Source organism: Ipomoea nil, unplaced genomic scaffold (genome assembly GCF_001879475.1).
Source record: "Ipomoea nil cultivar Tokyo-kokei standard unplaced genomic scaffold, Asagao_1.1 scaffold2759, whole genome shotgun sequence".
Classification (NCBI taxonomy): domain Eukaryota; kingdom Viridiplantae; phylum Streptophyta; class Magnoliopsida; order Solanales; family Convolvulaceae; genus Ipomoea; species Ipomoea nil.
The window spans coordinates 1,129,281-1,201,097 of record NW_017619187.1 but is presented as its reverse complement, the minus strand read 5'-3'; the positions used below and the strand labels follow the sequence as shown (position 1 = coordinate 1,201,097).

At 35.5% G+C, this 71,817-nt stretch overlaps 7 protein-coding genes across 10 annotated transcripts in view; 2 read left to right on the top strand and 5 right to left on the bottom strand.

The window, feature by feature from the left end:
- The first annotated feature begins 20,440 nt into the window (after positions 1-20,440).
- LOC109156903 (putative late blight resistance protein homolog R1B-14) lies at positions 20,441-26,557 on the top strand. 2 transcript variants are annotated; one of them, XM_019304793.1, is made up of 3 exons: positions 20,441-20,929; positions 23,980-26,186; positions 26,285-26,557. In XM_019304793.1, the coding sequence occupies exons 1-2, from the start codon at positions 20,486-20,488 to the stop codon at positions 26,140-26,142; spliced, it is 2,607 nt and encodes an 868-aa protein (XP_019160338.1). In that variant the 5' UTR covers positions 20,441-20,485; the 3' UTR covers positions 26,143-26,186; positions 26,285-26,557. The 2 variants fall into 2 exon arrangements, with proteins under 2 accessions (XP_019160338.1, XP_019160337.1); XM_019304792.1 differs by having other exon boundaries at positions 23,980-26,189; positions 26,287-26,557.
- A 2,400-nt stretch (positions 26,558-28,957) lies between these two features.
- On the bottom strand, positions 28,958-29,968 carry LOC109156757. The gene is made up of 2 exons (XM_019304589.1): positions 29,065-29,968; positions 28,958-28,971 (listed from the first exon to the last, which is right to left on the bottom strand). Exon 1 carries the CDS (start codon positions 29,868-29,870, stop codon positions 29,115-29,117), a length of 756 nt encoding a protein of 251 aa, XP_019160134.1. The 5' UTR covers positions 29,871-29,968; the 3' UTR covers positions 28,958-28,971; positions 29,065-29,114.
- A 10,146-nt stretch (positions 29,969-40,114) lies between these two features.
- LOC109156734 lies at positions 40,115-41,050 on the bottom strand. Its single transcript, XM_019304569.1, has one exon. The coding sequence runs from the start codon at positions 41,048-41,050 to the stop codon at positions 40,115-40,117; it is 936 nt and encodes a 311-aa protein (XP_019160114.1).
- A 166-nt stretch (positions 41,051-41,216) lies between these two features.
- On the bottom strand, positions 41,217-42,153 carry LOC109156733. The gene is made up of 2 exons (XM_019304568.1): positions 41,965-42,153; positions 41,217-41,915 (listed from the first exon to the last, which is right to left on the bottom strand). Exons 1-2 carry the CDS (start codon positions 42,151-42,153, stop codon positions 41,217-41,219), a joined length of 888 nt encoding a protein of 295 aa, XP_019160113.1.
- A 5,247-nt stretch (positions 42,154-47,400) lies between these two features.
- On the bottom strand, positions 47,401-50,777 carry LOC109156707 (putative late blight resistance protein homolog R1B-17). 2 transcript variants are annotated; one of them, XM_019304538.1, is made up of 3 exons: positions 48,114-50,777; positions 47,967-48,027; positions 47,401-47,649 (listed from the first exon to the last, which is right to left on the bottom strand). In XM_019304538.1, exons 1-2 carry the CDS (start codon positions 50,719-50,721, stop codon positions 47,975-47,977), a joined length of 2,661 nt encoding a protein of 886 aa, XP_019160083.1. In that variant the 5' UTR covers positions 50,722-50,777; the 3' UTR covers positions 47,401-47,649; positions 47,967-47,974. The 2 variants fall into 2 exon arrangements, with proteins under 2 accessions (XP_019160083.1, XP_019160084.1); XM_019304539.1 differs by lacking the exon at positions 47,967-48,027.
- An 11,081-nt stretch (positions 50,778-61,858) lies between these two features.
- LOC109156857 (putative late blight resistance protein homolog R1B-14) lies at positions 61,859-67,831 on the top strand. The gene is made up of 2 exons (XM_019304722.1): positions 61,859-62,380; positions 65,586-67,831. The coding sequence occupies exons 1-2, from the start codon at positions 61,952-61,954 to the stop codon at positions 67,785-67,787; spliced, it is 2,631 nt and encodes an 876-aa protein (XP_019160267.1). The 5' UTR covers positions 61,859-61,951; the 3' UTR covers positions 67,788-67,831.
- A 917-nt stretch (positions 67,832-68,748) lies between these two features.
- The window catches only part of LOC109156856 (putative late blight resistance protein homolog R1A-10), a 4,643-nt gene continuing 1,574 nt past the window's right edge, over positions 68,749-71,817 (bottom strand). The window contains exons 2-3 of one of the 2 annotated variants that reach the window (XM_019304721.1): positions 69,096-71,349; positions 68,749-68,965 (exon numbers count right to left, since the gene is read on the bottom strand). In XM_019304721.1, the coding sequence (XP_019160266.1) occupies positions 69,133-71,349 (2,217 nt within the window). In that variant the 3' untranslated portion in view covers positions 68,749-68,965; positions 69,096-69,132. Of the gene's footprint in view, positions 68,969-69,095; positions 71,350-71,817 lie in introns of both variants that reach the window. The other variant, XM_019304720.1, reaches the window with a different exon arrangement.

The following is a 71,817-nucleotide window of genomic DNA, read 5'->3' as shown; positions in this document are numbered from 1 at the left end:
TTTAACATCCAAGTAGTTTGATTGGATTAGATACAATACGTTTTTCATGGTTGTAATTTCCAAATTTAATACTTTTTTCAACGAAAAGCTATTCATATCATATGCCTAGATTATGATTTATTCTGAATATTTCTACGGTTACTCCAAGTCCATTTCATATATTGATTTTTTGCTTTTATTGAAGTTTCATTATCATTTATGAAAGACAGCCTCATGTGAATCTCGCTTTGAGTGGTGCCTACTCCTGCCCGTTTAAAGAGATGTTGAGTGCTGACTCCTCTAATCTCTCTCTTCATTTTTTTGCGACATTGTCATTGGTCAAGAATTTAAAGTGTCACACAATAAAATGTGTGACTCACGGGTGATTGGAGAATGAGGAGTCGTTAAGTTTCTGTTGTAATATACATGACAAGATATAGCAGAAATCGTCTTTAATACACCAATTGACTATTATTATATTCTTCTTAGTTCTTTGTGTTGATTATTGAAGTAATCGGACTTCTGAAGTTTTGATTTATATTCTATATTAATTAATAAAAACAAATCCTCCTTTACAAGTTCCCGCATAAACAATTAATAATAATATGAAAAAATGAAAAATAATGGAAGGAAGCCGTACGCCCAAACAATTAATAATAATATTGGGAAGAATTAATAATAATATGGAAATATGGAAAATAATGGAAGGAAATATTAGCCATGTGAATGTTTTCTACACTCCGAAAAATGGAAAAGAATCAATAAGCAGTATAAGGAAAATAATCATTAAGATATTTTACTATTAATATTTTACGGAAGATTTTGCGTAAAAAATAGAATAGAATTGATTATTAATAATTTAGCCTTATTTTACTATTAATCTTTAAAAAAAATTATGCCTAAAAAAATGTAATAGACTTAGTTATTAATAATTTAGCTTTATTTTACTATATTAATCTTTAAGAAAAATTTTGCGTAAGAAAATGTAATAGAATCAATTATTAATAATTTATCTTTATTTTACTATTAATCTTTAAGGAAGATTTTTTTTAAAAAAAATAAAATAGAATTAATTATTAATAATTTAAATTAAAATTAAAGTACATATATTTTCCTATCCGTAATACAATTTTACTTATTATTTTACAAAATCTTCAAATAATAATTGGTAATATTATTGTTCAATTATAATAAAAACTTTAATTTTAATTGGTAATCTAATTCTATATTAATTAATAAAAACAATATCCTCCTTTACAAGTTCCAGCCTAAACAATTAATAATAATATGAAAAAATGAAAATGAATGGAAGAAAGCCGTACGCCAAAACAATATAGAATAATATTGGGAAGGAAATTAATAATAATATGAAAAAATGGAATTGAATGGAAGGAAATGTTAGCCATGTGAATTTTTTCTACACTCTGAACAATGAAAAAGAATCAATAAGCAATATAAGAAAAAGAATCATTAAGATATTTACTATTAATCTTTTAGGAAAGACTTTGCATAGAAAATAGAATAGAATTTGTTATTAATAATTTAGCCTTATTTTACTATTAATATTTAAGAAAAATTTTGCGTAAAAAAATGTAATAGAATCGATTATTAATAAGTTAGCTTTATTTTACTATTAATCTTTAAGGAAGATTTTGCTTAAAAAATGAAATAGAATCAATCTATCTATATATAATTAAAAGTAAAATCATCCTAACCAAATTTTCTCCCCAAAACTTAGGGGCATTTCTGCAATATCATCTATCAATTAAAAATAGATATTATATACAATTAATAATATTTAATATACATATATGGGAAGAAGAATATTATTATACTAGGAAATTTAGAATTTATGCATAGTGCATATATAAATTACACGTAATTTATAAAACTAATCAAATATTAATGTTAATAATAATAAAGAAATTTAAAACCAGAATTATAAATTAGATATTAGGGTAATAATTAATCCCTATATATATATATATATATATATATATATATATATATATATATATATATATATATATATATATATATATATATAATCATTCTATTTTATTTTCCCGTTCAAACTTTTGTAATAAAGCTTATTTGGTAAGTAAATCTCAAATCGAAATTAAACAAAATCTATTAATTCGTAAATAATAATAATAATAATAATAATAATAATAATAATAATAATAATAATAATAATAATAATAATAATCCAAACAAAACTATATACAAATTAAAATTTAAATTAAAATAAAAATTAAAAAATAAGAAGAAGACAAAGGTGGCTCCCTTTGTAAATGATGTGGGATCATTTTGATCCCACATTAAAAATGTTTGGAAAGAGGAGCTCAATCCTCTATATAAGAGGATCATTGTTCCTTTTACAAACATTTAATTGCTGCCCATCAATGTGGGCAAATATTGAGAAGTCCAAAGACTTTTTTTTTTAGTACTATTGACCCGACAAATTATGCTGTGGCACCGTGTCCACCTTGCAAAGTAAACACAGTTAAAAAATTGTTCATAATTATGAATATATAGTTCTATAATTATAAATATAGTGTTGTGAACATAATTATAAACATATAGTTATGTAATTATGAATATACAGATTCAATAATTGTGAATATGAAATTCAAAAATTATGAATATATATCCAAACAAAATGATATACAAACATTTATTACAATAATAATAATAATAATAATAATAATAATAATAATAATAATAATAATAATAATAATAATAATAATAATAATAATAATAATAATAATAATAATAATAATAATCCAAACAAAACAATATACAAAAAAAATAAAAAAATAATAAGAAGAAGACGAAAAGGAGCCACGGGCTCCCCTTTATAAATGATGTTGGATCATTTTGATCTCACATTGAAAATGTTTGAAAAAGGAGCTCTTGAGCTCCTCTTACAAATATAATAATTGTTTGTCCATCAATGAGGACAAGTATTGAGAAGTCCAAAGGCAAATATTTTATTTTTTGAGTACTATTGACACGTCAAATTATGCTGTGGAATCGTGTCCACCTAGCAAGGTAGACACGATTCTAAAATTGCTCATAATTATGAATATACAGTTCAAAAATTATGAATATACAGTTCAAAAATTATGAATATATAGTTCTAAAATTATGAACATAGTGTTGTGAACATAATTATGAACATATAGTTATGTAATTATGAATATAGAGATTCAATAATTGTGAATATGAAGTTTAAAAATTATGAATATATAACTTTATAATTATGAACATATAGTTCAGTAATTATGAACATAGAGTTTTGTAGTTGTGAATATAGAGTTCAATAATTATGAATATAAAGTTCAAAGATTATGAATATTTAGCTTTATAATTATGAACATATAGTTCATTAATTATAAACATAGAACTGTGTCCACCTTGCAAAGTGGACACGGTTCCATAGCATAACTATTCGATTCACCGTGTTACATGTAGTATCTGTTCATATAAACTTTCTCAACCTATTGAAGTCCAACGTTTCAAAAGGCTCTTATTTAAGAAACCTTATTTTAATGCCTTCTTATTTTAGTTTTTTTTTTTTTAAAATTTATTAGGGGATTTGTCTAATATTAACTCAAAATGTATATGTGTTGTTTTAGTTTTTAGCACTTTGGAGCAAAATTGCTAAGTTATTAAATAATAGTTTTGATGTTTTGTTTAAATATAAAATGTTAAACAGACAAATTTTTTAAAATTTTGGAGAATTATCCAAATAATCAAATTACAATAACAACAATAATAACAAAACAATAACAATAACAATACCAATAACAACAGCAACAACAACAACAACAATAACAATAATAATAATAATAATAATAATAATAATAATAATAATAATAATAATAATAATAATAATAATAATAATAATAATAATAATCCAAACAAAACTATATACAAAATAAAATTAAAAGTAAAAAAAAAAAAAAAAATGATGTGGGATCATTTTGATCACACATTGAAAATGTTTGAAAAGAGAGAGCTCATCTATATAAGAGGAGCAAAACTCCTCTTATAAACATAATTACTTGCCCATCAATGTGGACAAGTATTGAGAAGTTAAAAGGTTCTTATTTAAGAAGCTTTAGCGTTGTCTTCATATTTTTGTTTTTATTAATTAATTTATTGTTTATTATTTGTTATTTATTTATTATTTATTATTTATTATTTATTTATTATTAGTGGGGTTTGGAAAGATTAACCCAAAATGTATGTGTTGTTTTAGTTTTTAGCAGTTTGGAGCAAATTGCTAAGTTATTAAATAATATTTTTAGTTTTGTGATTAAATATAAAATATTAAACAGACGAATTTCTTAAAATTTAGGTGAATTTGCCAAATAATCAAATTACAACAAAACAACACCAACAACAACAACAACAATAATAATAATAATAATAATAATAATAATAATAATAATAATAATAATAATAATAATAATAATAATAATAATAATAATAATAATCTAAACAAAACTATATACATAATAAAATTAAAATTAACAAAAAAAAAAAAAAAGAAAAAAAGAAGACAAAGGGGAGTCACATGCTCCCTTTATAAATGATGTCGGTTCATTTTCATCCCACATTGAAAATGCTTGAAAAGATGAGCTCTTGAGCTCCTTTATATAAGAAGTACAAACATAATTGTTTGCCCATCGATGTGGCAAGTATTGAGAAATCAAAATGTTCTTATTTAAGTAACCTTAGCTTTGCCTTCTTATTTTAGTTTGATTTATTTATTATTTATTATTTATTATTTATTAGTGGGGGTTAGGAAAGATTGACCCAAAATGTATGTATTGTTTTAGTTTTTAGCAGCTTGGAGCAAATTACTTAGTTATTAAATAATATATTTTTGGTGTTTTGATTAAAGATAAATTGTTAAAATAGTGAATGTCAATAATAATAATAATAATAATAATAATAATAATAATAATAATAATAATAATAATAATAATAATAATAAACAAAACAAAACGATATACAAAATAAAATTAAAATTTAAAAAAAAAAATAAGAAAAAGACAAAAGGGAGTCACGGGCTCGCTTTGTAAATGATGTGGGATCATTTTGATCTCACATTGAAAATGTTTGGAAAGAGGAGCTCTTGAGCTCCTCTATATAAGTTGTTCCTCTTACAAATATAATTGCTTGCCCATCAATGTAGGCAAGTAACCTGGAGGGTGTGGTTGAGTGTAAGTGACTCATCCATCTTTAACCATAGGTCAAGGGTTCGATCCTTGGATTTGGGTGTGATCAAGGAAAATTAAAAATGGAAAGGAAATATTTTACATCATCAAATAGTAAAGACATATTTTAAAAAATAGTAAAGATAAATTAAAAATGGAACGAAAATATTACATTAATAATATTCTACATCATCAAATTAAAATGGAACGAAAATTAGGTAAAAATATATCACTGCATCTATATTCTAATTGACTAATTGATTGGGAATAAAAAAGAATAATTGACTAAAAATGAATCTAATATTACTAATTGACTGAAAATATAAAAGGAAATGAATATTAATAATTGACTGCAAATAAAAAATGATCTATAATTGACTAAAAAAATGGTCAGATCATTGCATTTTAATTAAAAATGGAATGAAAATTAAAAATTGGAGGAAAATATTCCAATAATAATATTCTACATTATCAATAGTAAATGCATATTTTAAACAATAGTAAAGGTAAATTAAAAATGGAAAGAAAATATTTCAATAATAATATCTACATCATCAATTAAAAATGGAACAAAAGTTAGGTAAAAATATCACTACATTTGATATTCTAATTGACTAATTGACTGAAAATAAAAAAAAAAAAGAATAATTCGCTGAAAATGAATCTGATATTACGAATTGACTGAAAATATAAAAGAATAACTAATTGAGTGATATTCTACCATTATATATTTTCATCCAAGTAACCCGTCTTGATGGAGAAGATGTTAGCTCTAGACGAAGATGAACAAGATTGTGTTGTCGCTATCAATGTCGTCTACAAAGAGGTTTCATTAATGTGTAAATATAATCGGTGATATTTATTTATTTTTAAATGAAAAAATTGCTATATATCTAGACAAAAAAATATATCTTCCATACAAATGAATAAGGATAACAATTCATTTCTATAACTAAGTTGTTAGAGAACGAACACATTTGCCTAATTTATGAAAATACTAAATAATGATAAATAAAATCTTCAAAATTATAGGACCGCATGCGTACATCTAGACATTAACTATTAATTTGAACAATTATTTGCACAAATTCAAGCAATGATAACATCAAAATATATAAACGATTCAAATCATATCTTTAATTGCATTATATAATATTTGATGTTCTAATTTAAATAATTATATATCGATTCATATATTTTTAATATATTACAACAAATCTATTTCGTGCATCGCACGGGTGCAAATACTAGTAAAAATAAAAATAAAATCATTCTTCCCAATAATAAAAATAAAATCATATTTTTACAATTTCTCGGTCAAACTATCTCAATCTATTACTATATAAAATCTAATTATTATTATTAGAATTAAGCTAGCTCAAACTAACACCCAAGTTATCTATCTATCTATATACAAATACAATTTAATAAGAGTCAATAATGTTAAACCCTTAATTGGAATAAAAAAATATTGGTGTAATTGTTTCTTAAAATAAATGGTTCATATTATTTTGATTTTAGTATTTTTTTTAATGATTTTTCTTATTTATTCTCTATTATATTATTTTCTTCCTTTAAATAACCCTAAATTTCGTTAGTATAAACTTTAGTAATGAAATATTCCATTAACTATTTATTATTCTTAATTTACTCATTAATTTCTATTAAAAAGGTCTTAAATTCGAACCTCATCCTAATGAGAGTTGGCATAAATGTTAAACATATAATATGAATATGTTAAAATATTTTAAACATATATAAAATATAAAATTTAACATAAACTTTGGTCAAATAATTAGTCCGACTAAATACATAACATTCAAAGTTGGGCATCAAGGATCATAAAATACAGACGAACCTAGCGCCGTCTCGTCCGCCATCCACACGCCACGGGATGTGGTCTGACCAAGAGCCAAGTACACGACCTCCTCAGAGATGGAGGAGATGAGCAACGAGATGATGGAGGCGCATCCTGTTGCACCCATGCACCATACGTCGGGTTCGCTGTTGCGGAGACGGCTTCGTCGGAATTGTCGCCGGCGGGAATCTCCAAAACCGGAGATGGGCACGGATAGTTGCCGTCAACATACCCAAGTAAGCCTTGGCCTCGTAGGAAGGGGATGATTTGCGTTCTCCAGTAGAGGTAGTTCCGGTTGGTAAGTTTAAGTGACACAAAGTGATGTGCACTGGTAAGGGATTTGGGGTTGGTGTTTGGGGAGGAGATGGTGGTGGTGGTGAGGGTTCGCTCAGAGGAGCTTTGCGACATCGTCGAAGGAGAGGTGAGAGAAGATCGAAAGGTGAGGGGAGATGATTCCTACTAGCTAACTGATACCAGATGAGAATGGGAACGATGATTCAATTCACTAACAGAATTCAGATTACAATAATACACTGAGGAGAGAGACGTAGCTAATAGGCTTAAGATTATATCAATAATCTAAGCTACAAAATGTACATAATAAAATACACAATAATAACATATACTCATAGTCCCAACAACGAATGGAAATTAAAAAAAAAAAAAATCAATGATTTTATTATTGTTGATGAAAAGTATTTATTACTTTTATTAAATTAAATAAAGTAGTAGCTCTTTTCAAAAAAAAAAATAAATAAATAAAGTAGTAGCTACAACAACAACAACAACAACAAAAAATACATATGCATTTAATTAATTTAGAATTAGATGTCTATAATGCCTTTATTTAAAAAAAAATAAAAAATTATTCATTATTGTTTGTTTTACGGCCTTTGGTTTCCGTTCAGCGGGCCAACACTACCGTAAAATACTTAGGATTTTTTGTGAGTGAAAGACTCAATGGAACTGAGAGAATAATGTGGTATTATTTCTCTATAGTTTTGGTCGTTCCATTTTTAACAAGGTGATCTTGTTGGGATATTTATACAAGGGTCCAAGATTCCTATAAGGAAAGTAGGGCTGATGACGTGGAGCCAAATCGGTTAAGGAATCTGGCTTCCTTAATGACATAACTGTCTAAGCTAATAAAGGAAGCTACTTGTATTAAATGAGGAAAGAGATTTCAGTGAAATCTGCTTGTAATCGCCTTTGGGCGAGCACCCAGCCGGGGACGCCCTGACTGTCTAGGATATGACTTAAGGGACCGCTACACTCGGGCGAGGACAAGTCGATCGCAGAGCTTGATCGTCTGACTGAGTTTCTAAGTGGTATCCGGTAAAGGACACACCGCCCGCGGAGTATAAGCATTTGAACTGGCTTTAGTTGGACAATTAATAAGAAGAAATTAGAAAAAAAAAGAAAAATGTTTTGGCTCAAACCGCGTGGTGAAATCATATCCATTTTAGCTTTTAACGGGGCTAACTTGAATTTATAAAAGACCCTTTTTTGTATTAGATGTCAGTTCACTTTTATTTTTATTTTTAAACATTCAATTTTGGTTCTAGTATTATTGTTGCATGATATTTTTATTCTTCATCAATAAAACAATTTAAATTTCATCAAATACAACCGTATTTCAGTCTTCAATTTTGATTTTAAAAAAAAAAATAAATATAAAAAATATAACGGGTTAACCTATTTTGTATATAAAAAAAAAAAGATCAAAATGTCCTTATATTTAACGGTATTTCAATAATTTTTTTGATTGAGAATAAAAATGGTCATGCAACAATAATATTAGGACCAAATAAAGATATTTTAATAAAAAATGTTAAAAGTGAATTGCTATTTATAAATTTAGTATAAAAATAGAATTAACTCATTTATAAAATTAATCGGAAAAATAATGTTTGGATTTAGCATCTTTAAATTATCTAGGATTCTAGTCAATATGCAAGTGGAAGTTTGAAACCAAGTAGGGACAACCATGCATGCATGTTTTGGAATCTTAAAAATTTAGGAAAAAAAAAAAGACTTCGATAAGCTCAATTCATTGGCTTTTACATTCATGTACAGCTGTACTATCCATTTATTATATATACATAGTACAGCATGACAGCATCACATGCTGTACTATCCATTCGCTCAAACCACCTTTTTTTAGTGGAGTTTTTGTTTTAAATTATACACGTTAGGGGGCGTTTGGTTCACGTAATTTTGGATTACTCCAGATAATAGGATTACCTCCCGAAAAGTAACGTGAGATGTTAGGAATATAAGATTACCTTGTGTGTTTCGTTTGTATGGTGTAATATAATATTACCTTGTTTGGTTTAAGGTTATATGGATCAATTTACAATAATGTCCTCAATAATATATATATATATATATATATATATATATATATATATATATATATATATATATATATATATATATATAATTTGTGTGTATTTATTTATATGTATGAATGTATATCAATGCTTAAATATAAAAAAAAAACTAAATATATAAATATACACATGTATATTTGATTTATATAAACATATATTAATTTCATTATTATTATTATTATTATTATTATTATTTTTATTTTTATATAAGAATTAGTTAACAAGGGCAAAGTTGGAATAATTCAAGGTAATCTAAGATTACCTAAAAAAAAATGGAGGTAATCACATTACCTTGAAACATTACCGCCACATCAGCTTTCAGGTAATATAACATTACCAGGTAATCTTATAACTTGAACCAAACAAGGTAATATAACATTACCAGATTCAGATTACCTAGGTAATCTAAGATGACCTGAACCAAACGCCCCCTTAATGTGACAGATTTTGATAAATTATTTCTTTTCGTATGGGTCTCTGTGTTTACGTCAAAGTTTGTGTGTGAGAATACAAGTTGGGAGTAAAAAATAGAAGAATTTTTTCTCAAAATGGTCCCTCGACTATTGCTTATTCTCAATTTTGCATTTCAGCTTTCAATTGCACCAAATCTGGTTCCTTGACTTTCAAAAACTTACCCAATTTGGTCCTCCATTAAGTTTTCCGTCAACTCTATGTTAAAATGGAGGGCATTTTCGTCCTTTTATCTATTGGACACCTAATATACACTGAGAAATAGTCGAGGGATCATTTTGGGAATAGTCAAGGGACCATTTTGAGAAAAACTCTTTAAAAAAAAAAATAAAATTCATTGTGTATATTTTCATTTTTTTAGACTCTATCAAATTAGAATTGTTTTAGATTTTTTTCACAAATATAAATAGTTAAAATCCCACAATCCAACCTCAAAATTTTTTAACGGAAGAAAATGAAGAACTCTTCAAACTAAAAGACTAGAATAACATTATATTTCTCTCTACTTTTTCATCTTCATATACAATAGCTTATTTATACTAATTTACTAATATATATAATAATTAACCTACCAAAAGTATACTAACTATACAAGGTAACCATACATAATTTCTCTATGCTAATTTAGGCACAATATTAACTCTCTCACTAATTAAGTTGTACCATCCTAATTATCCTACTAATTCTAGAAGCATAATTAACTCTTCCTAATTAAACTACATAATTACAATTAAAGGCTTATCACTCTCCACCCCTTCAAAAAACATCTTGTCCTCAAGGTGTAGGTATGGAAATGAGTATATCCATGCCTTGATACTTGTTGATTGATTTGCCAAACATGGACATCATAGACAACATGTTCACTGAATTGCCCTGTAACAGAATTCCTTGTTGGTGTCATGATTCCTTGTTGGATGAGACTTTCCTCCAAAGACACTATTGATGTGAAAATTTATTCTTGAAACAATTGGGGAGATTTGATATACCCGATTGTAGTTGTTGATTTAACTTGAATTGGTGCTTCAATTTGAGTTGAATCCATGCAGACCGTGATGTGATCCTCCATAGTATTTGATGCATGATCTACCTTCTCATGAGTAAAATTTTTAATTTCTTCCTCATTGAATTGATTAGTATAGTCCTCACCAACAATTGCACTAGAACTCATATCAACCACATTATCACCAAACTCTTTTTCGATCATAACTTCCGCATCAATTTTCACCTGATGAGTTGGAGTTTGATGATGATCTACTTCCACATAGGTAGCCATTATTAAATTTGCATCAGGAAATTCTATATTCATAGTGCAATACCCTTCATAAATGTTGTGGCCATGGAATGCTTGTTTGGCAACGATTGAATCCACAATGGAATCAAACCATACCAAAGCTTGGAATAACGTGTGTCCCTCATCCTTTAAAATATGAATATATTGTACGGATCCTTTTGTAGAAAAGATCTCATACAATACCAAATCATCAATTGGATACCATACTTGGTGTACAGAAACCAATAAGCACCGATGAGTAATGTTTTCCATAATAAAAAAAAAATTCTGAAATTTCCCACTTTTTTCCTTTTTTTTTTAAAAAAAAAAATAATAATAATAATAACGAAATGTAAGGCAATAAGCAAGCTAGAATACAAAGGTAGTAAAAATTGAAAGAAAAAAAAAATGCAAGACTGCAAGATAGATTATAAGTGATGTAAATCTATGACACAAAGCACAAAAATTTGATTGTTGTGGACGATTTGCTTACTGCAAAGAAGAGGCTGGAATTATGGGTGATTGATGCTGATGATAGGATGCGACTGCTTTTGCTCCTTCTCCAATGGTGACGATGACGATGGATATGGCGTCTAGGACAATCAGAGAAGCTGGCGACTAACTGCAATGGTGGATGTTATTGGTTCTCCGGTTGAAGTGGTCTGCTTGGAAGTGGATATTGATGATGCAAGTGGGTGCATGGATGAACACAGAGATGCAGACGCACGTCGCAAGGATTTTTTTTAATGCAAAAAAAATAACAAAAAAACATATAAGTTCGATTCAATGAAAGCACCACTGTTACGTACTAAAATTTAGTACGCAATGGAATAAACATTTCGAGCAGGTTTCTGACTCCAATTCGTATTCGAGTTACGGTAACTCTAAAAAAAAAAACAATATAACGGAAGAAAATGAAGAACTCTTCAAACTAAAAGACTTGAATAACATTATATTTCCCACTACTTTTTCATCTTCATATACAATAGCCTATTTATACTAATTTACTAATATCTATAATAATTAACTTACCAAAAGTATACTAACTGTACAAGGTAATGATACATAATTTCCCTATGCTAATTTAGGCACAATATTAACTCTCCCTCTATTTAAGTTGTACCATCCTAATTATCCTACTAATTCTAGAAGCATAATTAACTCTTCCTAATTAAACTACAGAATTACAATTAAGGGCGTATCACACACACAAGAGATGCACCGTTCGCTAGGGCGGAGTACCTGCCTCGCATACAGAAAAAGATTGAGAAAGAAGAGAAAAGAGAATCATCAGAAAGAAAGCAAGAAAGAAATAAAGGAAAAAAAAAAAAGCGAGTCAAGTGACTCGACAGAGATCCTCCACAATAAAAGTATACCTTTTACAAATAAGAGTGAGAGTATATATATATATATATATATATATATATATATATATATATATATATATATATGTATGTATTCAGCATCATATCCTAACTTATAGAATTGCTTCATGACATAACATATATATGTTTCATTTAGAGTATATGAGAAGTTCAGTTTTATTGTTGTTTAAGTGTTAGCATGAAAGCATGATCCTACTTGTTAAACTTCAGTTATTTCTTTATTATCATTATGATTGTGAGTAGTGCATAGTAAACTATAGTTGGTTTATATCTGTTTATAGCATGTGAATGTGTTCAAAGTATGAGTTATGAGTTAAAGCATGTTTATATGAGTTTATAGGTTGCGAGCATATAGAAGTATATATGTATATCTATTGAGATCTATGACTATGTATCTTGATTGCTTTTATTCATACTTGAGAATGTGTGTGGATGAAAAATGTTTTCCAATCTATATCTATAGTATTTTACAGGGTTGAGTGGCTTTATACTTAGCATTAATTGCTAACAAGTTTATTTTTCTACGTGTTTTATATATAACCCCTTTCAGGTGGGCCCAGTGCATGAGAGCGCGCGTTGATAGACTAGTGCGTAGCTCTAGATGTAGTAGTTGCTAGGCTAGTACCCCTCTTCCCTTAGATGTATTTTGTTGATGGTTGTAGTAAACTACTTTACAGTTGTTGGTGCGTAAACACTACCGGGGATTGCTTCCCCTTTTTGTCGTTTTATTTAGTTTGACTCTTTGACTTAGTAGTTTTGTTAGCTTGTGCAGTCACCCGCGAGTGGGTGACTCTGGCGGTGACATTCCCTTTTAGTTTATCTTTTTGGATGGTTATTTTAGTTACTTAAGTTATCCTTTGATTTATCCTAATTAAGAAAGTTTATATTGGGTTTAGAGTTTAGAAAAATGGGGTGTTACGTGAGTATTTATGAAATTTACGGAACTTATTGTAAAACTTGATAAGAATAGAGGAAAAATTTGTACGTTTAGACAGAGGGAAAAAGTCTATAGAGAAAGTTAAAAAAATTTGAGGTTGGATTGTGGAATTTTAACTATTTATATTTGTGAAAAAAATCTACAACAATTCTAATTTGATAGAGTCTAAAAATGAAAATATACACAATGAAATAAAAAATAAAAAAAAATGAGTTTTTCCCAAAATGGTCCCTTGATTATTTCCAAAATGGTCCATCGACTATTTCTCAGTGTATATTAGGTGTACAATAGATAAAATGACGAAAATACACTCCATTTTAACACTGAGTTGACCGAAAATTTAACAAAGGACCAAATTGGGTGAGTTTTTGAAAATCAAGAGATCAGATTTGGTACAATTGAAAATCGGAATGCAAAATTGAGAATGAGCAATAGTCGAGTGACCATTTTGGGAAAAAACTCAAAATAGAACTACATATAACATTTTCCCTTTTTTAAAGAATTTTGAGAGGGTTGGGGGAGAGAGTAAAGGAAGTATCTTTAATACTTTCTTATTTTTCAACCTCCAATAAAATCAAGACACATGTAAATCTAGAGACTCTTGTCACATTTCTATCCGAATTCTATTACATATACTCTCAAATCTTGCCCTCTAAATTTTACTTCATGATGTGGCAGGCTTTGATAATCTGATTTTTTTTTTTTTTTTTTTTTTTTTTTAATGTTGGTCCGATTACAAGTGCCTATATCAAAGTTTTGTGTGGAGTAAAAGTTGAGAGTAGAAATCGGGAGTACATATAACATTTTCCTTTCTATCACATGTTAGGGAGTTCTACTACATATACTTCAATTCTTACTCCTTCAAATTTACTCCCTGATGTGGTGGGTTCTGATAGGTTATTTTTTTCGTGTAGACCTTTATAAAAGTGTCTACATCAATATTTCAAGTGTGTGAGTAAAAGTTGAAAATACAAAATGAAAATACACGTAGTATTTTCCATGTTAGGGTGGTCCTTAGTCTTCTTTTTCATGCCTTTTGCTTAATTATCTGTAGTCGACTGAATGAACCTCCATTTCTTCTTTTTCTTCTTCTCAAGAAGAAGAAGAAATAGAGGTTCATTCAGTGAACCTCTATTTCTCCTTTAATGAAATACTAGGGGTGGAAATGGGCCGAACCGAGCCAAGCTTTGAAAAATTAGGCTTGGGCCTGTTACGAAAATCTAAGGCCTAGGCCCGAACCTGAGCCTGTATGTAGGCTTTTGGTTAGGCTCAAGCCTGAGCCTGCAATTAGCCTGGCATGGCCTGAAGCCTTTTTAAAAGCCTGTTTAATATTTAGGTCATTAAAAATATTTCAAAGTAAGTCCTACCTTGAGCCTATTAAAGCCTACATGTTAAGACTTTTTAAAAACTTTAGTATATCTAAATAATATAAGAAATGTACCTAATATAAAACTTGTACATAATTACATAAGTATATCACCACAATGCAAACATAATAGCAAATAAATATAAAATAAAACAAAACAAGTCACGACTTCAGCATGTTCGTTAACTTGTTTAGAAATAAATTTAATTGTATTATAGTTTGTTATCATATATAATATAGTAAATAATTAACAATCAACTCACATAATTAAGTTGTGACACCTTAATTAACAAAAATTACACAATAAAAACACTTATATAGGCTTGACCTGTTTAGTTTAAATAATATATAGAATGTAATTATATATACTTGGGGTTATATTCTAAATAATATATATATATATATATATATATATATATATATATATATATATATATATATATATATATATATATATATATATATATATATAGGCCAGGCCTGTAGGCCTGAAGGCCGAGCCTGGTATATATAGGCTTGACCTGTTTAGTTTAATAGGCTTTAAAATTGACTAAAGCCCGATCTTTTTACTAAACGAGCTAGGCCTAACTAGACTTTAATTAGGCCTGGACATAGGCCCCTACAAGGGGTCTGGCCTATTCCCACCCCTATGCAATATAGTCCATCCACCTGAGTATGAACTACTAGTCACTTAACTACTCCGATATATAAAAATATTATCGTAAGAGATAAGCTCACGTAGAATTGCAATTAAAAACATTAGCCTGGGCAAATTGGAGCAACTTGGAACTTTTTAAATTCATAGTGAGCTGTATGCCATTAATATTATCGAAGACTTGCTCAAATAATTGAGCTCAAGTCAACTTTATTTTATCAAACATTAAGTAATGTTTAATTATTATTTTATGAAGTAAAATAGAATTTGCATCATCATGTGATGGCTGATTTGCATTTTATGACTATGTTTGGCAAACTTAACTGAAAAGATAGCTAGAAGCTGAAAAATAGTTGAAAGCTGAAAATATATAAACTAAAAGCTGAAAATTGAAGAGGTGTTAAGCTAGCTGATTATGCTTAAAAGTGTTTGATAAAATTATTTTTTTTATAAGTTTGATAAATGTAAAAAGACTAAAAAAAGACACCTTCATAAAATTTAAATAGTTTTAAATTTAAATAAGTTTGTTTACATATTAAATTTAACATTTTGAAATGAAACTGTTAGCATAATCATGATCCAGCATTCCATAATGAAGTAACAATATTGTTGCAAATCTCCTTATGAACGGACGATTGGAGTTGAAACTTTAACAGGGCGTTTGGTTGGAAGGGGGGAATTACGTGGGAAAGGAATTGCAATTCCATGGGAGATGAATTATTGGGAATAAAGTGGGAATTTAAATTCTAGTGTTTGGTTTATGGGAATAAAATTACTGGGAATTTTAATTCCAATGTTTGGTATACATGGAAATTGAAAGGGAATAAATAGTATAAAGTCCAAAATGCCAATTATTATTGTGGTATTAATTTTAGGTTAAAAAAAGGAGGGATAATTTTGTCTCATCACTAGCTTTTTTCTCTTCCTAAAATCCCAGGAATTAAAATACCAGGGGGACATGGGATTTTAATTCCATGAAAATGGGGGAATTGCAATTCCTTCCAACCAAACTAAGGAATTTTATGGCCTTTGGAATTAAGTGGGAAGGGAATTTAAACTCCCTCCAACCAAACGCCCTGTAAGGAGTTGCTAGCCGGTGAAGAGTTGCGGAAGATGATGAATAAAAATATAGGAGAAGAGAATGTCGATCAAAAGGGTTTTAATTGAGATGGGTAAATGATGCTATTTATTTAAAATAATAAGAATAAAGATGGAAATAAGTTAGGAAGCTACTAGTTTATTTTTGAAACGTTTTTTCAAAATAAGATTTTATTTTTAAGTTAACGGCTCTTCAGTTTTCAGCTCCTAACTTATAGCTTTTCAGCTTTCAGCTATTTTTCAACTTTCCGCACTTTTTCAGCTAGGTTTGTCAAACATAGCCTATGTTGAAAACATTGCCAAATAGAGCTTAACTTATTAGTAACTTAAAATAAACTATAAGCGCCTAAATAAGCTCTGCGAAACAGATCCAATATATATATATATATATATATATATATATATATATATATATATATATATATATATATATATATATATTGATTTTTTTAGACAAAGTAGTATAATGTCATAATTTTTGCCTATAAATTATGTAGTGGAAATACATACTATTTATTGTGGATATATATAATAAATATAGCATGTGTTGTTGGACGCGGTTTCATAATTTTCATCGGAATTGATTATTGTATTGTTAAATTTAAATGTAACAACCATGTTTTGGCATCTTGATCAACTTCATTCATTGTTTATTATCCCCGTAATATACTTTTAATTATGTTTTAAAAATTGTATCCAATCAATTAGCCTTAAAGATTTGACCAACTTGCTATATTAAATTGGTGAGGAGCTTTCACTTGACAATATTAATAATGAAATTGATTGTGATGGGAATAAATATTCTCAAAGACTCGATCAAATAATATTATCATCATGTGAAGGTTCACAATTAGGTAGTAAAGTTGAACCATCACCATGTGAAGGTTTGCCACTCAATATTAGAAATTATTTACCATTTGAAACAATTTTACTGTGAGTTATATGGTTAAAGTTTACCAATTAAAAAAAAAATGTGTACTAAACATTTGTTAAAAAATTAAATAAAATGTGTTTTTACTGTCTCAATTATGAAGCTTATATCGTTGTTATACAATTTCCATACTCGCTATCTTTAATTTTAACCATTATAAAATATATCCTTACTTTGCAAATAAATAAATAAAAGGGAAAATGGCACTTCTTCCCCCTAAGTTATATACTTATAGCACTTTCTCCTCCTGAATTATTCAAGTGGCTGTTTTTCCCCCTGAAATGTTAAATGGACATATTTACCCTTAAAATAAATATTTAAAATAAATATTTCATTTATTTTCCTTCTCCAACAAATTATGACAATAATTTGGTTCAAACCAAACAAACACTATAGCAACCAAACCGAAATATTTCAATTACAATTTAGAATCGAAACTCGATATTTAGAGTTTATTAAAATCGCGAACCGGAACGGACGATTCATGTACCGAACTGAAAAAATAAAATATATTTATTGTTGAATTTAGACTATTTAAAATAAAAAATAAAATTTTAAAATAAAGACGGTTCAAAATTGCGAACCGGATCTAGAACCGCCGATTCACGGTTCAAGATCCAATTTTTTTTATTCATAATTTTAATAAATTGAAATCCAAATATTAGGTTCTTGATCTGAATCATAACCGAAAACTTTTAATTCAATTGCTATAGTGTCCGGTTCAGTTTGATCTGAACCGTGGTCATCCCTACGTATACGCGATAATTTGTTGGAGAAGTAAAATAAATAAAATGTTTACTTTAAGGGTAGAAATGTCAATTTAATATATCAGGGGGAAAATCACCACTTTTAGAATAATTGAGGGGGTTAATGTGCTTACCTAAATAATTGAGGGGGAAAAATGGCTATAAGTATATAACTTAGGGGGAAAAAGTGCCATTTTCCCTAAATAAAATTAAACCTTTTTTTTTTTTTTTTTTGTCTTTAGAGCATTGAAACCATAAACCTCCATTAGCAACAAAAAAAAAAAAAAAAACTTTTATATATGATTAGTAAAATGTGAATGTCCTATATATATATATATATATATATATATATTTATTTTGGCTATTAACTCTATTACATTGTAGTATCTGTTCATCTATACTTTTCTCAACCTATTGAACCACAAAGAGTCAACACCACCTCCACTGAGGCTCGATCTCATGACCTCCCATATGAGAGAGCCACTACATATATATATATATAGATACACGATGTTACAATTTTGATCTATGAACAAAGAAGAACGGCAATAAATGCACCATGCCATCTTCTTACACGACTTTCATCATAATATATATATATATATTCATCAATGTCTTATTTATATCTAACAACCCTGTTTTGTCATCTTGTATCTCGATATCCACTAACTTCATTCATAGACTATTATTTCCTTCATTTTCATTTACAATCACAACTAATATAATATACTATCCATAACGTAATTAAGATAATTAAAGCAACTTGATATATTTAATTCACGAGCGGCTATTTAGACCATTAGGTTAAACTAAATTGTTTCATTTGTTCGTGACATGGGAATAACATATTATTAAAGACCTAATTGAATTCTGGGCCTAAGTAATATACACTGCTGGAGAATAGAGTTTTTCCGACCTCATTTCCGACCACTCCAAAATTGGTCGCAAAAACTGACCACTTTTGGGTGGTCGGGATTTGTTAATTTCCAACAGTGTTAACTAAAATAGCTTTACCATGCATAAGTTTAAAAAATATTTAGTTCTTGAGCTTTATCTCAAGTATATGCTTAATATACTAGTGTTATTGTGTCTATTTCCAATTTCTCAATTGTTCTCAAAGTGACAATTATGATTATTTTTCATAATTGTGGACAATCGATTACCTCTTATATTAGACAAATGTTTCTAGTATTCTAGTGAGTTTATTTGATAAATTTTTAATTTTTTTTTTTATCATGGTTTAAAGAATCACTAGACGCTCCTTGGGCGCCTAGGCGGCGATTAATTAGTATCTAAGCGCTCGTGTATTTTTTTTAAAGATATGTTTAATTTTTTAAAAAAATTTTAAAGACTTGATAATTATAAACTATTTACTACTTTAATATTTGATACTAAAATATTAAATATTAACCTAAAAAACATCTAGAGTTTGAATAGTTTAAGGTTATTTCGCTCAAAATGATGTCATTTTGAGTGAAATAACCTATTTTTTTAAAAAATAGAACAATAGTTAATCGGCCGACTGGGCAGCCTAGTCAGCGCCTGGGAGGCCTAGTCGACGCTTAGCCGACCTAGTTAGCCAGTCGCCTAGACCACCAATTATGGTGGGATACACTAGGCAACCAGCGCCTAGGCGTCGAGTAATCGGTGCCTAGGAGGAACTTTCATAACACTATTTTTTTTTTTTTTTTAATAGAGAACTCTTATCATTGTTTATATACTGGCCACTAATTTTTAGATTTGAAATTTATCAAATAAACTCATTACAACTTTAAAAATACCTGTCTACTAAAAGTCAAAATTTCATATTTACCCTATCAAGTAAGTTTTCTTTTTTCTTTATTACTTTTTCATCTTACTCTTAACAAAATATTAATGAGACATGAAGATAATTGAATAATTTAGTCTGCCAAGTATTTTGTTCTCAAATGACATGTAGTGATTTTTTTTACGTAGGAGGTCATGAGATCAAACCTGTCATTTTTAGTCCAGGGATCAAATATGTCATTTTTTAAAAAATATTCCCTCTAAATTTTTAAATACAAATTGACACGGTTTCACACTTTTCAAGTGAACGTGTTTTCTAGGAGTGATGCTTGCAACAGTTGATTATATATATATATATAGATATATCAGAGAGCGAGAGAGAGAGAGAAGGGGGAGAGATGGACACAATTGTAGATGGGCTGATAAACAAGGTAACACAAACTGTGGAACAAAACGCGTCTCTGATTCTTGGGATTAAGGATCAGGTTGAAGATCTGGTGAGAGAACTGAGGTCGTTCCAAGCATATCTGAGTGAAGCCGGCAAGACAGAAAGCTGGAGGGACAACGCTGTGCTGGTAGAAGTGGAGCAGAATATTCGCAATGTTACAAGGGATGCTGAAGACGCCATTGATAAATATATCGTTGAGCGAAGGATCCACAAGGCCAAACCCACCCTCAAGAGATGGGCGGAAAAAGCTGTTTATTATACCAAGGTTAATCTATCTGCCAGGGAGATCGAAACCATTAAGGAAAGGGCTAAGACAATCCGTGAAGATTACGCCCATCCCCTCCAGTTACTCCAAGCCGGTTCGCTAAATAATCATCAGCCCGCAGTCCTCCAGGTATGTATTCTCATATCTCATCTATCTTACGTTAGTATAAGGGAAAATTACATTTTTGGTCCTTGAGTTACGTTATATCTAAGTTCTGACTCAGTTCATGAGTTATGACTGTATCTATTTTTAGTTTTTCAGTTATTAACGAAGTGATGCATTTAGTCTCCGGTGTTAAAACTAACGGAAAAATTAAAAAATATTTAAAATTTGAGGGGTAAAGTAGAAAATTCACATTTTATTCCCCTTCTTATATTAAAACCACTCTCGCAATATTATTTTTCACTTCTTAACCTCTTATTTAAGATTGTTCAATTCTAAAAGCATTTCAATAACTTTAGTATAACTTGTTACTTTGTTAGGAATCTCGCTCTCGTATAACAAATTTAAGACTTAGCACAAACAAAGAAACACTTGATCATTGTCATTCAAATCATAAATAAACATCTATCTGAGTTGGTAATAGAAATCTAATATGGCAGGCATCTCAATTACCTTATGCATATATGATAACTTATATGGAGTAATAGAAAAGGAAAATACTATTTTTTTCCTAACATTTTCTCAAGTATATATGGTTCGGTCTACTACGTATATACTCCGAATTATATTCTTACAACCTCATGTGGCTGGAGATAAAATGTTACTTTTTCATGTGATCTCATTACAAATGTCTATATCGGAGATTTTGACTGTGAAGGTAAAAATTGAGACTAGAGAATTAGAGTACACATATAGTATTTTTCTATTCTTTCCCATAATGTATGTGGCCTATAATCATTGGGTATTGTAAGTGGATGATGACCTTACATACTTTTAACTAAACACTAAAGATTCATTTGGAAATCCGAAAAATGAATTCCAAGAGTCATTTTCTAGATTTTCTCGTGTTTAGGTATTCAAAGTAAAAAAAAAAAATCAAAGGAAAACATTCATTCTGCTCAAAGGAAAAAGATTCAATTTGGCAAAAAAAATCTTCCCAAGTTTTTAATTGGAAGACATTTTACGAATTCTTTATTTTCACATCTGTCCTATCCTCCATATATTTTCAAGCTAGTTTCCGGATTAATATTATATTACCACCACCCCCACTCGAAAGATCATGTTTTTGGATTTTCAAATGGACCTTAAAAGTATTGCATTTTTTCATCAAAGGTATCACATTTATCCATCTCAATGTCGTTGCAAGTATAGGTATACCCATATATACAATCAGGGGTGAATCCAGAGCGAGACACGAGGGTAGTTCCTACCCCCACCCCTTCCTCGATATATGTGCGTGTGTACGCGTGCACACGTGTTAATAGAAATAAATAATAAAACATCCTATAAAAAAGGGAATAAGAGCCAAGTAGACCCTTCAACTATAGGTCAAAGTGCAATTAGTCCCTAAACTAAGAAAAATTCCAATTAGACACTTCTTCTCTTTACTTTTATGCAATCTAGCCAATAACATCTTAAATTTGTTCAATTAACTCATTTTGTAGGTAAACTCAATGTAATAGCAAGTAGAATTGAATTTTTTTTTAAAAAATAATTTAATTCCACTAGAGATCCCTTGTCTATGGTAGCAATTTCAAATTTAGTTCGAAACTATCGTTTATGGTTTTTAACATCCAGACTATTATTTTTTGGACACTTTTAGTTATTCTCATGACTTTTCCTATTTTTAGTAAGGGCATTTTTGTCTATTCATATTTTTCTCTCTTTTTTTTTTCTCGGTTTCAACCGGTTTAATTGGTTTAGGACTTTACTAAAAACCGGTTGAAAATATGGTTACTAAAAATCAGAGGTTACCTAAAGTCCTAAACCAATTAAACTGGTTGAAACTGAAAAAATAACAAAAGAAAAATATGAAAAGACAAAAATGCCCTTATTAAAAATAGTAAAAGTCATGAGAAGGACTAAACGTGTCCAAAAAATAATAGTACATCTAGGATGTTAAATGAAAAAAACAATAGCCTGTGACTAAATTTGAAATTGCCACCAAAGATAAGAGATTTCCGGTGGAATTAACACCCAAAAATAAATTTAATAATTTTTTTTTTATTTTATAAAAAACACAGATTGTCGGCGGAGAAGCCGACATTCTGACTTCTTCATCTAACAGGACGGAGAAGTCAGGTAAGCCTCCATCTATTTGGACGGAGAAGCTATGACATGCTTCTCTATCTAACTGGACGAAGAAACTAGGTTTGCTTCTCCGTCCAGTTGGACGAAGAAACCTGCCTAGCTCCTCCATCTAGCAACTAGATGGAGGAGCTAGGCAGGTTTCTCCGTTCAATTGGACGGGGAAGCCGTAGCCAAGGCATTTTTTAAATTAATTTATTTGAATTTAAAATATATATTTTTATTTTAATTAATATAATTTTTTTTTTAAAATTAGTGTTTATCTATAGGTAATTTGTTAATTAACTTAATTGTATAAAAATAAGAAGTTAAAGTGTTTAATTGGAACTCTTTTTAATTTAAGAGACTAATTAAACTTTGATCTATAGTTGAAGGTCTTTGACCTTTATCCCTGTAAATAATTAAAGGTTGCGATTGGTGAGTTGTTAATTAGAACCTTTTTATTTTGAAAGGTTTAGGGATCAAACCTTATTAACTACACTGCCGCTTCTAATATTAATTTTATCTCTCCCTAACACAATTTACAATTATTTAAAGTGATACAAAATATGTTTTGTAATTCAATTATGAAAAATATTTTAAATAAAAATGTACTTTTTCTGAATTATCTAGCCAATGTAATCTAAAAATTTCAATTATATATACATCATCGTATTTAAATTAATTTAGAAATACTTAAAATTGATCTAATTAAAATAAAAAATATTTATGTCTTTTTAATGCAACTTATTTTAACCATTTCATATTATATCATAAATATTTTTTTATTGCATTTTAAAGATATTTAATCTTTCGCCCCAATAAACAAAATTTTGACTCCGCTCTTATATAAACAATACTAAATTGCTTGTTATCTAATAATAGTTACTGCAATATAATGTTAGTCTGATCCCCTGTTCTGATCTCATTTTCTTGTGAAATTGTTTAAGGCTCCCGTGGTGGAAGAAGATGACGTGGTAGGTTTTGATGATGAAGCTAAAACTATAAAGGGTCGTCTCACTGAAGGATCAAAAGATACGACTTTCATTTCAATTGTGGGAATGGCTGGGTTGGGCAAAACCACATTGACTAAAATGGTATTCAATGATAGTGAAATTCAATATGAGTTTTTTACTCGACTTTGGATTTACGTATCTAGAACCATGAATAGGAGACAGATATTTATGGACATTATAAGTAGGTTTACCAAGCAAACTGATGATTTCAAGAATGTATCGGAAGAGCTATTAGCTGAAAGTATCAAGGAATATCTGAAGGGCGGGAAGTATTTCATTGTGATGGATGACGTTTGGCACAAGAATGACTGGAACCTTTTGAAAATTGCTTTTCCTAATAACCAGAATGGAAGTAGAGTATTGGTAACAACACGTAATACTGGGGTGGCTACATATGCGGATTCCTTTGGCAACCCACACAACTTAAAATTTTTGAAGGATGATGAAAGTTTGTTGTTATTAAAAAAGAAAGTTTTCCGCAAGGAAGATTTCCCTGGGTCTCTTGAATCCCCGGGGAGAAGAATTGCAGCGAAATGTAATGGGTTACCGCTAGCAGTAGTGGTTATTGCTGGTGTCCTTAATAAAGACGAAGTCTCATCCTGGAATGAAGTGGCCGAAAATCCTATGCCAATACTCAATCGCCAAACCCAAGACTACAATAATATACTAAGATTGAGTTACAATCAGTTGGCTGACCACACAAAAGAGTGTTTCTTGTATCTTGCAGCATTCCCAATCGGGCATGAGATTTTTGTTTGGAAATTGATTCGGTTGTGGATTGCAGAAGGCTTTATTCCTCAACTACCTGATTCCACCATGGAGCGCACATCTGACTCATACTTGAAGGAATTTGTGAGCAGGAATCTGTTGATGGTGGTGAAAAGAAGAGCCAACGGTGATATCAAAACATGCCGCCTTCATGACACATTGCACGAGTTTTGTAAGGATGAAGCTGTAAAGAATTATCTCTTCCATGAGATAAACGGGGCAAAAATAGAAGCAAATGATAATTATCGTCGCTTGTGCATCCGTTCCTCCCTTTATGACTTTATAGCTTCTGAGGATAAGCCATCAGGTGAGCATATCCGCTCTCTTCTAGCATCTGACAAACTAGATGTTAAAAGAGAGCACTTGGCAACTATCCCAAAGGCCTACCCCTTTCTCAAAGTCTTTGATGTGGAAAACGTCAAATTCGAAATTTTGCCAAAAGAGTTCTATCAGCTATACCATCTGCGCTACTTGGCTGTCTCAACCGACCTCAAAATCCTTCCAAAGCCATTCACAGAACAATGGAACATGGAGACTCTTGTGTTCAATACCTCCCAAAGTAGTGTTGATGTTAAGGCTGAGATATGGAAATTGGCAAAACTAAGGCATATCATAGCCAATGCTCAGCTGCAATTTCCTACTCCCCAAAATTGCAGAGACAAGTGTGGAGACTTGCAAACTCTTACCCCCATATCACCTAAGAGCTGCACAGAAGCCATCTTAGAGAAGATGCCCAACCTTTTGAAATTGGGGGTTCGTGGGAATTTAGTAGAGCTTCTTGAGGGCAAGGGAGGAGTTTGCTTATTCGACAATGTTGGAAAGCTGCATAACCTGCAAAATCTGAAACTTGTGCACGAACCTGCCAATGACCAGAGTAGCACAATAAGGAGCTTTCCTCGGGATGACAAATTTCCATCAAAACTAAGGAAGCTCACTCTATCCAACACCTCCATAGAATGGAAACACATTTGTGTATTTGGATCCCTCAACGAGCTGGAGGTCCTCAAGCTGAAAGAATCAGCAGTGAAGGGGGAGTATTGGGATCTAAAGAACACTGTTTTTAAGAGTCTCCGATTCTTAAGCATTGGGAGAACAGACTTGGTGAAATGGACTTGTGAGAAGAGTAGTTTTCCTGCACTCAGCAAGCTTTATCTCTCACATTGCACATCCCTTGAGGCAGTCCCACTCGCCTTCAAGGATGTTAAAAGCCTTAAAGTTATGGAGTTGTTCTGTACCAACAAAAAAGCTGCTGCTTCTGCAAAAACAATCCGAGAACAAAAGCAAGGAAATGGGTTTGATCTCTCCATTTATCCTCCTTCAGATAACTGAATTCAACAACTTTATTGATGCATTTGCGTATTTCTTCCAATAAAAAGGTCTGTCGTCATTTATTTATTTAGTTTTTGTTATTTTACGGTTTTCTAAAGTTATTATTGTTGTTGTTATTGTTAATATTGTTTTAAATTGGTGCAGGGGTAACAAATAACATTTTCAGATGTATGTTTGCTCCGATCCAAGGCTTGTAGTCATGGTTGTTGTGGCGCTTTCTGTTTTCGTATTTTCCTTTCTTACTAAAATAAAGTCTGCTGGCATGTATCTATATATATGATCATACGATTTCATATGTAGAGCTCGGATCCAGTTGGGTGGTGTGCTTTGTTCTGAGTTTTTGTGTGAAATGTTTTTCATCATTAAACATTTGTAAAACTATTTGAACTATTCTAGTCAGTTTTTAATTTGCTCTTCTCTGATTTCGTCATTTGGTTTTGTATTGTGGTACAAGTTAATTAACTAGACTTATTAAGAGTTTTGGTAGAACTAAATGAATTGATGTTGGTTTATCTAACACTATGCTTATATATAATGCTTATATGCATGTCACCCTCAAGGTCTTGTTGTGTTGAGTAACTCTTTGTTGCTATACATCCTTGGTGCTTGATGATATTAGCATATACACGTCATCTTTATACTTATACTGTGATGAAATCCTACAATTTTGACACTTATATAATTTTTGTAATGCTAAAGTGATTTTTGATTTGTACCGAATTTTACAAGAAAAATTTGAGATTTTAATTTCTAATTCTAATTTTACATTGTATCATCAAAATCTATTTCATACAGTTATTCCTAAATGAATTGCCTCCTTTGCCCCCTTTCACTCCTCCCCTGTCTAAAATGTGTATATGAACTCCATACAACTAAGAGTATCACCACCAGTAGATATTGCACATATTCTAAGAAAAAGATAGCCATGTTGGGAGAGAGAGAGGGGAAAGAGAGAGATGATTGGGGTTCCTCTTCAAGAGAAGAAATAATGTCAGAAAAGTGAGTCCCACACTAATTTTGGACAAGTTGTGACAGCATCGCATTGCTGTCACAAGTGTGCCCAGAGAAGGAGAAGGAGAAGGCCACCAGTTTGGTTGCCTTCTCCTTCGCTGGAGAAACCAAAATTTGAAAAAAGAATTTTAAAAAATACGTTTCTTGAGAAACGCAAGTCTCACTTGCGTTTTAAGTTTGATTGGAAATATGATAAAATGCAAATGGAGAAAGTCTTTTACACATTTTTGTCAAAAAAAAAAAAAAAAAAAAGAACGCACATTTTGGAAAATGCATGTCTCCTCCTACATATTTCTGTCATTTTTCCATTGATTAGATCAAATTTAGGTTAGTTATAGAAGGATGAAGGAACTAATCTCATTAAGAAGTGGAAACCATGAAATCAATCAAATCATCGTATCGTTACCTGACTAGGCATTAATTGGGAGGGATGAGAAGAACCCAGATTAAACGACAGGGTGATTGATTTGATTCACAATAATATATAGGGTTAAAACTTCATAATAACGTTGATAATATCCACATTGAAACGAATTCTCTTCAAGTCATCCAAGGCTTCATCAACTCTAACAAAGGAGAATCTTCATTTTATTTGATCATTACAGATTAAAAAAAAAAAAAAAAAAAAAAAAACTTATGAGCAGTTTTACTCAAATGTCGCCCACATGTTAGTTAGGCGGTATGTTTAATTTCTATGTCTGATTGTTTGAAGTGGTTTTCACATTTTTTTTTTATTTTCTTTCTTTCACATTTTTTATTTTATTGTTAAAAAGTAGAGGATGAGACTAGGGATGGCAAAGGGGCGGGGGAGTATATTCCTCGTCCCCATTCTTGGCGGGAAATTGAAAATAGTCTCCATTTCTATACCCGTGAGGAATTTAACACGAACGGAAATTCTCCATCTCCGGTCAACTCTTAATCAAAATCTTAAATTAGTTTAATTTTTAATTTTAAAAACTAAAAACTAAGTCTCAATTTAAATAAATAAATAAATAAATAAATATATATATATATATATATATATATATATATATATATATATATATATATATATATATATATATTTATTTATTTATTATAATTATTCGGGGACGGAACGGGGAGAAAAATGGTATCTCCGTCTTTGTCTCCGTCCCTAACGGGGAATTACATACATTCCCTGTCCCTGTTCCCTGAATTTTTTTTTTCCATCTCCGTTTATGGCGGGTGTGAATCAGGGATCCTCATCGAGAACGAGGCAAAATGTTATCCCTAGATGAGACTAAAGAATTTGAAGCTAATAGTGTAATGAATATCAAATCTTGTAATAGGTTACAAAGTTCCAACCAAACGCAGTTGATATCCACAAGCCCAAATGAAAACAAAAAAATAAATAAATAAATAAAAATGAGAAACTGGAATAGTTGAGAATTTGAGATAGTCATACAAATTAAGTTGTAACTTGAAAAACGTTCTCAAAGAAATTTAGAACTAAACTCACCAAAGCTGTGGCTTCTCACATAAGAGGTCTCAGGTTCGAAGGCATTGATTCTTTGTACTTTAATAAGTTGAGAAAGTATGTATGAGTGGATACTACATTATAATAGAGTCAGTAGCATCCAGAAAAAGTATGTATGAACAGATACTACATTGTAATAGAGTCAGAAGCATTAAGAAAAAAAAAGAAAGATAAAAGTTGATGTTTTGGAGAAGCCATATATCTGGGTGTAAGATGACCGTTAACTCAATGGCTTAGCACACATGATCAAATGACAGTTGTGCACAAAGGACATTTTAAGCATAATTCATACGTTGTCGCTCTAGAGTTATTCGATACTCCTGCACTATTTTTTTTTTTTAAAAAATTAATAATAATATACTTTTGAGGAACGGTAAGTTAAAGGTAACATACAGTACAAAAAACTGATTGACCTTTTGATTTGTAGAAACAGGCACCATTGCAATAGATGGAGTTGAAGCAGTCAATGATGAAGAGGCAAAATAGAGAGCACAAAATCCAACTTAGGTTTCTGGTCTCTTATATTCCTTGCAGAAGTAGCAGCCCGTTTGTTGGTATAAAACAACTCAATAATCTTAAGGCTCTTCACATCCTTAAATGAAAGTGGAACTTCATTAAGGTTTTCACAATGCAATATGTGAAGCCGTTTCAATGCCGGGAAGCTACTCTGCTCACAACTCCAGTACACCAAATCCGTTCTCCCAATACGCAAGAATTGGAGGCTCTTGAAAACAACGTTAACGTTGAGTTCCCAACACTCTCCCTTGGCTGAAAACTCCTCCAATTTGAGGACCTCCAGCTCGTCCAGGGATCCCAAAGCACAAATGTATTTCCAATCAAAGGATGTCTTGGATAAAGTCAGCTTTCTTAACCTGATTGGGAATCTATCAGCTTGTGGAATAATAGGCCGCTGCAGTGTGGTAGCTTCATCATTGAAAGCTTCATCCATGAGTTTCAGATTTTCGAGTTTCTCCAGCTTTCGTATATTGTTAAACAAGCAGCAAATTCCTTCATTGCTCTCTAGAAGCTCTGCTACAATATTCCCACGGACGCCTAGTTTCTGAAGGTTAGGCGTATTGTCAAAGATCTCTTCAGTGCAGCTTTTGGGTGATATGGTGGAAAGAGTTTGCAATTCTGGACATGATGCTTTGCAACTTTGTGAATTAGGAGGGGGGAGTTGCAAAGAAGCATTAGACTGGATATGTCTTAGTTTTGGCATGTTCCATATCTCAGCCTTAACATCAACTGTAGTTTGGGATGTATTGAACACGAGAGTTTGCAAGTTCCATAGATGAGTGAATAGTTTTGGAATGGGATATTGTTGTGAGTTGAGATAGCCAAATAACGTAGATGATATAAGTTATAAAGCTCTTTGGGCAATATTTCGAATGTGAAGGATTGAGCGTCAAGCACTTTGAGAAATGGATAGGATTTTGGGATAGCTGTTAAGTGTTGTTTGGGAATCTTAAGTTTGGTAAATGTTAGAAGAGAGCGGATACTCCCATAATCACGTGTTGTTACCAATACTCTACTCCCATTCTGGTTATTAGGAAAAACAATTTTCAAAAGCTCAAAGTCTTTCTCGTACCAAACATCATCCATCACAATTAAATACTTCTCATCCTTCAAAAATTCCTTGATTCTTTCGGCTAATTCGTCCTCGAACATGTTCTTGTAATCATTGGTTTGCTTGGTAAATTGTCTTATCATGTCCATGAATATTTTTCTCCTATTCATGCTTCTAGTTACATAAACCCAAAAGCGAGGAAAAAACCCATCCCGAATTTCACCATCTTTCAATACCATTTGGGTCAATATATTTTTACCCCACCCAGCCATTCCCACAACTGAAATGAAAATGGTATCTTTTGATTCTTCAATGAGACGATACTTTATAGCGGTTATCTCTCTACCAAAACCTACCACATCATCATCATCCTCTTCCACCACAGGAGCCTTAAACAATTTCACAAGAAAATGATGTTAGGTCAGAGAACTTACTACATTAAATCAAAATGTAATATTTAATGGTCAAATTAAAATGTTACATATGAAAAAAAAAAGTGTAATACTAATCTAAAACATCTTTTTCAATTAGTTTTACCAAACAACTAATTTACCAAATACTTTTCTACAATCAGCTAATATTATCAACTAGTTATACCTCTCTAATTAACCCAAACAACTAACCGCTATAAGCTAACTGTCATTTACCAAAGAATACCTATACTATAGTCTTATACCATAGGGATGGGAGTTGGGAGTAGTGTAAGATTATTGAGTATAGTTGGACGACATAGATACCTGGAGAACCGTTGGCGGCGGCTGAGGATTATTTAGCGAATGGGCAAGATGTACACGGATTTTCTCCGCCCTTTTGTTAATGGTGTCGATCTCCTTGGCAGCATCATTAACCTTGGCATAATAACTTAGTTTTTCCCCCCATTTGATGAGGACCCCTCTGCCTCTGTGCTCCCTTCGCTCTACAAGGTATTTATCAATGGCTTCTTCAGCATCAGTTGCAATATTCTCAATCTTCTTCTTCACCACGTCGTCGTCTCCGACCAAAGCCTCGGTGGCTGCCTTAGTGAGATATAATAATACCCTGAGTTGGGTGAGTAGATCTTCCACCTGATCCTTGATCCCAAGAATGAGCGTCTCGTTTTCTTCCACAGTTTGTGTTACCTTGCTTATCACCAACTCTACAAATGCGTCCATGGCGCTCAGCTCAGGAAATGGCCTGGAACAATAATGATCGAATTCAAGAAATTAAAAAACCAGGTCACTGATACTATACACCTTAATTTCTTTCAAGTTTTGCGTTGCCTAGCTAGCTTCTTGGCTTTCAACACCTTTGATGTGTGATCCCCAATTCAAGTTTTTTATAATATTATCTTCCCATGTCACAAACAAATTAAATATTAAATATAATATAATGAAACAATTTAGGAGAGCCAAATGGTCGATAGCTACTACCCATGAATTAAATATATCAAGTTGCTCTAATAATTGTCGTTAGTTATGGATAATATTTATTTTATTTTTGTATTTTTAAAATCTTTATTCCCTCATAGGGAGGTTGTGGGTTCGAGTCTCAATAGAAGCGATATTGACTCTTTGTGTTTCATTTGGTTGAGAAAGTAGTTATGAACAGATAGTACATTGTAATAGAGTTAGTAGTATTCAAAAAAAAAAAAAAAATCTTTATTCCCATTATAAGGTCATATATATATATATATATATATATATATATATATATATATATATATATATATAGGCAGGGACGAAGCCAAGAATTCTGTTAGGGGGGGGGGTCCGAAATAAGGATGGATTCAGAAATTTTTTCCAGTAAAGGCGAAACATTAAAACAAAAGAGATATTTAAAAAAAAATAAATAAATTACCCAAGAAATATGTGTAAATATTATTGGATATGGGCAAAAAATAAAACACATCGAAACTTTATAAAAATATTCATATATAACAAAATATGAAACATAATTAATTTGATATTAAAACGTGACTGCGTTAAAGCCATAGGGAAGGAGCAAAAAATAAAAAAGATTCGAACCCTTGACTTTTATTATAACCAAATATATGCTTAACCAACTAATTTAACTCATTTCTTATTAACAATTAACAGTTAAAGATTATATATGGGGCGGGGGTGGGGTGAGGGGGGCAGCTGACCCCCCTTTGGCTCCGTCCATGTATATAGGGTTGAGTTCAAATGAAGACACACTACATATGTCCTCATAGTCCTCTATAATATACTTGTCCTCATTTGAACTCAAGTATATATATATATATATATATATATATATATATATATATATATATATATATATATATATATATATATATATATAGACTCAGGTTCTCGTGCGGGTGAATGCTTCCCGTGCGGTTGTGCGGTTATTAATGTGCGTGAGATTTGTACTCAATGTGCGTGAGTGTTGTATCTAATGTGCCTGAGATTTGTACTTAATGTGCGTGAATGTGTAAAATGCAGCAGAAAAGTGGAGACCTACATGATAGTTTCTTCGCTAGCTTTGTTCTCGGATGGGTTATCACAAATGGTGCTGGTATTGCTTCTTACCCAATGATGATGACATCTGGTGAAGCCGTCAAGTACAAGAGCTCTCTTGATGCTTTTGCTCAGATTCTTAAGAATGAAGGTGTGAAAAGGGTGCTGGTGCAAACATTTTATCATGATTATATGGGTACTTCTCTTTTCAGTAGCATAGCTCAGATTCTTAAGAATGAAGGTGCGAAAAGGGTGCTGGTGCAAACATTTTATCATGACTATATGGGTGCTTCTCTTTTCAGTAGCATAGTTATATGGTGATTTTCTGTTCTGCTTCTTTCTGAGTTCGTAATTCTGAACTACTCACGCACATTAAGCACAAATCTTACGCATATTAAGCACAACACTCAGGCACATTAAGTACAAAACTCACGCATATTAACATCACGCACATTAAGCACAAAGCTCACGCACATTAAGAACAACACTCACGCACATTAAGTATAAACCTCACGCACATTAATCCACCGCACAACCGCACAGGAAGCAACAAATGCACCTGATCCCTTCCCTATATATATATATAAACAAGATAACGGTAAAATAATGAATAAATGAAATCTACCTAATATGTAACCTATGTATATGAAATAAATATATATACATCCCTAATTATGTATAGAGAGATTAATAAAATATATTTTCTATATTTAATCTTTACAAGAAGATTGTATGATGTATTTATTATTGTAGTTCTTTGACTGCATAATTCATAGATCAAAATTGTAACATCGCATCATACAACAATTTTTTAAAAATGTGTTTTAGCCACTTAATCATATAGCTCTATTCAGTTTAGTCTATGTTTTTCAATAATAAAATATACCTCTAACTTTACAAAATAATTACAATTTTTGTTCTTGATGTAAGTAAATTAATATTGTTTAGATTAACTTTAGCTTGGCAATATATTTGTTAGTCTAACTAGTATTTTCACCCGTGCGATGCACGGAATGAAATTTTTGTAATATATTAAGAATATTTAAATTGATATATAATTATTTAAGAGTTAACTTCACCAGAGGTCGCTTATCTTTCCTGACAATTTCAAATTTAATCCTAGAATATAGTTATTAATTATTACGATTTATTCTATGTTATAATTCTTACGTTAATATTCTTATTATTATTATTAACACTTAATTACTTTTAGATATTATTTTTACCACTTATATTATTATTATTATGATTATTAGTTTCTTTTCAAGTTTTGTTAGTATATAATGGTCGTGAGGCACACAATAATAATATAACCATAATTAAATATTCTTGTACGGTATTCCGTGAGTCACAATAATAATATAACAATAATAAAATATACTTAAATTCTATATTCTTCTAGGATTTCTATTACCATCATTAATTATTCCCTAATTTACCATAATTAAATAATTTGACCAATTATAAAGAGATATTATTAAATAATGCACTGGACAATTTTTTAATTAAAAAATTTAAAAATTCATTAATGAAACATAAGGTTCTCATATTTTTTTCTTAGAAACTATTTAATAAAGCATTTTTTTAAAAAATTGGTGGACCAAACCTTTGCAGTGGATAGATCTCGAAAAAATACGCGATTTCAAAAAAACATTTGTCCAAAACGGAAAACCGAGACAAGAGTTATGCCTTGCCGAACTTTTAACACATCACAACTTTAACCCAGAATTATTGTACGAATGAGAAAGTAGAAATCAATATATTTTATTGGGAAGAGAAAATTTTTAGGAATTGGGCGGGAAGTTAAAATTTCAGGATTTTGTTATTATATATAGTATAGATTGTGCAAAGTGAATTGTATTACACTATTTTATAATTTTAGAATATAATTTTTTTCCCGAATTATTGTATGAATGGGAAAGTAGAAATCAATATATTTTATTGGGAAGAGAAAATTTTTAGGAATTGGGCGGAAGGTTAAAATTTCTGAATTTTGTTATTATATATAGTATAGATTGTACAAAGGGAATTGTATTACCCTATTTTATAATTTTAGAATACAATTTTTACCCAGAATTATTGTACGAATAGGAAAGTAGAAATCAATATATTTTATTGGGAAGAGAGAATTTTTAGGAATTGGGCGGGAAGTTAAAATTTCAAAATTTTGTTATTATATATAGTATAGATAGATAGATTGTGCAAAGAGAATTGAATTACACTATTTTATAATTTTAGAATAGAATTTTTTCCTAGAATTATTGTACGAATGGAAAAGTAGAAATCAATATATTTTATTGGGAAGAGAGAATTTTTAGGAATTGGGCGGGAGGTTAAAATTTCTGAATTTTGTTATTATATATAGTATAGATTGTACAAAGGGAATTGTATTACCCTATTTTATAATTTTAGAATAGAATTTTTACCCAGAATTATTGTACGGATGGGAAAGTAGAAATCAATATATTTTATTGGGAAGATAGAATTTTTAGGAATTGGGCGGGAAGTTAAAATTTCAGGATTTTGTTATTATATATAGTATAGAGTATAGATAGATTGTGCAAAAGGAATTGTATTACACTATTTTATAATTTTAGAATAGAATTTTTGCCTAGAATTATTGTACGAATGGGAAAGTAGAAATCAATATATTTTATTGGGAAGAGAGAATTTTTAGGAATTGGGCGGGAAGTTAAAATTTAGGATTTTGTTATTATATATAGTATAGAGTATAGATTGTGCAAAGAGAATTGTATTACACTATTTTATAATTTTAGAATAGAATTTTTTCTCAGAATTATTGTACGAATGGGTAAGTAGAAATCAATATATTTTATTGGGAAGAGAGAATTTTTAGGAATTGGGTGGGATGTTAAAATTTCAGGATTTTGTTATTATATATAGTATAGTATATAGAGTGTACAAAGGGAATTGTATTATCCTATTTTATAATTTTAGAATAGAATTTTTACCCAGAATTATTGTACGAATGGGAAAGTAGAAATCAATATATTTTATTGGGAAGAGAGAATTTTTAGGAATTGGGCAGGAAGTTAATATTTCAGGATTTTGTTATTATATATAGTATAGATAGTATAGATTGTGCAAAGTGAATTGTATTACACTATTTTATAATTTTAGAATAGAATTTGTTCCCAGAATTATTGTACGAATGAGAAAGTAGAAATCAATATATTTTATTGGGAAGAGAGAATTTTTAGGAATTGGGCAGGAAGTTAAAATTTCAAGATTTTGTTATTATATATAGTATAGATTGTGCAAAGGGAATTGAATTACACTATTTTATAATTTTAGAATAGAATTTTTTCACAGAATTATTGTACAAATGAGAAAGTATAAATCAATATATTTTATTGGGAACAGAGAATTTTTAGGAATTGGGGAAGTTAAAATTTCAGAATTTTGTTATTATTATTTATAATTTTAGAATAGAATTTTTACCCAGAATTATTGTAGGAATGAGAAAGTAGAAATCAATATATTTTATTAGGAAGAGAGAATTTTTAGGAATTGGGCGGGAAGTTAAAATTTCATGATTTTGTTATTATATATAGTATAGAATAGATATAGATATAGATTATTTAATTAAGGTTTAGTTGGTTAATTAATTATGCCTGGAACCATTAAAGTTGAAGATGAATGTGTGGTCTCTAATTATTTAAGCAAAGATGAGAGATTGTAGAGGGAAGATTTGGATGGGTGTTGCTCCATGATTCAAGGGATGTGTAAGCAAGATATCTTCAAGAGTGTTCAAGTATAAATAGAAGACAAATCTCCAAATTAGGAAGCTGAAAAATACACTTTTACGCCAACTTCCCTGAGGATTTAATATATATCGGCCTGCTGTTTTAACATATATTATGTTGTCTTAATGTGTAAAGTCTGTTAAATCATTTCAGACTTATTTATTATAAATCTCTGTCTAGATTGGGTTTGGTTTGTAATTGGGTGTCTATCTAGATTGGGTTTGGTTTGTAATCGGGTATTATCCAAGTAAGTTCAAGAAGGGTGAAGAGATACCGACTCAGAAGATGATGATGATTGGTTGGCATGGTTGAAAAAAGCAGGAAGGATAAAGAGATACGAACTCAGAAGATGATGATGATTAGTTGGCATGGTTGAAAAAAAGCGCGTCTAGCCGCGGGGGATTAATTGGCGACTAGGCTCTAGTGTTTTTTTATTTTATTTTTTATTTTTTATTACAAAGGAAGGAGATATTCACATATATCACTACAATCATCTCCACCGAGGCTCGAACCCATCACCTTATACATAGATGAATAACTTGGTACCAGTGGACAATTAAAAAAAAATAAAACCTACCATTCAATCTATCCAACAAACTAAAACAATATTCAATTCATAATATTCAATTAACATATTATTATGTGCTTGTTTTTTTTGAAGGTCAATCTTGCGATTGTATTAATGAATCAAAGCTGAAATAGCGTCAGGTGGGATAGCATCCTAGTACATATCTTGATCCTGAGTAAATGCTAATGTAGCTAAAGTATGCGCATGTAAATTAATCTGCCTAGAGATGTAATCCAAAGTAATACGATTAAATAATAACATAAATGTTCTGCACTGGTCAACTGTGACCCCAACGTACGAATGGATTGGCGTATGATGATGCCTGATAATCGCCGTCAACTCCATACGATCCGTGAGTATACTTACTGATGTGTTGCCCCGTTCAAGCAGCCAAGACAAAGCCTCCTTGTATGCCTGGGCCTCCGCCATAAGTGGTGAAAAACAAATTGGTGACTTGCCATTCCTCGCTGCCACAAACGAGCCATCTGGCGCTATAATTATCATGCCGTAAGTTGCTTCGCCCGTGTCGTGCCGGAAACCCGCGTCCACATAACACCGTAGACCATCCTCCCCTGGACCGTTCAAGTGGTCCGTCGCCGGTGCGGGCTCGGTTCGGCGGGCATGGACAGTGTCGTATGCGTGTAGTGCTACGGTGGCTGCTCTGACCAATTGGGTAGGCCGCATCATTGATCCCTTCTAGACAACTGAATTTCGGGTTCTCCAAATATAATATAACACTGCTACCATTAACCGGGTCTGCTCCTCCGTCAAGGCCGCCATAGCCCCTTTTAGCCATGTTGTAAACGAGTCTGCAATAATATTAATAATAGGCAATTGTGTTATATTCCAAACAAGTCTAGAATATTCACAGAGCACTAAAGCATGCAACACATCTTCATGATCTAAACCACACTTCGGGCAAGTTGGTTCCACCCCCACCCTTTTAAATATCAAATTAAGGGTTGTTGGTAAAATGTCACATATGGCTCTCCACAAGAAGGTTTTCCATTTAGGGGGGACTTTTATTTTCCACACTGCTACCCATTTATCAAAATTTGCTGGATTATTCTCATAATCACCCACAATACGCCTATAGGCATTCTTTACTGTATATGTCCCCTTTGGGTCACTCACCCAATACCATGAGTCATCATACTCAGGACTAACAGGGATCATATTTATTCGCTCCACATCTTCAGGAAGAAACAAATCAGACAAAATATGCGGATCCCAGGTATGAGTCTGTAAATCAATCAGTCCTGCAACTCGTGCCCCTCTCAATTGCTGTGGCATCTCTGTTTGAATCAATGGGCTGGGATTATCTCGTAACCACGGGTGCCCCCATATTAAAGTTGTCTGTCCATTCCCAATCCTCCTCCGCACCCCTGAGACTACCATTGGATGGACTGCCATTATACTTCTCCAACAGTAACTTGGGCAATTACCAATAGTTGCATCTGTAAAGCTGGTTGTGGGATAATACCTTTGCCTTATAAATTTTAGCTACGAGTGTTTCTGGGTCTGTCAAAAAACGACATGCCTGTTTACCCAGCATTGCTAGGTTAAACGCCCTCAGCTCTTTAAAACCCATACCACCATACTTCTTTGGTATGCACATCCTGTCCCATGCCTTCCAATGTATTCCCCTTTCTCTTCCACTGCCCCACCAATACTTATTCATAGTTCGCTCAATTGACTGACAAACTGTCTCAGGTAACAAAAAAACACTCATGAGAAGGTAGGCATAGCTTGCGCTACACTTTTCAATAACACTTCCTTACCGGCCTGAGAGAGTAACTTTTTACTCCACGAACCAATTCGCTGCCTGATTTTTTCCTCCACATATGAAAAAACAGCTCTCTTATTCCTCCCTACAAAAGATGGTAGGCCCAAATATTTCCCAAAATTGGGTGCTTGCACCACCCCCAGACAATTCGCTACCTGTGTCCTGTGAGCTTCCTGAGTATTTCTGCTAAAACATATATTAGATTTATTATAATTGACCACCTGGCCTGACAATTTCTCATACCTCGCAAGGCACTGCCTTATAACTTCTGCCTCCTGGATATTTGCTTAAAAAAATAGGAGACTATCATCCGCAAAAAACAGGTGTGTTACAGGCGGTGCCCCCCTCGCGACTCTGCACCCATGTATTGAGCCTGCCAACTGTTCATACTGTAATATCATCGAGAGAGCCTCTGCACAAATAATAAACAAATACGGAGAGAGCGGGTCTCCCTGCCTGAGTCCCCTGGTTGGTTTTACGTGCCCTCCTACCGTACCATTGACCATTACAGTATAATTGACAGTCGTAACACACATCATAATGAGTTTTATCCACTTCTCACTAAAACCCATAACAGTCAGCATTTTTTCCAGAAAGTTCCATTCCATTCTATCATAGGCCTTTGACATATCTAACTTCAATGCACTCCATCCCACTATACCACATTGCTTTCTATTCAGATAATGTCCCACCTCTGCTGCCACCAGGATGTTGTCAGTGATTAGCCTTCCCGGGATAAAAGCACTTTGGGATTCTGATATTAATCCTCCCATTAGTGTTTTCATCCTATTTGCTATCATTTTGGCCATAATTTTGTAAACGACATTACTTAATGCAATCGGCCTTAAATCTGCAACTGTCTCAGGCATCTCCTTCTTCGGTATCAAGACAATGTTAGTATCATTCAAACCCTCAGGGAATACACAGGAATTCAACACATTCATTATAAAGCCCGATACATCTTCTCCCACTACCTCCCAAAACTGCTGGTAGAAACCCGGATTTAAACCATCCGGACCTGGTGCCTTATCCGGGTACATTGAAAAAAGAGCCTCTTTAACCTCATAAGTTTCAAAAGGGCGGTCTAGCATCATATTTTGCTCCAACGTTACTCGTGGGGCTAGGACCCCAAAAAGTGGATCATCACAACTCAATCCATTAGAGGCAAAAATATTTTCAAAGTAAGTCTGTATAGCAGCATGCATACCATCCCCCTCCACCCAGTTACCAGCATCACATTTAATAGTAGAAATAAAATTCTTTTTCCTACGTGTAGAGGCATACCTGTGATAAAACTTTGTATTTGCCCCGCGTAGCTAGTGCTGCTTGGCCCGCTGCCTCCAAAACACATCCTCCTGGGCCTCTACTCGTTTCATGGTATTCTCAATATGTTGGTATTCAGCTAAAGCCCCCACATCTCGTCTATTTCGTATGGCATCTTGCCTCTGCTGCAGGTGGTTAATTCGTTTTCCGAATTTATGAAACTGATCTCCACCCCACCGCATCAACTTTTCCCCACACAACCGCTGGCAATGCAGCAATCCCTCCGTTCTCCCCTCCTGCCAGGCCGTTTCAACTACTTCTTTGCACCCCTCATCCAAAAGCCAAGCCATTTCAAATCTAAACTTCCATGGCCCCCTTCTCCTTGGCATGCAAAACGCTTGAATGCTGAGGAATAGGATCGAATGATCCGAGGCCCGGGTTCGAATATTCTCCAGCCATGCATTCTCATTGAGCAGACCCCAATCATTCGTTATTAAAGCTTTGTCCAATCTTTCCTCTATCCAATTCGGTGTGCCCTTTCCCTTCTGCCACGTATACTGATGGCCCCTCATTGGCATTTGCATCAAACCACAGTCATCCGCAGCATCACCGAAACCCCGTAGCAAACTATTAGGATACGGATTTCCCCCCTTCTTCTCATGCTGGTATAGTAGATTATTAAAATCCCCTATCACCACCCAGGGCAACAAAGACCTAGTCTTCAGCATGCCAAGTAATTCCCATGTTTCCTCCCGCCTACCACGCTCGGGGACACCATAGATACATGTCATGCGCCATAACTTATTAAACAAGCTTATCTCCACATCAATATGACTCTGTGAGTAACTCAAAAGTCTCACCATATTATTCTTCTTCCATAAAAGCGCCATTCCTCTACTCAAGCCGTCGTTATCAACATAAAATAACCCTTCATACCCAAGCGTAACACGGATCCTTTCTGCATGTATCCGTGGCACCTTGGTCTCCATCAAGAACACGAAATCAGGTTTCTTACTGGACGCTAGGCCCACAATCTGTCGAACTGTGCATGGATTGCCCAAGCCACGACAGTTCCAGCTCAAAGTACTCATGATGATGGGCGGGGCTGGACACCAGCTCCCGCCGTGGACAAGTTTTTTGAACCAGCTGCAACTGTTACCTCCTCATTCCCACTTCCCTCCTCCCCTCCGTCTCATGCCTACGACGCTTTGTCGTAGCCACCACCACTTCATCCTCAGACATACTCGTGGGTGTGACACCCCCACTTCCCTGTCCCCCATCCACTGTTCCACCCACACGTGGCCTGGCCCCCAGTGGTCGTGGTTTCCCGCCAACCGGAACAAGCCAGCTATCCCCAACCGCTCTAGGAGCGCTCCGGGATCCACCAGCTCGCATATCCGGACCGTACAGGTACCTTTCCACCGGAATTCCAGCCTCCCTAGCGTGTATGCAGAAAATATGCAAATGACCCATACAACCACAGAAATAGCAAAACTTATGGAGCCGTTCATATCTAAAATTCACCCATGCCGTAGTCCCATCTCTCTTCATCAACCGCATCCTCCTTCTAAGCGGCCTATCCACCGAAATTGACACCCGAATACGGTGAAACGTTAACCATGGTGCCCCCTCAAATCGGTCATCATGTTTAACAAAAGAGCCCAAAAAATTCCCTGCCTGTTCTAGAATTGCATGCGACGTGTATCCCTTCGGCATATCGTGCAACTGTACCCACATGTCAATCATATCCAGCTCTACATCCACCGGATTCACCCCATCCAACACCTCCCGACACACAAGTGCATTATTCTCAAAAGCCCAGGGTCCTCCATTCAGCACATATTCCATATCAGTCTTATGGAAAAAAAACAAACAAGAACAAACCCCTTTGAATCTCTGTTACCTGTAATCCACGTACTGGTTGCCAAACAGATGCCAGAACCTGCCTCATAAAGTCCAGTTTTATCATTTTTTGCGTCAAAAACCGCCCGACTATCCTCCAAGTCTCCTCCTCCTCCTCCCCATCACCCTCTACCACCACATCACCACCTTCCGGTATAAACACCGCTCCCTCCTCCTCCATCAAAGCCATCTCCGCCCACCTATCCGTCAACTCCGCCACACCCACCCCCCTCCCTCGGCCGGCCTGGCACCGACCCTCCTCCCCCACCCTGCCCCCTTCCGTTAACAGCCCTCTCCCTCAACCCCCCTACCCCCACCGACATCCCAATTTGCCTCGGAAACCCACTGCCCTCACCACGCCCGACTGCCCCATCCCTGTGCATGCCCTCATACAAACCAATAAAGCCTTCTCCCACCTCCCCCCTTACAATTCGGCGATGGCCTGGCACATCCCTCCCACTGCTTCCTCGTCCATTCTCCCCCTCCCCTGTTCGCCGTTGGCCATCCAACAGTCCCCCCTCATGCAAACCAGTAAACATATCACCCTCCTCCCCCCTTTCGGTTCGGCGGTTGTCTGCCACAAAAGCCTCACCGCTTCCTCGCCCAATCCCCTCCTCCCCCACTGCTCTGCGTTGACCGCCCAACAATCCCTGATCAATTTCCATTACTACTGCACCGACAATCAACTGGATAGAATTGAAAAATCACCGATGAAAACCCAGGAGAAACCCTAGTAGGAACGCAAAAACCCTAGAGAAAATTTTCTAGAGAGAGAATTCTTTATTAATAAAGAAAAATATTATTATGTGCTTGTAAATAAATTGAAAACACATAATTTGTTAATTGCAAACAGATAATATGTTAACTATTTGTGCCTAATTAATATATTAAATGCAGACACATAATATAATAAATTATAAATTAATTTTCTATGAAGTAATTTTATTTTATTAGTATGTAAATTGTTTAAACTTATACAAATAACAAATATTTTATCATAGTTTGTATTTAATTTTTGTGTATTTTAAAATATGTTATAAATTAAACTAGATTAGAGATGGAATGATTTAATATATTGTTTCATACTTTCATATCATCTATTTGTTTTAATCTTATACATTCATTAGGTATTTAAATACAAAAATACTTTCCTTTAATAAGATGAGAATATAATTGTGTTGTATTCAATAATAATGTCTGAGAGTACATGGAGCGAATATATAGAGATGCTAGATAGAATCCTAGTCTAACATGAATAATATAGTCCTAGTCTAATATGGATAATAAAGTCCTAATACTCCCCCTGAAGCACAAGGTTGGTCAGCCAAAACATTGAGCTTGCAACGGAGTAAATTAAAACGTACAGATGAAAGAGACTTAGTAAAATATCTGCTATCTGATCTTTGGTAGAAATAAAATTAACTTGTAATTCCTTCTTCGCGACTTTATCGCGAACAAAGTGGTAGTCGATTTCAATGTGCTTGGTGCGAGCATGAAACACCGGATTAGCATACAGATAAGTAGCTCCCAGATTGTCACACCAGAGTTTGAGCACAAAAGGTGGCGCAAACCCAATTTCCTTCATCAGAGAGACGAGCCAAGTAACCTCTACAGAGACATCAGTCAGTCCTTTGTATTCAGCCTCAATTGAGGAACGAGCCACAGTACGTTGTTTTCGACAAACCCATGAAACGAGATTGGTTCCCAGTATGTTGTATAGAGAGACATCCGTCTTGGAAGGTGAGAAACCGGCAGAAACCAGAAAATCATGGAAACGAGTGAACCAAGCACGGGGAACTTGCTTAAGCCTATACAAAGAACGTTGAAGGAGACAAACGTGCCCGGGCATCGTTTTGTCTTAATTGCCAGGGGGCTGGCGCATATAAACTGTCTCAGCGAGATTGTCGTTTAGGAAAGAATTGTGTATGTCTAGCTGTCGAATAGTCCATCCACTAGAAATAGCTAGGGATAAGAGAAGACGTACCGTAGTTGGTTTAACAACGGGACTAAAGGTCTCAAAGAAATCCTCACCAGCAATCTGATTGAATCACTTGGCAACTAACCGAGCCTTGTAACGCTCAATCGAACCATCAGCCTTTCTCTTGATTCTAAACACCCACTTACATCCAACTATATTCATACCTGATTTAAAGGGAACAAGCCTCCATGTATTGTTGTGCACCAAGGCATTAAATTCCAAATCCATTGCATCCCGCCATTCAGGAAATTTAACCGTTTGAGTAAAACATGTAGGTTCAGGAGTAACAGCAGCAGCAGATAAAGCAACATGATCATGTGGTCCCGAACTTCTCGTATTCATTCCATGAGAGCGAACGGGTGAGGGCGCGAGACGAGACCGACCACGAGGCCGACCTCTTGGCCGAGGAGCCGGCTGGTCCGTGACTGTCCGCTCGGACTCGGTCACGGGCTCGGCAGTAGCAGGCTGCTGGCGGTGGTGGTCAGAAGCGGCTATGGGCGTGGTAAGAGGGTCACGAGTCGTGACAATAGTCGGATCACCACCAGAAACAATTGGTGCAACACCCCACGGCTCCGGGCGTAGTTTTGGAACCTGCGAATCCACAGAAGCAACAAAAGGAAAGACAGCCTCATCGAATCGCACATGGCGACAGATAAAAACCTTGTTAGTGTTAGTCTCTAAACAACGATAGCCACGAAAAGATAGAAGATATCCTAGAAAGACACAAGGGGATGACCGAAACTATAATTTGTTGCGATTATAGGGACGCGGATTTGGAAAGCATAAACACCCAAAAACACGCAGATATGAATAAGATGGAGGAGACCAATGCAAAAAATAATGAGGAGATTTATCAGATAAGACAGGAGTGGGCATTTTATTGATTAGATAAACCGCAGTTTCAAAAGCATAATCCCAAAAATGAGACGGAACGGAGGATTGAGCCATTAATGCTAGTCCCGTTTCAACAACATGCCTATGCTTACGTTCTACCCTGCCATTTTGTTCATGAGTATACGCACAGGATTGCCTGTGACGAATACCTAAGGACGCAAGAGTGGAACCAAGCTTTTTATATTCTCCCCCTAAATCAGATTGAAAAGAAATAATCTTGCGAGAAAAGGAACGTTCAACTAGTGACCGAAACTTATGAAATATAGCATACAAATCAGATTTAGCACGCATGGGATAATACCACATATAACGAGTGTAATCATCCACAAACAACACAAAATATTTAAAGCCAGACGCAGAAAGTAATGGTGTAGGGCCCCAAATATCTGAATAAATTAATTCCAAAGGATGCGTACTAGTAGTTTCGACACGAGACAAAGGAAAACGAGAAGATTTTCCTAATTTACAAGATGAATAGACATTGGGAAGATCACTAGAATTAAATGTACCAACAGACGAAGACACTAAAATTTTACGTAAGACTCGAGACTGAGGATGCCCCAACCGCATGTGCCAAACGTAAGATGACCGTGCAGCAACAAATGTAGCAGGGGAAGCAGAAGACGTAGGCCATGCGTAGAGACCCCCAGACGCATGTCCCTTAAAAAGAACCTTCTTAGTCAAAATGTCTTTCACATAGAAACAAAGAGGGTGAAACTCAAAGAAAACATTATTGTCCTTTGCAAAACGCTGGACAGATAATAGAGAAGAAGAGAGACCAGGGACATGCAAAACATCATGTAACTTAAAAGACATAGAATCAGTAGCTAATGAATCAGAACCAACATTAACAATAGGCAAACCTATACCATTGCCGACTCGCAGAGTCTCCGGGCCATCATAACTTGTCGCAGAAGTCATCAAAGAAGAATCAGGCGTAGCATGATTTGTAGCACCAGTGTCAGAGAATCACTGATGTGTACAGTTGGAATCACCATTATCACCAGAGACGGCCACATTAGCCTGAAAACCCGGAGCCCCTGAATAACGCCGAAAACATTTGGCTCCCGTGTGACCAAAACGGTTACAAATTTGACATTGATCATCATAGCGCCAAAAACAATTGGCTCCCGTGTGACCAAAATGGTTACAAATTTGACACGGATCATCATAACGCCAAACACAATTGGCTCCCGTGTGGCCGAAACCTTTACAAATTTGACACGGATCATCAATATGTCACGTCGTTGACCGAACCGCTTCTCATACGGTGTATCTTGGTTTGATGCCATCGGCTACTGCTACGAAGTGAGGAACATGGATGTTGAAAAAGAAAAACCCTAGCTAACTGATACCAGATGAGAATATAATTGTGTTGTATTCAATAATAATGTCTGAGAATACAGGGAGCGAATATATAGAGATGCTAGATAGAATCCTAGTCTAACACGAATAATATAGTCCTAGTCTAATATGAATAATAGAGTCCTAATAAATAATAGGGAAAATGGCACTTCTTCCCCCTAAGTTATATACTTATAGCACTTTTCCCCCCTAAATTATTCAAGTGGCTGTTTTTTCCCCTGAAATGTTAAATAGACATATTTACCCTTAAAATAAATATTTCATTTATTTTCCTTTTCCAACAAATTATGACCATAATTTGGTTCAAACCAAACAAACACTATAGCAACCAAACTGAAATATTCCAATTACAATTTAGAATCGAAACTCGATATTTAGAGTTTATTAAAATCGCGAACCGGAATGGATGGTTCATGTTCCAAACTAAAAAAATAAAATTCATTTATTTTTGAATTTAGAATATTTAAAATAAAAAATAAAATTTTAAAATAAAGACAGTTCAAAATCGCGAACCGGATCCAGAACCGCCGATTCACGGTTCAAGATCCAATTTTTTTGATTCATAACTTTAATAAATTGAAATCCAAATATTAGGTTCTAGATCTGAATCATAACCGGAAACTTTTAATTCAATTGCTATAGTGTTCGGTTTAGTTTGATCCGAACCTTGGTCATCCCTACGTATACGCGATAATTTGTTGGAGAAGTAAAATAAATAAAATGTTTACTTTAAGGGTAGAAATGTCAATTTAATATATCAGGGGGGAAAAACTACCACTTTTAGAATAATTGAGGGGGCTAATGTGCTTACCTAAATAATCGAGGGGGAAAAGGGACTATAAGTATATAACTCAGGGGGAAAAAGTGTCATTTTCCCTAAATAATATTAAACAACAGTGAGTTCTTAGTGTGCTATAAACGAGTTTGTGTAAACTGATTAACACGATAATACTAACGGCTTAAACGGATTCTTAATAGGTTAGTCAAATAAACCTCAACTATATGATGAATGGTGAGTATCTCGGAGTGCAATAAAAATCTTTGATAAAATATATAAGACAAGTTATATAGTTTACCCATTAGATTGAACTTCCTCCGTCTTTGCTACGTGTCTGTGCCTTCCGACAAAGCTAGGACAAGATATCTTTATATAATAGAAATAAAAAATTATTGATAGCAAACAAATGAAACAGTACACAATTACACATAAATGATGATATGGAGTAATAAATTAAACTTCAATAGTTTACACCATTCCACAATATGTGTGACAATGCAATGCCAATAATAATATACAATAATAAAAGACTCTTGATAGCAAAGCGCAGCAAAGCTTTATGAATCATTTATTCAAGGGAAAATTAAAAAGCAAACTCCAAAAATTTATTAACCACATGAAGCAAACTCGTAGAAATGACCAAATTGCATTATATTGCAAGCCATGCTATCCTGTGGAAAGAAGTAACAAACACATCAAACTTTATATTTATCAAAAGACGTGATACTAATCCTATAGAGAACAAATATAAATATATTTATAATGCACGCCTTTTAAAGATTAAGAGACAAAATTTGATGCATTAATAATAGTTGGTATTATCGATCCAACAAAACTCTAAATAAACAATGTGCAATTGGACTCCCAATAATGTTAATCTTGACTCATTGATTTACAATAAGTAATATATTACAATGTCCTTTTAAATTTATAATAATATTCACAATTCACGAGTGTTAAAAATAGAGTATTAATTAGAAATACGTACCTATCTGTTTAATGAGAAGCATTATTATCATCTTCAACACTAGGTTCTTCTGTTTGGTCCACTGCCAGATGACAAAAATAAATAAGGGAAAATCCAAAATGATAGTAACAAAAATAAAATAAAAACAGTGAGAGAGAAAAGACAAACCACGGTGAATATCAACGGTTTTGTATCCATAATCATCGTTGCGGATAACATTAATTTGTTGGGCAGAAGACATAGCAGAAGGGGAGCAATTTCGTAACTCGATTGACTCCAACGTGATGATATCTGCAAAATCAATTGGAATCGCTTCCAAGCTGATACACCTTTTAAGAACAAGGCGTTCAAGACAACCAAATTGTTCATCTCTGTTGATTTCCCAGCGAACAAGGTTTCTAGCTTCAAGGAACAACAATTTTAGTTTTTCAAAATTTCCCTCAGTGGGTTCCCAATCCGAATCATTGGAGGCTTCTTTCAGCTTCAGAGATTCGAGATTTGGTAGCATGCTAATTGTGTTTAATTCTCTCCATGCCAAACAAGTTCTCTTCAATTTCAGTTTCTTGATGTTAAGGCAATGTGACAAAGAGTTCAAATTCTGGAAGCCTGCAGAAACTGATGAGCCTTTCCGGAATGCAACCATTAACGTCTCTAGCTTATCCAAACAATCAAGATTACCAAGGTTATCTGAGTCCACTCCATTTGGATTATTTGATTCACATCCACAAATAATCCCCAATTTTTTTACATTCGGAATCCTTGAAAACACTTCCTTTGTACAATGTTCTAAACTCAACCAATAGAGTGTGTGCAAGCTGTGTTTGACCTCACTAGGAGGATCCACTGAGAGGGAGTAGCTAACCTCCACATGCCTTAGTTGTGGTGATTTCCAAATCTCAGATGACAAACGCTTATTATTGCTTGTTCTTGTCTTAGAAATGATAAGCGTTTGCAAATTCGGATTAGCTGACACTATGTGCTCCAGATTTTCAAACCATTGGGTTAAAGATAAGTATCGCAAAAACACTAAATCCTCGAAATTCTTTCTTGTGAGTGGATAAGATGGAACAAAAGACGGAGAAGGGACAAAAGCCAATACTCTTATCAGTTTGGAATCTACAAACATTTCAGGATTTTCATGAAAGAAAATAGAGCGAAGATTGTTTGTACGGAATAACACATAATAGTCAAAGCTGTGTGTGTATAAACTCAACCAACGACACGAGTTTGCAAACACATCTAATGGCAACCCTAAATGTTGTCGAGTATTTACAGCACAAAAAATACCTCCTTTTTGAGCTTCTCCTACACAAAAGGTATGCAAGGCACCGTGCATCCTACAGGTCTTAATTTGGCCATTAGAACTTCGGCTATGAATTAAGACAAGACTTCTATCAATAAGCTCTTGTAAATACTTGTAAGCTTGATTTTCTGACATCACAAAACCCTCCACAATCCATAACCTAAAAAGGGTTTTAACTAAGATTTCACTGCGTTTTGGGAAGGTTCCAAAATATAAAAAGCACACATTCAAATGTTGCGGTAACTGATTGTAATTGAGTGTGAGGTCATTGCGATCTAAAATCCCTAACGACTCTAACTCCTTTTCAATCTTTTTCCACTCTTTCTCTATGTTGTCGCATTCAGATAGACGCTTAGTTACCGTCACAATTGATTGTGCTAACCCCTCACATTTTTCCACAAGAGCCTCTCTAATTGTTTCAAATTTGGATATCATACTCTTTTTATTGTGTGGAAGGATATGATAAAAGAGATCCCAACTTTCTTTTGGATCTAACAAAGTCATGTAATGGATATGGTCGGCACTGCCTCTAGCATAGTACCCATCAAAGTGCCTAGTGGTTAGCAATATGCAACTTCCATTCCCATCATTAGGAAAGTATCGGTGGATATCATCCCAAGCTAAATGGTTCAATAAGTTATCCAACACAATCACGTACCTCTTGCCGTTCAAGCACTTGCGTAGCTGATTTGCTAGATCAGAAGTGGTAGTAGTGATTCCCTCTTTGGTTTCATTTGATTCTGCTCCATTGATGGATCGAAGAAGGTCGCTTAGCATTTGTGTCTTGTCAAATTCTGGACGCATAGTAACCCCTCCTCGTACTTGGAAATGTGACAGAAGTGCTGGATCTGTGTATATGGTTTTAACCAAAGTAGTCTTTCCGATGCCCACCATTCCAACTATTGGGATAAGTCCTAGCTCCGAGGAGCCACGTAAGAGGCGGTCCTTTATCACGTCACAATCATGGCGGCGACCGATCATACAAATCTTTTCCGGGGAGCGCCACCAGGATCTGCCCTTCTCCGACGATTGAACATTCTCAGAACGACCGGAAGCCGCCGCCTGTTTTAGCAGCGACGGTGGTTGAGTTTTAATATTGGTGTTTTCTGCAGCTTCACTGCTTATTGTGGTGCTGATAATATTGAGCAATTCAGCTGCTTTTTGTGTGGGTTTTCGCAGGGCCTGATGGAGTGCCAGAGAAGCTTTTTCTGCGTCGTGGTGTTTGGCTAGAAGGAGAGTGTGTAGTTGTGTTTCGATGTGGTCTTCGGCTTGGAGTGCAAAGTCTCTGATTTTGGTGTTCAGATATTTGATTGTTTTTGCTGAGGCACCACTAGGCGGCTTCTGCAGAAAGTCTTGGAATCGAGATAACTGCAAATCAGAAAGCTTTTCAGCATCGAGAGGCACCCTTGGGTCGGATTGTAAGAACTCTAGGCGAATTGTTTCCATGAGAGAAGTCAAAGCAACAAATGCCATCTCTCTCTCTCCTTTTCTCTCTCTAGGAATGTGATTCGAAATTATTATGCAGTGTTATTGCTGACAACAATGGCTTCAAATAAATATTGTTTAATTTAAACGTAACAACTAACCATGTTTGGCATCTTGATGAACCTCATTCATTGTCTAATTAGCCCCGAAGAGTTGCCCAACTTGCTAAATTAAATTCATGAGGAGCTGTCACTGCACGTCAATATATTATCAAAGACTTGGTCAAATAATATTGTCATCACCATGGGAAGGTTCACACTTAATTAGGTCAAGGTTTGCATATACTTAGGGTACGTGTGTTGGTTCACACAAGAGAATCAAAATCGAAATGAAAATTAAATATTTAATAATGGTAATAGATTTTGGTGAAAGTATTATATTTTTAGTAGGGTAGAATTGGAATAATTACTAATATTGATGTTTGGTTATGTATGAATGAGAACGGTATAAAACTTTATTGAATAAACCATTGAACAAATGTATAGATAGGGAGTCATAGTGTGACTCAAATACATAGAGTCCTAATACTCCCCCTCAAGCACATGGTATGCTAGTAACATGTAGCTTGTCGCTAAGAAAAGAAAAGCTAGGACCAGGCAAAGCTTTTGTGAATATGTCTGCAAGTTGATCTTTTGTTGAGATGAAATTGATTTGAATATCTCCCGCAACAACTTTATCTCGAACAAAGTGATAATCTATCTCAACGTGCTTGGTACGAGCATGAAAGATGGGATTTGCACACATATAAGTATCACCAAGATTATCACACCATAGTTTAGGGGCAGAGATACCTGGAACTTTGATCTCACGCAGTAGTGAAGCGATCCAAGTTACTTCAGCACAAACATCTACTAGAGCTTTATATTCAGCCTCAGTAGAATATCTAGCCACAGTTCTTTGTATCTTGCAGACCCATGACACAAGATTAGAGCCAAGAAACACAGCAAAGCTACTTGTAGATTTTCGATCTTCCGGACAGCCAGCCCAGTCAGAATCAGAGAAGGCATGAATTTCCCTTGAAGATGACTTTTTGACTCGTAAACCAAAAGTAACAGTTCTTTTAACATACCTCAAAACTCTTTTTAATTGTTCCTAGTGTGAAACTGTAGGAGCATGCATGTGTTTGACACAACTGATTGACTGAAAAGGAAAGATCAAGACGAGTGATAGTTAAGTATTGCAATGCACCAGCCAAACTCCTGTACTGTGTAGGATCATCGTACAATGTTGTATCAAAGACCACGATTTTTGAAGTTGAAATAGGGGTAGACAAAGGTTTGCACTCTGCCATTCTAGCACGTTTTAGAATGTCATGCATGTATCTCTGTTGTGAAAGTAAAATTCCATCACTGCATTTAACTACCTCAATTCCAAGAAAAAAATCTGGTTCACCAATATCTCTGATTTTAAAAGCAGTAGAAAATTTCGAAACTAGCTGAGTGACTCCCGTATTGCTTCCATCATAAGTATATCTGACGGATATATCACGAATCGATCCGAACCGACCCGAGGACGCGGGCAAGAACGGGTCCCAGGGCGGCGCCACGGACCCGCCCCGGCCGAAGCCTCGCCACGTGGCCCCGCACGGGTTAGTTAAGTCGGTCTTGCCATCGCCGGGAATGAACGATAGTGGTATACAATAGCTCTCAACAAGAGCACCAATGATGGAATTAATTAAACCAAGGGCCACGTGGCGAGGCTTCGGCGGGGGCGGGTCCGTGGCGCCGCCCCGGGACCCGTTCTTGCCCGCGTCCTCGGGTCGGTTCGGATCGATTCCTGATATATCCGTCATCAGTCTCCCACTCTCCGAGCTGCGAGTAATCGTCAGTGAAGGAGAGTAGATGCTCTGGCCGACCCCGAGATGTCCGCGTCCAGCGTTAAAGGTGCCGTCCAAATGCACTTCTCGCGATAATGTTGAAAAACTCCATCCGGAACATGACTCCTTCATCTGCTAGGACACATACACAGTAGAGTCCTCTTAGGTTTAATTATCTTCTCCAAGTCAACCAATCACATCCATCTTTTCACCTTTTCCCCCCCTTTTTTTGCCTTTTCAAATTCAAACTCCCCCTCTTCCTATCTCCCCCTCTCCTATATAAACCCCTTCTCCCCTCTCATTCTACACTTTCACCACTCCAACTTCTTCCATCCTCTCTCCCAACTCCGGCGAGCCCCCCCCCACCGGATTCCGGCGACCCCACGGCGACACCTCCGGCGAGCCACCACCGGATTTCGACAAGCTCACGGCAACAAGTTCCGGCCGACCTCCAACTACCCCCGTCGCCGAGCCGTAGGCCCGAGCGTGGTACGTCCCTCTTTCCTCTCTCTTTTCCCACTTCCTCTTTTTTTTTTTTAATTTCTCGCCATGGTGCTGGGCTGCTCCGGCGGCGCCGCTGCTCCGTCGTGGTGGCGCTGTCCCGCCACTGCACGGGGGCGGCTCGCCAGCCGCGCTCCCGTGGTCCCCGGCCGACCTCCCGGGCTCAGGCCACGGCGAGGTCGTGCCGGCCTCGGGGTCGGCCGGCCTGCCCTGTTGAGGTCGTGCCGACCCCGTTCGTCGAGGCCATGCCGGCCTGCTGCTCTGCCAAGGTCGGGCCGACCTTAACCTCGGCCAAGGGCCGAGGTCCTCCAACTTGCCCCCTTTTTTTTTTTACAACCCTTCTGCGCCATCTGTCACGGCGTGGGCTCGCCGGCGCCGTGCCGGGCTCCGCCGACCTCGCCCGCCGAGGACGTGCCGACACCGGGGTCGGCCCGTCCTCGGCGTGGTCGGGCTCGACCTCGGCCTTGGGCCGGGGTCCTTGATAACCACGTTTTTTTTTAATGTGTCGAACACGCCCCGTTCTTATACCCCTTCTCTTTTATCTCGTAGGTTTAGTTGGTGCATGTACACTTCTTCCGGTTCCTTGGACGATTTTTTGGACTCCGTAGACACCCACATCCTTCCCATGGATGATACTAGCGATCCCCCTACTCCTTTTCCCGCTCATTCCCCCTCTGGGGAGGTCACCATGCCATACGAGGGTCCGTTGGACGCCCATCCTCCCGTCATGGAGGACCCCCTCGCGGTCCCATACGAGGATCCTGTCCAGTACACCCCTCTGGAGACACTCATCGCGGCCTCGACTTTGGCTCAGACCTCCGTGCAGGAGTTTGAGGAGGCCAAAAGCTATGTTGGATCTGCGGGCGAGGTACGCCTGCCTTCTCTGTCGGGGAATGCCACCGAGCCGCTGACACCCCTCTTCTTCGGGGTTCACGTGCAGTCCATGTACCTTGGTTTTCGCTTCCCTATTCATCCGTTCGTCGAATCCTTCCTCAACCACTACGGCATCGCACCCGGGCAGTTGGTGCCGAATGCCCATTACTTACTTCTTGCCTTCCTGCTTCGCTGCCACACCATTCGTGTCAAGCCCTACATGGATCTCTTCCAGAGTTTGTTTCAAGTCACCTCGTCCTCCGGCCAGGCCAGTAAGGGGTTCGTGGGTATAGCGGCCCAGGTGCGTATGAAGACATTCCATGACTTCAATCAGACCAACAGAGATTGGAAACCGCACTTCGTCTTCGTCTCGGTCGGCGATCGTCTCAGGGTTGGGCCGTGTCCACCGTGGCCCTTGTCGAGGATGAGCAGGGTCGCGCTCGCGAGCTGGTGCGAGCTTTGGAGGCCGAGACCAGGCGGGCCGATGAAGCGGTCAGGCGTGACACCTGAGAAGAAGCACAATCATAACAAAGCAACATCGAGGACTAAGTGCAATAAAGGAAGTCATGAGCAAGAATACATACCTCGATGGTACGGAGGGCCTCTCGAATGATAGCGGGCAAGCTCCGCGTCGTGTGCTCGGCAGGCGGCAGCGGGGGCGGTACAACCGGCGGTACAGGGGGGCGACTCGCCTGCGGCCGCGTCCCTCCCGGTGGGGGCGCACCAGGCTCAAAAGGGGGGGCGCCAGACTGCGCGGTAACCTTCTGTCTCTTCGCAATAGGGCCATGCGCCACGACACGCTCAAGGCACTGGAACAAACCACGAGTAGAGACACGCGAAGGGCCGACAGCGGACCCGGAGGACCTGGGCTCGGCAAAAACCTCGCCCGAAGACCCCGAGGATCCCGGGGACTACTCTGGGGGCTCATCATCTGACAACTCGATCAAGGGACGCGCATCCGACTGGGGCGCACGTAGAAGGCGCGGGCGAATACGAGGCGGTAGCGGCCCGTCCGACACAAAGCCCAGACTATGCATGTTCTCCGGCGTAATCATCTCGCCAATGATAATCTCTCCCCGATCGCCTCGGAAGGCATGGACGTCTCGGGCTAGAGCGGCCGTCTGGAGCGGGGCCCTGTAGCGCACAAACCTGTTGTTCCAAGATAGGAACGGGCGACGATCGCCGACGGAGACGAAGACGAAGTGCGGTTTCCAATCTCTGTTGGTCTGATTGAAGTCATGGAACGTCTTCATACGCGCCCGGGCCGCTATACCCACGAACCCCTTACTGGCCTGGCCGGAGGACGAGGTAACTTGAAACAAACTCTAGAAGAGATCCATGTAGGGCTTGACACGAATGGTGTGGCAGCGAAGTAGGAAGGTAAGAAGTAAGTAATGGGCATTCGGCACCAACTGCCCGGGTGCGATGCCGTAGTGGTTGAGGAAGGATTCGACGAACGGATGAATAGGGAAGCGAAAATCAAGGTACATGGACTGCACGTGAACCCTGAAGAAGAGGGGTGTCGGCGGCTCGGCGACATTCCCCGACAGAGAAGGCAGGCGTACCTCGCCCGCAGATCCAACATAGCTTTTGGCCTCCTCAAACTCCTGCACGGAGGTCTGAGCCAAAGTCGAGGCCGCGACGAGTGTCTCCAGAGGGGTGTACTGGACAGGATCCTCGTATGGGACCGCGAGGGGGTCCTCCATGACGGAGGGATGGGCGTCCAACGGACCCTCGTATGGCATGGTGACCTCCCCAGAGGGGGAATGAGCGGGAAAAGGAGTAGGGGGATCGCTAGTATCATCCATGGGAAGGATGTGGGTGTCTACGGAGTCCAAAAAATCGTCCAAGGAACCGGAAGAAGTGTACATGCACCAACTAAACTTATGAGATAAAAGAGAAGGGGTATAAGAACGAGGCGTGTTCGACACATTAAAAAAAAAAAAAAAAAACGTGGTTATCAAGGACCCCGGCCCAAGGCCGCGGTCGAGCCCGACCACGCCGAGGACGGGCCGACCCCGGGGTCGGCACGTCCTCGGCGGGCGAGGTCGGCGGAGCCCGGCACGGCGCCGGCGCGCCCACGCCGTGACAGATGGCGCAGAAGGGTTGTAAAAAAAAAAAAAAAAAAAGGGCAAGTTGGAGGACCTCGGCCCTAGGCCGAGGTCAAGGTCGGCCCGACCTTGGCAGAGCAGCAGGCCGGCATGGCCTCGGCGAACGGGGTCGGCACGACCTCAACAGGGCAGGCCGGCCGACCCCGAGGCCGGCACGACCTCGCCGTGGCCTGAGCCCGGGAGGTCGGCCGGGGACCACGGGAGCGCGGCTGGCGAGCCGCCCCCGTAGCAGTGGCGGGACAGCGCCACCACGACGGAGCAGCCCAGCACCGGGGCGCGGGCAACGGCGCCTCCGGAGCAGCCTAGCACCGTGTCGAGAAATTAAAAAAAAAAAAAAAAAAAAAAAAAAAAGAGGAAGAGGGAAAAGAGTGAGGAAAGAGGGGCGTACCACGCTCGGGCCTACGGCTCAGCGACGGGGGTAGTTGGAGGTCGGCCGGAACTTGTTGCCACGAGCTCGTCGGAATCCGGTGGTGGCTCGCCGGAGGTGTCGCCGTGGGGTCGCCGGAATCCGGTGGCGGGGCTCGCCGGTGTTGGGAGAGAGGATGGAAGAAGTTGGAGTGGTGAAAGTGTAGAATGAGAGGGGAGAAGGGGTTTATATAGGAGAGGGGGAGATAGGAAGAGGGTGAGTTTGAATTTCAAAAGGCAAAAAAAGGGGGGGAAAAGGTGAAAAGATAGATGTGATTGGTTGACTTGGAGAAGATAATTAAACCTAAGAGGAATCTACTGTGTATGTGTCCTAGCAGATGAAGGAGTCATGTTCCGGATGGAGTTTTTCAACATTATCGCGAGAAGTGCATTTGGACGGCACCTTTAACGCTGGACGCGGACGTCTCGGGGTCGGCATTTTGGGAGGTCGGCCAGAGCATCTACTCTCCTTCACTGACGATTACTCGCAGCTCGGAGAGTGGGGGACTGATGACGGATATATCAGGAATCGATTCGAACCGACCCGAGGACGCGGGCAAGAACGGGTCCCGGGGCGGCGCCACGGACCCGCCCCTCGCCACGTGGCCCCCGCACGGGCCACGTTGGAGGCCGGGCCGGGCTGACCTCCACACGGGCTCGGCCCGAGCCCATGACGGGCTCGGCCTGGCCCCACAACACGGCCCGGTCACGAGACCGGGCGCGGTCAACTCGGATCTAACCACCCCCGCTTTAGGGGGTGGCGGTTAGGGGCAGGGGTTGTATAAAAGCCCCCCACCTTGTCTCGTTAAGACACGATCTACATTTCCTACATACTTTGTCCTAAAATACTACTGTAATAGTCCATTCTACGGCATTTAATACAATCTACGGTCTCACGGCCTTTGCTATATCATTCGTACCATTTATTTATTATTCGTACTCTTATTCGAGTTAGTTAAGTCGGACCCCCGGTTTAATTAATTCCATCAATATCATCCACATAAACTAACAGATATACACAATCAAATCCCTGTGAGTAATAAAATAGGGATACATACGTTTTTTATGCTTGAAAACCAATATTGTTTAATTTAAACGTAACAACTAACCATGTTTGGCATCTTGATGAAACTCATTCATTGTCTAATTAGCCCCGAAGAGTTGCCCAACTTGCTAAATTAAATTCATGAGGAGCTGTCACGTGAATATACTAGTTATATTATATTGTTTGTGCTGGAAAAAAAATATTATCCTTAGTTCATCACCATGGAAAGGTTCACACTTAGGTAGTAAAGTTGAACTATGGGTCTATGACCATGTGAAGGTTTGCATATACGGGTATATTTTGCATGTTTGGTAGTAGATTGGAATAGAATGATTATTAATATTGATATTTGGTTATATATATATATATATATATATATATATATATATATATATATATATATATATATATAGGGAAGAGATCAGGTGCATTTGTTGCTTCCCATGCGGTTGTGCGGTGGATTAATGTGTGCGAGGTTTATACTTAATGTGCGTGAGTGTTGTTCTTAATGTGCGTGAGCTTTGTGCTTAATGTGCGTGATGTTAATATGCGCGATTTTTGTACTTAATGTGCCTGAGTGTTGTGCTTAATATGCGTGAGATTTGTGCTTAATGTGCGTGAGTAGTTCAGAATTACGAACTCAGAAAGAAGCAGAACAGAAAATCACCATATAACTATGCTACTGAAAAGAGAAGCACCCATATAGTCATGATAAAATGTTTGCACCAGCACCCTTTTCGCACCTTCATTCTTAAGAATCTGAGCTATGCTACTGAAAAGAGAAGCACCCATATAGTCATGATAAAATGTTTGCACTAGCACCCTTTTCACACCTTCATTCTTAAGAATCTGAGCAAAAGCATCAAGAGAGCTCCTGTACTTGACAGCTTCACCAGATGTCATCATCATTGGGTAAGAAGCAATACCAGCACCATTTGTGATAACCCATCCGAGAACAAAGCTAGCGAAGAAACTATCCTGTAGGTCTCCACTTTTCTGCTGCATTTTACACATTCACGCACATTAAATACAAATCCCAGGCACATTAGATACAACACTCACGCACATTGAGTATATATATATATATATATATATATATATATATATATATATATATATATATATATATATATATATATATATATATATATACTAGTTTTTTACGCGCATTGCGCGATTAGGATAATTCCCAATGCTTTTTTTGTTAAATAAGTACTTTAAAGTATATTAAGGCAGGATTATATTGAAATTGTGCATGCATAGATAATTGAAGGTTGAATTTGCGTATTTAAATAGGTAATTATTCTCCCAAAGGTTGAGTCCCCAACCCCAAGGGCCCCCCACAATCTGACCCGACAGAGCATTGTGGGAAGTTGTAAATCATGGTGACTCAATGGTTCAGCAGACAAGGCCAAATGCTGATACGCACAAGGAATCTGCCCACTTTGGACATAATTCCCGCATTGCCGCCGCTGAGGTTCAAACCTTGGTCTCTTCTCCCAAATACTACCCACTAAACCATTGAGCTAAGCCCGTGCGAGTTAAATAGGTAATTCTAAGTTTACAGATGCAAGATAATATAGTCAAGATTGATTATAATTGTCAATAAAATAATTGTATAGTTATAGTTGAAACCAAATACGGGACATAAGGGAGAACAAATAAAAATTAGGGCATAAAATATTAAATATATACTAATATTGTTTGAGGAGATTCCGACATTAGGATTTGTGGTTAAGTTCTATTAATACTTTAATATTAGAATTAGATTAATGGTGTAGTTATAATTCTATATTAGACTTTAATATTAGAATTAGACTAACGGTGAATTAACGGAAAAGTTAAATGGATAATCATATAATTAAGGATAAATTAGAAAATCTTAAAAGAAAAAAATTAAAACCTGAACAATATGAACCATTCATTTGATTTAATAATTTGGCCGGTCATTTTTTCTACCCAATGTTAATAATTAAATAAATTCGCTGATCAAATCCGCTAACGCTAACCGTTAATTGCTGATTGTCAAACAAGGACGTTGCGAGGTAGTTCTTACTTCAATTTGTTGTGTGATTTGAATACTCCTTTGTCACAAAATCTTTCAAGTAGTTAATATAGTTGACTTTATTAATTATATTTTTTTAATTTTTTCATGGTATTAATAAAATACTTGGTAAATAAATATATAGCATTATTTTGTATTATAACTTTGATATTTAATTAGAAAAATAGTGCACAAAAAAGATAATAGATAATGTAGTGAATATAATCAATTGATGAATTTTAATGTAAAAATTTTTACATTTGAGAAAAATTAAGACAATATAACTAATGAAAATATTTCTTTTAATTAATTTATTGATAATTAATAATTTTTTTTCACTGAATAAAGACATTGTAAGGACAATATAGCGAATATAATCAATTAATAAATTTGAATATAAATAATTTTTATATTGAAGAAAAATAAAGACAATATAACTAATAAAATTATTTCTCTTATTTAATTTATTGATAATGAATAAATTTTTTTTTTGAATAAAGGCATTGTAGACACATAATTCTAAATTAAAGAAATGCATATGTATTATTTTTTGTTGTAACTACTAAATTATTATTTATATAATTTAATAAGAGTAAAATAGAGTACTAATTATGCCAATTTTGATTGGGATGGGGTTCGAACCTAAGACTTTTTTTATTGAAATCAATGAGTAAGTTAACGGTGAACTAACGGCAATTCTTAAAATTTTAACGGAATTAGTAACGGTGTGTGGGTATTTTAGGAAATTTTAGTGTAAAATTTAAATCTGATCAATCTTTTAATCAATCTGAGCCATTCATTTAATTAAAATCTGTGACCGCCATTTTTTCTACCCATTATAGGCCTAACTCTCTTGGGCTCTTATTAGTATAGTATATATATATATATATATATATATATATATATATATATATATATATATATGTAAAATTCCTATAAATTTGTAATAATAATAATAATAATAATAATAATAATAATAATAAAGTTAATACCCATTTTGGTCACTCGACTTTAGATAAAAAGGGTGTTTTTGCCCCTCTTTATAACGGTGGATGGATGGCAATTGTAACAGAGGACCAAATTGGATATGATTTTACAACTTAAAAGACTAAATTGGACACTTTTAATCGTTTGGGACTAAATTGCGCATTACTTAATAGTCGAGGGACCAAAATGGGTATTAACTCTATATTATATTGATTAATGCCTTGTTTAATTATATGTAACAACCATGTTTTGTCTTCTTGTTATTTGTCTACCAACTTCATTAATTGGCTGTTATTTCCTTCATTTTCATTAAGAATCACAATTAATATATATACTATCCACAACAAAACACAACTTGATATATTTAATTCATGGGTAGCTATGGATTGACCATTTGGCTATCCTAAATTGTTTCATTATATATATTTAATTTGTTTGTGACATGGGAAGATAATATAATAAAAAAACTTGAATTGCGGGTCAAGTAATTTAATTAATTGGAGGGAAAACTTAAGTTTTTTCCCCTGAGTTATATACTTATAGCGCTTTTTCCCCTTCAATTATTCAAGTGGCTGTTTTTCCCCCTAAAATGTTAAATGGACATATTTACCCTTAAAAAAATATTTTATTTATTTTTCTTCTTCAACAAATTATGATCATAATTTGGTTCAAACCAAATAAACACTATAGCAACCAAACCGAAATATTCCAATTACAATTTAGATTCGAAACTCGATATTTAGAGTTTATTAAAATCCCGGAACGGACGGTTCATGTTCCGAACTGAAAAAAATAAAATACATTTATTGTCGAATTTAGACTATTTTTAAAATAAAAATAAAAAATTTAAAATAAAAATAGTTCAAAATCGCGAATCGGGTCCGGAACCGTCGGTTCACGGTTCAGGATCCAATTTTTTTGATTCATAATTTTAATAAATTGAAATCCAAATATTGGTTCTAGATCTGAATCATAACCAGAAAATTTTAATTTGATTGCTATAGTGTCCGATTCAGTTCGAACCGAATCGTGGTCACCCCTACGTATACGCAATAATTTGTTGGAGAAGTAAAATAAATAAAATGTTTATTTTAAGGGTATAAATGTCAATTTAATATATTAGGGGAAAAAACACCACTTTTAGAATAATTGAAGGGGCTAATGTGCTTACCTAAATAATTGAGGGGGAAAAAGTGCTATAAGTATATAACTCAGGGGGAAAAAGTGTCATTTTCTCTTAATTGGAAGAAAACATTATTAGTTGTATATATAGATCACACATAGGAGTTGAAAGCCAATTGAAGAAGCTAGCTAGGCAAGATCGACTTGAAAGAAATTTATAAGGTGTATCACTGGCTGGCCTGGTTTTTTCTTGAATTCGATCATTATTCTCCCAGGCCATTTCCTGAGCTGAGAGAGTGAGAGAGTAGTGCGCCATGGACGCAGTTGTAGGGTTGGTGATAGGCAAAGTAGTACAAAGTGTGGAAGAAAACGAGACGCTTATTCTTGGGATCGAGGATCAGGTGGAAGATCTGCTGTGCGAACTCAGGTCGTTCTGGGCTCTCAGTGAAGCAGCCAAGAACTGTAATGACAAAGCTGTACTCGAAGAAGTGGTGCAGAAGATTCAGAAAGTTGTAATTGATGCTGAAGATGCCATTGATAAATACCTTGTAGAGGAAAGGAACCACAGAGGCAGAGGGGTCCTCATGAAATGGCCGGAAAAAGTAAGTTATTATAACAAGGTTAATGATGCTGCCAAGGAGATGGAGAGCATTAAGAAAAGGGCGGAGAAAATCCGGCTAGATCTTGAGTTACTCCAAGGCGGTTCGCTAAATAATCCTCAGCTGCCGGCGGCGGATCTCCAGGTATCTATGTCGTCCAATTATACTCAATAATCTTACAGTATGTACTCCCATCCCTTTAAGAATACTATATATGTTGTTGTTAGAATTAGAGATGCATGCCAATTTTCTCTATCCTCGATGGAGATTCGCGATCTCTGTCCTAACATGGACGGAGATGAGGAAAAGATTCGTGAAACGAGGGCACGACGGTGACCGGAATACCCTTCACCGTCCCACTCCATCCGATCCGATCCGTCCCCAATATTTTTAAAATATAATAATAACAATAATAATAATAATAATAATAATAATATTATTATTATTCCAAAAAGCTGAACCCCAACTCTAAACTCAGCTGAACATGAACCCACACTCAGTGGAGGACCCAGAAAATTTTTTGAGTGGGGGCAAAACATTATAGTGTAAAAAATAATGAAACACTGAAGAAATATAGTCATAAATATTGTTGGATATAAACAAAAAATAAAACATATTAAAATTACACATTTAATTATTAATATAAAAAAGCTCAGTTGAGTTAAAAAAACTAATTATATTGAGAGACAAGGGGTTCGAACTAGTGACATTCCTAACCTAAAACACAACCCTACCAACTCAACCATCTCACCTGTTCTTTATTTTTATTAGTTTTATATATTATATTTATATGTAAAACATGTACTATATATACATATATATACAAGGCTATATATGGAGTGGGGGTGGTGGTGGGGTGAGTGGGGGCAGCTGCCTCCACACTAGGTCCGCCACTGTCCACACTGTCGCTGGTGAGACTCGATCCCTGGTCATTCTTCCAAACTTTCACCTCTATGACCAGTTAAGTTGCCTATGCAGGAATTATTATTATTATTATTATTATTATTATTATTATTATTATTATTATTATTATTATTATTATTATTATTATTATTATCGTTGTAGATATGTTGTATGGATGCATTATATTTTGTAATTGTGTATTTATGTTCTTATTTAAGTTATTTGCATAAAAATTATTTGAATATTATATTTGACATTTCTATTGTTATTGAGAATGGTTGAAGATTTCACTATTTTCAGATTAAAAATTTAATACGCAAATGTTTTAACTTAAATATTGTGAATTATTTCAACAGAAAATGCTAAGTTTTTAGTCCTTGTTCCTTGCTTGCTGTTTTAGTTCATAACTTTTTATTATTACAATATATCTTCCTAACTCTTCGAAAAACTTACATTTTTAACTCTATAACTCTATAAGAACAAAGCTATTAAACTATATTAAACTTTTAGCATATTTCGAATAAATGCCACCATGGCTCCTTTTCAAAAAAAAAAAAAAAAGTATATTAAAATTTTATTTAGTATATGGGTATTTTAAAATTTTACTATCTTTTATTCTTTATAACTTTTTAAGTTTTAGTATTTAATATGCAAAATAGAAAATTGACAACCTTATTCTCTAAATTTTCCTTCTTCAATTGTGGTACATCGTTCCTACTTTTCCTACTAGAATTTGTTAAAATAAAATTTTTTATTTTTACAAATGAAATATCAAGACTAAAGAATTAGTAAAGAACAATCGGGGAACCAAAAATGCATTTTTTCATTAATATTATCTTTCTGGTTACACTTCACTCATCTCATCCAGTATATTAATGGGCAGCTCGCATGGGTAACTCAATTGGTCATAGAGGTGAAACTTTGGAACAATGACCAGGGATCGAGTCTCACCAGCGGCAGTGAGGGGGGCTCCTTGACCAGGGATCGAGCCTCACCAGCGGCAGTGTGGGGGTGACCTCTCAAAGTGAGGGGGGCTCCTTGTGCGCAGTGAGCACCGGTCACAGCCTCTGTGATTAATGTTGAGACCCCCCCCCCCCCCCCCCCCCCCCCAAATTTTCATATTGACTCAATCCATTCTAAATTTTTTCGATTAACCGAAATTTTTAAAGCTAAAGTTTTAAATCTTTAAAATAATACCTATAATAATAAATCCATAAAAAAATATACAAACATAATACCATAACAACACTACAAACATAAAAGCACAAATTATAAAGTCCAAACATCCCTATATATTTAGTTATATATATATATATATATATATATATATATATATATATATATATATATATATATATATAATTTCGGTTAACCGTAGTTTTAAATTGAATTAACTGTTAACCGAAAATCACAACCATTTTGGGTATTAAGATCTTCTATTTATAAAAAGGTTTTTTAGCTATTTTATTCAAGATTTATGTTAATATTAAATAAAGTAATAAATATACTAAAAAGTTGATAGTGTAGAGCAACTAAGAAATAGTAAAAATTATGCTTGCTAATTATATGAAAATATAATAACATGGGTTCAATTCGTATTGAATGATATTACAATGATAGCATATAAATATGGGTTACACTTGCGTATGAGATGGGTCGAGTCAATATGAAAATGTAAGAGTTAATACCATCTGAGATCCTCCGAGTATAATGGTTTTGCCACGTTTAGTCCTAAACTTTCAAATTGACCATTTGTGGTCCTTCGACTTTCAAATTTAACCATTCGTGGTCCAAGTTAACCACTCATGGTCCTTTAAGTTTCGAAATTTAACCAGTAGTGGTCCTCATGAAAGGACCATGGTTGGTTAAAATTTAATAGTTGAAGGACCAGAGGTGGTTAACTAGGACCACGAATGGTAAAGTTTGAAAGTCGAAGGACCGCATATGGTCAATTTGAAAGTTTAGGACTAAACATGGCAAAACCACTATACTCGGAGGACCTCAGATGGTATTAACTCGAAAATGTAATTAATAGTTATATTAAAAAAATGTAATACTAATTAGAAATAAAATGTTTATTACTTATAAGGAAAAATGTAATACTTTTGAGAACAAATATAATACTTTTACATTTTGATGCAAAAGTATTACATTTTCCCTTATAAGTAATGTTGGCAAGTGTTGTTAATTATAAGTAATAAATATTTTATTCCTTATTAGTATTACATTTTTCAGTATAAGTATTACATTTGATCTTGATCCGACTCGTTTCACGAACAATGATTCGTGAGATGGTCTCCCACAAATTTTTGCCTATAAATATTGGAGGACAAAACAGTGCTAGAAAAATACCCTTATTCAAAAAATAAAATTTAATATTATTCTTCTCGTTACACTTACATCCATGTTATTTCCCTAATCTCATTTTTCCTGAAATTGTAAAAAGGCTCATGTGGCGGAAGATGAATTGGTAGGCTTTGATGAGGATGCTCAAACTATAAAGTATCGTCTCACTGAAAAATTAGATGATACGACTGTAATTGCAATTGTTGGAGGGGCTGGAATAGGCAAAACCACATTGATGAAAATGATATTTAATGATCGTGAACTTCGTCACGAGTTTTTCACTCGTCTTTGGATTTACGTATCTATGACCGTGAATAGGAAACAAATATTCATGGACATTATAAGTAATTTCACCAAGGAAACCAGCGGTTACAAGGATATGAAGGAGGAACAACTAGCAGAAAGAATCCAGGATTTTTTGATGGAGGGGAAGTATTTCATTGTTGTGGATGATTTATGGCGCACGGAAGATTGGGATTATTTGAGAACTGCTTTTCCTAACAACCAGAAAGGCAGTAGAATATTGGTAACAACGCGTGTTCTTGAAGTGGCTAATCATGTTGATTCTAAAAATGCTCCATACAAATTAAATTTTTTAAGTGTTGAGCAAAGTTGGGAGTTATTACAAAAGAAAGTTTTCCCCATGGGAACATGTCCTAGTTATCTTGAATCCATTGGGAGAAGAATTGCAATTAAATGCAATGGGTTACCGCAAGCAGTAGTGGTGATTGCTGGTGTCCTTGATAAGAACAGCTCACCTGCAGAGTGGCTAGAGGTGGCTGAAGATCTGTTTCCATTAATCAATTGGGAAAACCAAAGCTACAATGAACTTGTATTACTGAATTACAATCATTTGCGTAACTACACAAAAGATTGTTTCCTATATCTTGCAGCATTTCCAATGGGACATGAAATTCCTGTTTGGAAACTGATTCGCTTGTGGATTGCAGAAGGATTTATTCCTTATTCATCCCAGCAGAACATGGAGGGCACTGCTGAAACATATTTGAAGGATTTTGTGAATAGGAATCTATTGATGGTAGTGAAAACAAGAGCGGACGGTGAAATCAAATCTTGCCGTCTTCATGACAGATTGCACGAGTTTTGCAAATCTGAAGCTATGAAGAATAATCTGTTCCATGAGATTGATGGGGCAAGAATAGAAGGAAATGAGAATTACCGTCGCTTGTCCATCCGTTTCTCCCTTAAAGACTTCATAGCAGGTTCTAAGGACAAGTCATCAGGTCAGCATATCCGCTCTCTTCTAACATCTACAAAACTTAAGATTCCCAAACAACACTTAGCAGCTATTCCCAAATCCTATCCACTTCTCAAAGTGTTTGATGCTGAATCCCTCACATTTGAAATATTGCCCAAAGAGCTTTATCACTTATATCATCTACGTTACTTGGCTATCTCAACTGACAACAATATCATTCCAAAACTATTCACTCATCTGTGGAACTTGCAAACTCTTGTGTTCAAAACATCGCAAAGTACAGTTGATGTTAAGGCTGAGATATGGAACATGCCAAAACTAACGCATATCCTGTCAAATGCCTCTTTGCAACTCCCCCCTCCTAATTCACAAAGTTGCCAAGACAACTCTTCTTCTTCATCATCATGTCCAGAATTATTGCAAACTCTTTCCACCATATCACCCAAAAGCTGCACTGAAGAGATCTTTGACAAGATGCCTAACCTTAAGAAACTAGGCGTCCGTGGGAATATTGTAGCAGAGCTTCTAGAGAGCAAGGAAGGAATTTGCTTGTTTGACAATATACGAAAGTTGGAGAAACTCGAAAAGCTGAAACTCATGCATGAAGCTTTCAATTATGAAGCTACCACACTGCAGCGGCCTATTATTCCACAAGCTGACAGATTCCCAAGCAGGTTAAGAAAGCTGACTTTATCCAAGACGTCCTTTGATTGGAAAGACATTTGCGTATTGGGATCCCTGGAAGAGCTGGAGGTCCTCAAGTTGGGGGAATTAGCAGTCAAGGGAGATTGTTGGGAACTGAACAATGATGTTGTTTTTAGGAGCCTTCAATTCTTGGGCATTGGGAGAACGGACTTGGTGTACTGGAGTTGTGAGCAGAGTAGCTTCCCAGTATTGAGACGGCTTTACATATCGCAATGTGAACAACTTAATGAAGTCCCACTTTCCTTTAAGGATGTGAAGAGCCTCAAGATTATTGACTTGTTTTATACCAACCAACGGGCTGCTAATTCTGCAAGGAGTATACTACGCCAGAAACCTAACTTGGATTTTGTGCTCTCTATTTTGCCTCCTCATCATTGACTGTACTACTTCAACTCCATCTATTGCAATGCCGCCTGATTCTACAAATCAAAAGGTCAGTTAGTTTTTGTACTGTTACCTTTAATTTACCATTCATCAAAAGTATATTATTGTTAATTTTTTAAAAAAAAAAAAATGGTGCAGGAGTATCAAATAAAATCTTCAGATATATGGCTTCTCCAAGGCATCTTATTTCTCGCTGCTTTGTTGCTGTTGTTGTTGTTTTTTTTTTTTTTTTTTTTTTTTTTTTTTTTCAAAATAAAGATTGGCATGTATCTATATGGTTGTAGGCCAGGTTCATATGTGGAACTTTATATGGATGGTGAGTTTAATTCTAAATTTCTTTGAGAACGTTTTTTGTTCAAAGTAAAGGGTTCATACAGCTCTACCATAAGTCCGTAACTCATTGCGAACCCTCATTAAGCCATAGCATTGCTTGTTACTATACGTTTATTAAACCATCATAAAGGTGTCCTTGTCTATTAGTACACTTTTTCAGAGTTAGCCATTTTGTTTCAATCTCGAATAATAGGATTATATTTCTTGATGCAGTGAGTATGCCCAAATTTTGGGTTACGTTAGTAGTAGTGATCGAGTACATTTTGTTGCATGTTACGGAGTACTATACAAATATATACATATTGATCTTGCAATTTAAACATCAATAGTGTCACTAACAAAGAGTAGATTATTTAATAGTACTATGTCTAATAATAAGACTAGACTGAGAATTTGTTTCCTAGTCAAAGTGTGGGCTAACATATATTCATTGATCTATATTACTTGTGTCTGTAGTTAACATATTATGTGCATTTAATTTATTACATACATATAATTTGTTAACTGCAGACACATAATATAATAACTGCACATAATTTTTGGACCATGATTCCCAATACAAGGTGAACTCTGATCCATGGTATAATAATTGAAAGAAGTGGTATGCTTTTAAGGCCGCAAGTAAATTTAAACAAAAGCCAATTCATTACATTCCATTTCTCAGTTAAAAACAAACCAAACTGTCAACTAATAACAACACAACTGTTCTGTCAACAGTTAGAAAACATTTACACATTGAAATCTTCTCACAACACTCCACCATTAACCATTCAGAAGAACATTGCAGATGAGATTTGTTCATGCCACCATTTATTTGTTGTGCCACTTAGAACAAATGTCTGCATAGGTTAATTTTAAGAAAGAAAAAAATGTTACTTTTTGAAGAACAAAGCACTCTTTATCATAAAAAAGTGCAAAACAAAAGCTATACTAACTTCAAAATATATCAGATAAAAGAATAAAACCGACCTGTTTGTAGCAATGTGATAGAGCAACCGAGTTGAAATTACTGATCAGGAGGATAGATAGAGAACACAAATGTACCGCTCCTCTCTGTATTATGCTTTTCTTGTTTCGGTTTAAATATCTCGCGAGCAGAAATAGCTGCCCTACTGTTTGTACAGAACAACTCGACCACTCTGAGGCTTTCGATTTCAGCAAATGAAGGCGGGACAGCGTCGAGATTAGCACAATGTCTCAGGTGAAGATGTTTTAGTACTGGAAAGCTATTCTTGGAAGCGGTCCAGGATACCAAGTCTGTCCTTCCCATACGCAAGAGCTGCAAATGCTTAAAAGCAACATTGGTTAGATCCAAAAACTCGCCCCTAAAGGCGTTTTCCTCCAACTTTAGGATCTCGAGCTCCTCGAGAGATCCCAGTATATACATGTCCTTCCACTCAAACGATGTGTTCGACAATGTCAACTTCCTTAGCTTGCGAGGGAACTTCTCAGCACGAGGAATGCTTCGCAGCTTGCTAGCCTGACCAATGGCGGCATCGTGCAACAATTTTAGGTTTTCGAGGTGATCCAATGAGTGAATATTGTCGAACAAACAACTCCCTCCCCTGCTCTCTAGAAGCTCTGACAAATTCCCACGAATTCCCAGTTTCTGAAGATTGGGGATTCGAGCAAAGATCTCTTCGGTGCAACTACTTGGTGATATTGTGGATAGTGTTTGTAAGTCCATAGCTAAAGAGCTTGGTTTGCTGCTTTTCGAAGGAGGAGGAAGCTGTGCAGAAGCATTGATGAGAACATGCCTTAGTTTTGTCAGGCTCCAAATATCTGCCTTAACTTCAATCGTATTCTGTGATGTCTTGAGCACGAGAGTTTGCATATTCCAAAGATTGTTGAACTGTTTGGGGAGGATTTTGAGGTCAGTTGAGATAGATAGGTACCTAAGATAATAGAGATGATAAAATTCTTTGGAAAGCACTTGAAATTTGAGGTACTCAATATCTAATACCCTAAGAGTTGGAAAGGCTTTTGGGATGGTTGTCCAGAAATCATTTGGGACTTCTACTTCTTTTGAGAATGATGATAAGAAAGATCGAATATTTTCTCCAGATGGCTTTTTATCTAAGGCGAGGAACTTCAAAATGAGAGAATAATGGACACAAAGGCGACGGTAGTTACTAGTATTATTGGCCTCCAATTTGGTGCCATCTATGCTGTGGAAGAGATTTTTCTTGCCCGCTTCAGATTTGCAAAACTCGTGCAATGTGTCATGGATACGACATGTTTTGATTTGACCATCTGCTCTTCGGTTCAATACCATGAGAAGATTCCTATCAATGAGATCTTTCAAGTATTTCTCTGCTGTACGCTCCAAGTCCAAGGTGTAGCCTCCCTCCGTGGGTGGAATGAACCCCTCGGCTATCCACAAGCGCATCAACCTCCAAGAATCAATATTGTGTCCCGTCGGGAATGCAGCAAGGTAAAGGAAACAATCTTTCATGTAGAAAGGCAAATGATCGTAACTCCACTTCACTAGCTCGTGATAGCTTTGCTTCTCTCGATTAATCTCAGCAAAGGGATTATCAGCTACTTGTTTCCACTCAACAGACGCGCTGTTTTTGTTCAAGACACCTGCAATCACTACAACCGCAAGAGGTAGTCCTTTGCACTTTATAGCTATAAGTCTCCCGGACGCTTGCACTTCAAGAGGACAATTTTCCTTGCGAAAAACCTTCCTCCTCAGTAACTCCCAACTTTCGTCATTTGTTAAAAATTTCAAATGGTGGGGACTACTACCCGAATCTGCATGTGAAGCTACATTCTCATGCCGAGTTGTTAAAAGGACTCTACTACCTTTCATGTTTCGAGGAAAGGCGGATTTCAAATGGTCCCAGTCTAGCTGGCTCCACACATCATCGACCACAATGAAATACTTCCCGCCCTCTAAAAACTCCTTCACTTTATTAGCTAACAGATCATCTGACAAATCATGGTAGTCTTTTGTCTTCTTGGTGAAATTACTCAGGATATCAAGGAATATTTGCCTTCTACTAAAAGTTTTTGAGACATATACCCAAATTCGAGTAAAAAACTCATATTGAAGTTCGCTATCATTAAACACCATTTTGGTCAAAGTGGTCTTGCCAAGCCCAGCCATTCCCACAATTGAGATGACAATCATTTCATTGGATTTATCAAGAAGACGATCCTTTATAGCTTTCGCCTCTCCATCAAACCCCACAACATCATCTTCTTCCACAACAGGAGCCTTGTTAAAAATTTAAGAAAATTAAATCAAGGAAAAATGAAATGTTGACTTCAATATGACACCATTTCATTAAGATGCTACTTTTATCCTTAAAGTAAAAGGGTGAGTCTCCATGTCTCACGAATCATTATCCGTGATATAGGTTCGGTCAAAATGAAAATATAATACTTATATGCTCTTATGCTGTAATACTAATTACGAAGTGTAATACTTCTAGGGATTTTGCCAAAGTAAAAACCAAACTGCTTATTAGTTGACATACTAGTCCCTCCAAATTTGATATAATGGTAATAAGTTAACCCTTCATCTTATGCTTTTTCCACTTCTTTGAGCATTTTAAATAGGTTTTATGTTACTCTATTAATAATGTGACTATAAACACAAGTTTTTCAAAAAGGTTGTTTAAATCAACTCCATATTTCTTTTTAGAAAAAAAAGGTCAATTGGGCATTTGATAATTGATAGCAC

Bases quoted from the DNA above. Each gene is read 5' to 3' on its own strand.
- LOC109156903 (XM_019304793.1), top strand. From the start codon at position 20,486: ATGGACACAATTGTAGATGGGCTGATAAACAAGGTAACACAAACTGTG. The intron at 20,930-23,979 runs GTATGTATTCTC...AAATTGTTTAAG, and splicing joins ATCAGCCCGCAGTCCTCCAG to GCTCCCGTGGTGGAAGAAGA.
- LOC109156757 (XM_019304589.1), bottom strand. From the start codon at position 29,870: ATGCCAAAACTAAGACATATCCAGTCTAATGCTTCTTTGCAACTCCCC.
- LOC109156734 (XM_019304569.1), bottom strand. From the start codon at position 41,050: ATGGAGACCAAGGTGCCACGGATACATGCAGAAAGGATCCGTGTTACG.
- LOC109156733 (XM_019304568.1), bottom strand. From the start codon at position 42,153: ATGGCTTTGATGGAGGAGGAGGGAGCGGTGTTTATACCGGAAGGTGGT. The intron at 41,916-41,964 runs GTAACAGAGATT...TTTTTCCATAAG, and splicing joins AACCAGTACGTGGATTACAG to ACTGATATGGAATATGTGCT.
- LOC109156707 (XM_019304538.1), bottom strand. From the start codon at position 50,721: ATGGCATTTGTTGCTTTGACTTCTCTCATGGAAACAATTCGCCTAGAG. The intron at 48,028-48,113 runs GTTTGTCTTTTC...GTCATCTGGCAG, and splicing joins AACCGTTGATATTCACCGTG to TGGACCAAACAGAAGAACCT.
- LOC109156857 (XM_019304722.1), top strand. From the start codon at position 61,952: ATGGACGCAGTTGTAGGGTTGGTGATAGGCAAAGTAGTACAAAGTGTG. The intron at 62,381-65,585 runs GTATCTATGTCG...AATTGTAAAAAG, and splicing joins TGCCGGCGGCGGATCTCCAG to GCTCATGTGGCGGAAGATGA.